The sequence below is a fragment of the Rhopalosiphum padi genome, chromosome 4, assembly GCF_020882245.1.
Source record: "Rhopalosiphum padi isolate XX-2018 chromosome 4, ASM2088224v1, whole genome shotgun sequence".
Taxonomy (NCBI): domain Eukaryota; kingdom Metazoa; phylum Arthropoda; class Insecta; order Hemiptera; family Aphididae; genus Rhopalosiphum; species Rhopalosiphum padi.
In genome coordinates this window covers 18941399-19005592 of record NC_083600.1, presented here as the reverse complement: position 1 = coordinate 19005592, position 64194 = coordinate 18941399, and the positions used below count along the sequence as shown (strand labels likewise).

The following is a 64194-nucleotide window of genomic DNA, read 5'->3' as shown; positions in this document are numbered from 1 at the left end:
CGTGGTTTTGAAAATGAAAACATTTTGGAATTGTGCAATAATCAAATCGCACTGGCACGGGGTCACCTGTCAATGTGTTGGATCGAGCATGACGATGAAATATTCTTTTAAAGTGGGGAAGAGCATAAAATATAAAAATGTTATACCTAAGCAAATTTAAATATAATATGTTATTAGGAAAATTCCACACTGTATATTATATCTGTCTATTATCCGTAGTATGTCGAGAAAGTTTAATTTATATAGATTATTATATAATATGAATATTATATTAATAATAACCGTTTTAATATGTAATTTATAATAATCGAAGTAGTTCAACATTCAACTGATTTGAGCAGAGAGAAGTTCGTCGACCGCAAATAAATTACCAATCGGAACCACCTATAAGAGGATATAATATATATATAGCGTATACGCGTATGGCGTATAGTATTTTACGTGTAGTGCAAAAAGTTGTTTGATATACGCATTGCGTATTCAAAGTGGGAACTAGGAACATGCCCCTCTACTTTTTTCCGTTCGCATAATATTTACTCCTACTTATAATTTCGCGAGAATTCTTTGTTTTAATCATTAATCAATAATATCACTAATCATATTATGCATAATATGTTATGTGTATATAGTATTTTTTAAAAACGCATTACGCCTAAGTGAAATTGTTGTCGTTCTATAACATAAAATTGTACTATACCAACTGTGTGTTGAATTCCTAATACCAATTTTTAATAAGCCGATTATTCGAACACTGATAGATATACTTTGAAAGTATCGCGTGAACGGACAGAGTTCACCGAAAAAAAGAAGACACGTATAGGCAATAGGCATGGACGTCTAAAATCACAAGGGACGATGTCGATGCAGCGTAACACATTATTGTGGGATTATTTACTCGTGTTTTTTTAATAAAATTATGATAATCATATAATGGCTTATGAATTAAATCCATTCGGGAAGGCGTTCTATTGAGAGTGAAATTACGCCTCGAGCTGATATAGTCGGAGGATAGTAGATTGATCGGAGAAGTGCGCATGTTGTATTGTATAATGAAGAAACACAAACCCACACACTCACACACACTCACAAGTCGTACCGCTTAGTTTTGAAGTCTGTAGACAGGAAACACACACGTTTTCGTCATTACCGTTTTCACATATAATAATATCATACGCGCTGACTGCCGGAAATATACTACATGCAGTGATGGGCGAACGACGTCGAAACTAATTTTTAGCGACAAACGAAAAAATAATAAATTATTGTGTCGTTCGACTTGACACACTATCGGCTTTTTACTATTCTTCAGTGTTGTCCTAATATCATCTATATTATAGTCTCCGTAATTCCTATAATACGCGTATACTATACATGTAGGTACCAGCTATTATGTAACGACACTGGCCACTGCATATAGTAAAGCGTATATTATCTAGCAACTATTGTACGAACAAAAAAATGTCTTATTAGCTACAACAATATACGGTTTCCGTTTTCGTTTTTTCTTTTTTTGTGAAATCGCCGACTGCAATAATTAAAATATATATCTTGTTTTGTGCTTAGATCGTGTCACCGAGTATAGGTATAAGGTTAGGTGTACTGTATATAATTAAGCCCGGAATAAAAGGAGGAAGGGGACACGGGAGCACAATACTTTAAATATTTTCAGGATCATCTTAAGTCTTAATTGTGTATTAAATAAATACCTAATACTTTTAATCCTTTTTATGAATGCAAATAATTATTAAAAAAAAATTTAATTTTTAAAATAAAACAATTGATACTACTTTTTCTTCTTGGGATTTAATATTATTATCATCGGTGTAATGAAGAAATTTACTTTAGCAAAAGCTAGAACATTTTTTAACATTGAATATATTTTATGTGAGTTGTATTTAATGTTTTATAAGAAAATAAAAATATGTACAACTAGAGACATTTTTTTAAATTTCATATTAGGGCCTCGAAAATCTTTATCCGAGTTTTGTATGTAATTTATAATTTATTCATTAGACGTATACTTAACATGACGTTATTTTGTGGTACGAGATTAATTGCATTTATATATATACTTTTTGTATACATTAAGGGTATAATATTATAATTCAGATATAATTATGTAATTATTATTCACTGACAATATTTTATGAGTTTTTTTTTATCCGCGAGCTAGCGATTCCAATAGTTTGACCCTACGAACCTGAATTGAACCGTAAACTAAGGTTTAAAAGAGTAAACAAAAATCTAACAAGTTTCAAATACTTTTTAAAACCGATTGCATAAGGTGAACATATCTACGTGCGATACGCAAGTACTTAATAACACTCTAAACTGTTAAAAATAACTTTTCTAACTGATTGCCGAGACTTGAGAGTTACCAGTGCGTTATGTGTTTCTGTATATATAAAAATAAATTATAAACAAATATTTCGTCATATTTAAATTAAATTAAACGTCGTACATATACTGTAAAGTAATATAAACATATTATACACTATATGAATATTATATTATTATATATTGATGCTGATTACGAGATGCTATTCATGATAAATTGAAATAAAAAGAAAGAAATGCCACAATTATTATTATACGAATTTATTACGAAATATAATCGTTATAACTTTCTTCAAGTATGTATTCGCATTTTTATTTGCATACGAAAATTTAAGTACTTACGTAGTTAAAAGATTTTTGTTTATAAGAGAAAATTAACTTAATCAATTGTTTTCTCGTTTATTGGATGGACTGTCGATCCACTCATATCCTCGAAATTCTTAATCTCATATGGTACATATATCAATATAATATGCAGAATGCCATCTGATAAATATGATTAGCAAAACTGGATAAATTAAACAATTTTTTTTAACGGCTAAATTAAGATTATGCATTAATAAAAAAAGTCTAAAGTTTAAAATTAATTTAAGTTTTGATTAACTTAATTTAGTTAAAAGTGAATGTATAACATTTTACTAGGATAAAAAATATATTTTTTTTTTGTAAACACTAGCTTATTTATTTTTACCAACATTTTTTAAAATTGTAGAAAGTGATAAAAACAAAATCAATTAAAATCTAAAAAAACGTAAATAAATTGAAAACAAAATAAATCAACTATATAAATTTAATTCATTGATTTTACGTTGATTAAAAAATAATTAAATTAAGTTAGTACTTAAATTAACAGAAACCCAAAAGTAACTACAGATAAGCTAAAATGTTAAAATTAAAATAACTTTGTTACTATTAACTTAACTTTAACTTTAACTTTTTTAGTTAACCTAACTCGTGAATTATCAGACTGCGGCTTATTAATTATAGATTATAATAAAATGTATTATTTTATTGAATAATTAAATTTGAGATATTTAGAAAATGCATGGTATGAAATAACTGTAGTTAAGACTAACAAGCATAAAGACATACACTACAACTGCGCAAATTATCTTAGTCCTCTTTATCTTAATCAAAAAAATTACAGGTAATCCATAATAATCCATTACAATGTTTTATTTTAATTTCAATATACTTATTATAATGATACTACACGATACTGTATTTTTTTTTCAAACGAATAATGTATAGAATTATATATTTCAATGATTGTAATAATTATACGGGTAAGTAGAATAATAGTGGTACATTAACCTATTTGTAGCTTATTAGTTATTATACTATAAGTACGCTAAGTACAGTTGTAGGTACACATTTGTAAAAAAAAAAACGAGTACTCTTTAGTAATTAGAAACCCGATTATATATATTAAACTGTCGTTTAAATAACCTATAATATAACATGTAACTTGGCTAACATAATAATAATGTTGTATTTTATTGTATTTTATTATTTATTATATAGTGTGTAGCTTAAATACACACGATTTTATATTTAGTTGATTGCTAAAACCCTAAAGGTATCTATTAGTGTATAGTATTAATTAACGTTGAATGTTATGTGTGTAATTTGTTTATTTAAAATAATATATTAGATTCGTTTTATTTAGGTTTTACACTTTTTTTTTTATTCGTACATGCACATTCAAAACTTCAAAAGTGTAAAGTGTTTGGCACGATCATAATTTAACGCCTATTTTATTTTATTTAACGAAATACTTAAACATTTTCCAAATTAAATTTGTATTTTTAATTAAGAGAATAATTTTTTCAAGTCTTAGACTACGGATTACTGTCGTATAATAAAATATAGTGTTGTGGGTACTCTTTTTAATAATTCAATGATCATTTAAAACCTTTACATTTGAAATACTTTACACGTAATCCGTATTTTTCAAAGTGTTGAGAAGCATTTTACTTGATGACATGTACATTTATACTTAAAATAAATTATCTTAATAACATTATAGATATAGATATAGATGTATAATTATATTTATAATATGTTTGAGCAAAAAATATGAATGGTAGATCGTCAGAACCAAAATAAAATATATAATTTGCATTAATAATATCTGACGAAAAAATAATATACGGGGAAATGTTGGATTTATTAAATTAATTGCTTTAAAAAATAACCTTTTAGTATCTTGTGTCTGATATTAAATATAATAATTCAAATAATTTTATATAGAATATATAAATACCTTTACTCATACTTTAAATAAACAACTTAAGAATTGTTATTTTCATCAATGTTATGCCTATAGTTATTATTGTTGTATTTCGTTTTTTTTAATTGTATTTTTATAAATTATATTTTAGCGTTAATTTAAGAAACAACTGATAAATTCTTTTAAATATCTTGTACTTACTTTTTAAATATATCTTATGCCAGAGAGATGTAGTATGGTGCAACATCAAAATATTTGATTTTTATTTGTGTTCATTGCCAAAATTATACAGTCATCAAACAATAATAATCCTCCACGTTGGTATTTTTTTGCGCATGTTTACTGTTAATGCATGTATTTTGAACGATTTCATAATATTCAACTGGTTTACCATCAATTGATTGTCTGTACGTAGTTTTGACATTATATTTGAGGCCAAATGCTGCACTATAAAAGTATCAACACCCCGACATCCCGACACCCAACAGGTGACACTTTATTGACCCTGCCGATATACGATTATCTTTTAATATTATATTATATTATAGAATCAAGATGACTTGAAGAGAAATAAAAAAGCGTTCAAGATATGTGTTATTTGAAATTACTAATAATATGAATTTATTAAAACTTTGGCTTAGTTTGGTTGTATAATGGAATAATACAATTTTAAATACTGCATGTATATAAGTATATAACTATGTTATAATACATAATAAAATTGTATTTTTAAAAAAAATATGACTAAAAACGTTATGATAAATATGTATAATAGAAATTAAAAAAAAAAGATAGAACAGTTTTAAATAAAACATTTAGTTAATAATTTTTTATGTTTCGGGTGTTTTTAACATCTTCCAATTTGCTTATACTATATGCTCCGAATATAAATAAATATCTACATAAATTCAATTAATTGTCTGTAATTACTGTTTATAATGATGACATTGCTTAGTTCGTCGTTAAAGTGATATTTAAAGTTTTTCTTTGAGACTCATAATTTTCATTATTTTCGGAATCATTACTATTTGATATAGTATTAATGCCTAGGGTTTCGTTATCAGCCAACAGTTCACTGACTACATTATCATCATCATCGATTGTATCATACGATTAAAATTTAGTCCGTTGATCGATATTAACTGTATCTGCTACAAATTAGTCATATATTATTTTTATTATACATTCGAGTTACGATGATTTCCAAAAAAATATAATGTGTTTACAGAAATTCTCAGATATTTAGTCTTCGACTAAACGCTATTTATCACAATTTTATTATATTTGAGTAACGAGACTAATAATATGTTGAGTGTTTCAACAATTTCAAGGGGAATAAAAAAAAATTCCAGTTATCGAGGTTCAAATACATTATATAATACTTTTATATTAGGTAAAACATTTAATAAAAGTCAAGATCATCCGTTAAACGAGTATTTTGTGTGTCATCATTCTTTGTGTTTTTTTTTCATTTTAGGTCGTGATAGTTTCAAGATTATCATATTGTGACGCAGTATATTAAAATAGTTTAAGTCCTTAAAAAACAATAAGATAAACACTTGTGTAAAAATATTATTCTTCTATATTCAGTTTAACAAAAAGTATATATTTACTTGAATGATATTAAATTTCTATTATTTATTTGGTAATTCTGCGGTTGAACTATAATTATTTTAATAAGACGAAATAAAGTGGATGACTCGTAAAGATGAAAAATGTAAACTTTATAACGTCTATAATATTTCACTAGACGTAACACAATAAATACACGATGTTTAAAGTTAATAAAATGTATAAAGTTTAAATTCCGCACGTATTAATGAATAAATTGATTTTAAAACGAGGTTTTTTTACGAAGGCATTTTTTAAAGTAAAAAAAAATAATTTGATCTTCATCTCCGAGGGTTGTTTTTTACTTGCCGATAAAAAAAAAATTGATTTAGTTAGTATTTTGTGGGGGAGGGGTATAAAAGTAAATAATTCGTCGTACTTTTCTTAAAAATCGGAAAGTTTCGATTAGGTATTGAAGTTTAATGTTAAGTATTTTGAGCACATCGTTAGCTGCAGTGTTATTATATGTTTGTAATTTATTATGTTTACGTCGGAAACAGGATATTAACAGTTTAAAAGATGAAAGTACACAATTCAAATCGTTTGGTTATTAATATAATATCGTTTCGAAACTTCCTCAAATTCGCGGACGTAGGCGATGATTTATGATATTTGCAATTTATTTTTATTACCTTTCTAGTAGTGGTAGTTACACGATCGTCAGTAATAACAATATGTATCAATATATTTTGTTTACGTGAATGATCGATACGACGGTGAGACTTAATATATTTTTGTATTATATTAATACAAGTTTTGACTGAAGTCGAAAAAATCGGATTGGCGTTACCTCAGATCCTGTATATTATTTTCAAGTAAAGTAAAAGTATAATATAGTATAAGTATACTCTCCGTCCTAATTTGGTATTTTATAGTTATATACGATCCTGTTATCGGATGCATTATATTATGTTCCACGGAACAAGTAAAAGCGCATAATATGTAAAATGCTCGTGTTTAGTCGTGTGGTCGATTCGAACTGGACTCGCGCCAATAATAGTCATCTGCCGTGAAACATGTCTAATATATTATCATTACGGTATATAACTATTCTCATTTCATTCGACTAATACCGCAGTGTACACGCTCGAATGTAACAATTTATAATTTAAATGTTAAAAATAACACCTATGATAATATTCGCCCAAATCATTCTCAAGTATAACAACAATATTAAATCGCACCCGTGTATTATGCCAATACCTACATGGACGTTACGAAATTATCACGTGCGTATTTATGTATGACTAGTCACACTAAAATAGTAAAAAATCCATCAATTGTCCACTATTCGGCGGGTGTTGTGGGCGAGCCTATATATGCAGGTATGCAAGGGCAAATATTATTATATCGAGTGAAAGGAACAATAATGAGGCGCCACGGCAAAAATAATCTGAATTCTGGGCTTTGTCCAAATTGTATGTTGTATGGAACCGTAACAGATTTGCATGAACCGAAGACGACAATGACTCAATTACGATATCACACGCCTTCTTCATATAATATAATATAATATGCCGCGGTGTTTAAAATTGATATATTATGTCGACGAATACACGCTAAATATAATTATAAGGCGCTCAAAATGTATAAACTTTCTATGATGTACCTACAATAAGTTGCCCGACGATGAGTATAATATCAAAAACGTTTTAATTCGATTATAATTATAATATTGTATCTCGTAAACGAAACTCTTTACTACATCGGCCAGGTACGTGTTTGAAAAACGAATTATTAAACTGTAATATAATTATATAATGACCGTTAAATTATTAGATATCGGAGTTCCCCCGTAGGTAACATATATATATATGTACGCAATAAATTACTTCATAATAATACCTATATGTAATTTGATGTGTTTTTAAGACTCATTTGTATTTATCCGTGAGACAGAATGATTGGTATATACGAGAACCCGTCGCCTATTGAATACAAATAAAAACACTGGTAGCCGGTGACGATAATAGATCGGATGCCGAGATAATTGAAAATTGATATATCTCGTGTGTTTTATTTAGTGGCGTAATCAATACGCGATAGCAATGGCTAATTTATAGCGTACTAAATATTAAAGTATACTAATGCATTATTTTGTGACGAAACACGAATGCATTCTTGACGATTTAAATCGATACGATCGAATCGTCGTGATAAATAAGCACACCAACATATTATAAATACCTATAATAATGTTCTTTATTATTACGGTCACGAAACGATTCCACGGACGACGCGTGCACCGTTGCTGGTTAAAAGTTCATTAACTAAAAGAAAGTGAAAATGGTACACGCGCGTTGTCATTTAAATAAGTATGAAAATATGAGTGTTGTTGTATTAGAATGCAATCGGTCTTCTCCGTTTCGATTCCATTGTGTCGGCCACCAAGACGAGAGCACAATGATTTATAAACACGCCAGTACGCCACCGCCGACAACGGTCACTGCAGCAATACCTATACATATATATCAAATACCATAGTTTAGAAAGTTATAAAAACTTAAATCTACTTTGGTGATAATTTCAATAAAAACGGGCGACGGTTATTAATCAAAATCCTATATAGTCGCACAGATTATTTACTTATTTTTATTTGTATACATATATATGTATATATATATATAGTGTCATCTGTATAGCGCCGGCGTATTCAATTTACAATCATCGTCTTAGAGACTAACCCGTATTCGTTGTTTGTCAGGTTAGATTATAAAAATATGTATTCTAATATTCCGTTATAACAATAATAATATGTAACTATAAGATGTCCCGCGTAGATCCGTATTGTTGTAGAAAGCGATTAGAAGTTTCGATCAGATAACCATCACCGATGAATATACCTGTATAGTATTTTCTTTGATTGATTAATAATTCGAAACGTTATACCTATTATATTATGCTTTTTATTTCTATATTATAATTTATTCTCAAATGCGGTTGTTTATAAGCCGGATTTTTATTGACTTTATATTGATGTACACTAGAGCATTTGTTTTTTGCAACACTATTACGACATCATCAGTCATCGTAATTTAGTAGTATAATATTATACGAGTATATTATATACATAGGTAACATTACTGTTTTAAATATTTAAGTAAGCTACACTATTTATTAGAAATACGTTTATTTTGTTCGTATTGCTAATAAATATAAAAGCTGCTTTTAAGTCACCTATTCACAACTCTATTATACACACATATGTTCTATGAAAGCCGTGTAGGTACTCGTGTAGTTTACATATCTCATTTTTTATAAAAAAGTCATATTACAACAAAATATAATATTAAATTACTGTAAGAAATACAGTTTTCGGATAAACATGTGTCAAGTAGTTAATTAGCATTGTAATATGGTTTAACACTCAATTAAGTTATTAAAAATGTTTTAGGACATATTATGTTTGATTTTGACAAAATCTAAAATTTAAATATTATTATAATAGTACCTCTAATGAAATTTTCTTAACTAATAATAATAATCAGATTAATTTTAATTACCGTGGTTAATTATGTTTTATCGGCAATAGACACTATATAAATAATAAAATGATATTTTAAAAATACAATAATGTCCGAGGTACTTGCTATATTACCTTAAATATTATGTATTATTCATTATTATTCATGACCAAAAGAAAAACTACTTAAAATAAATGTTGCGCTGTTGTTCCATACTTAAATATTTTTTCATTATTCTAAACTACATGTAGCAAATAATATATACGTTTATTATTAGTATGCTATTATTTATTCTGTATCATATTGATAATTACAATTGCCACTGGCTCAAAAATCAGGACGACAATCGAAAAGTGTATACAAATTTGTATCGATCACTTTTTGTATATCAAGAAATATGTTATTAAATTATTCGAAGAAATTATTACATACCCAACAAGTAGTTAGTATTAACTTAAACTAAAAATAATTTTAAAATACCATTTCCAATTCTTAATTAAAGGCATTATCTGTGCGGGTACTCATATCAAATGTATTTGAATATGATGATAATTAATAATAAAAAATAATTTCTGTGGTTACTACTTACTACAGATTATGGGTGTGACTACATGATATGGAGAACACTTGGATAAGAGTTCTGGCAATTCTGCTATACATCAAAATGTATTAAATAAAATATACATTGAATATGTATAGTGCAGACGTATATTATATACATTGTAATAGACTTAAAACAGTTAAAACAGTTTTCAAAAGTCCTAGTATTATTTTTTTTAATAGGGCTCCCTCCCTTTTGGGAGTGTTAATAGCCTCTTATTCCTCTTAGTTCACCGATGTCATATATATTATACATCATAACACATAACCATTTACTATACGTCTTATGTAAATCTATAGCTTTTAACAGTTAAGGTATAGTTATTATGGACAATAGATAGACCTGTTTATAATGTAGTTTATACCTCATTGACCATTGTTTAAAGCGATTTGACTTAGGTATTATGTACTTATATTTATGATCAATATCTGTAGATGGCCACTAATTTTTTACATGCCTATACGTATAATAAATTCATTTCATGAATATAGGTTCAACCATTACGTGAACTTACGCTACCTATATATGTATTTTATTATATAAAGTGTACGCTTAGGTACGCAAAGGACAACAATATTACCGCAGAGAAAGTTGTAAAGTATACATTACTATGGTTTTTCGTGATATCAAATTCTTTTAATCATTATTACACAAGGGTTTTGATTTCCCGATGTGCGTAATATTTATTTATAGTCTTATAACCGTAAGGTCGATTATATAAATTTATAGTGATGCTGGAAACTCATCATATAAGTAGTCGCTTTATAATTTTATATATTTTAAAAACAATTAATTTTATTCTGTATACTTAATCACTTAGGCGGTCTAGATTAATATTCAAAATTAAAAGTATATTGTATCATTTGTATCATTAAGTGCTGAACTATTGGGCAGACAGTATTGTTTAATATAATATTTGTCTGTTTACGAGTAATTTGATTGGTACAATTGAATTCAATAAACATAAAAAAATGAGTGGAAAAATGAGCTCAAATCGATGAATCTTTTTTCCGAGAAAAAGGGAAACACAAAAGAGGACGTTCTCAAATAAACATTTGTTTAAACATATTAAATTATGATATAGTTATAGACCTTATACCTTCTACCTTTCTACTATATCCATAACCAGATATTTCCTGATTAAAAAAAGAAATACTTAATAAGGGTACCCTTATTCCAAATTTCCAACCATTCGAAATGAAGTAAAAATCTATTACTGATAGTAAAATCGTATCTATTGAACACAGTAATCAGCGGTAGCATATTCATGCTTACGCAATTAAGGGTATCATCATAATAGGTACCGTCTACCGCAGTGAATTTTTTATTTTAATCAACATTCAAAGAATCGAAGCCTAGTAAAATCATTTTAAAAATAGATACAAAATTAAAATAAATACAGCCTTAAAACTTATTGTAAACCAATCTAATGAGGAATGGTGGTGTTCCATAAATACAATTTAATGAATAAAAGTGGTAGTCGGTAGATACATATATAGTAGTAAATAAGTAGATATCATATTAAACCAAAAATATAATGCTAGATAATATATTGAACCATTTTACCGATGACAATCATAATAAATGAGTGATGCGCGTCTATTAATAATAGTAAATGCTTCGATAATGTTTCTATAAATTAGAAAATAAATGTTTTAACAATAGATATAAGTACATAACACATAAAGCCCACAGCCTCCTATACAACTCGTAATCACTGTATATTAAAAATAAATAAATATACTACAAAGGCACACGCTATGGTTTAACATTACTACAACATAAGTTATAAGTTCATAACAATACAACTAATGATAATTGCGTGGATAGAATCAGATACTTGTTTTTTAAATTCACCCAGGTACTTTATTTCGAGTTTATGACTTGCAGTCTTTTAGACGTACCTATACATTAAAAGCAACTAATACAAGAATATTGGTTGCTATACTGATGTATTTTGAATGTATCTCTTTTATGTAATTTTTATTATATAACAAAGCAGCGTATTTGTTTTATTGTGTTAAAAAAATAATTACTAAAAATCGGAAAATTAATTTTCTGTTTGAAATCTAGTAACGCTGCGAATAAATTTTAAAGAGTAAATACCTATAACTATTATTCTGTATCACATATTTACATAAATACAAACGGAATACCTTAAATATTAAAATCAATTATAATGAATCAGAACTTCTTTTGTTTTAAGTTACCTTTTACGTGTTTTATACATCAACTAATCTAAAATATTTAAATATACCTACACGGTTATACGTGGAATATTACACATTTCGCTGAAGTCATCACAGAGTCTTGTATTCAAATTATTTATGGTTTTGTATACGCAATTTAGGTACTTATGTGACTGCCAACGTTTGTTTGACTCACGGAATTTTTATACGACAATACGCATGTATTGTTATGACATAATATTATTATCATTGGGCATTGGCATAATCAATATTCAACTATTCAAGGGTGTGGTGGTTTTGATATTGTTGGTGTTACGCTTACGCTCACACTCCGTTACACTGAGCTTAATAATATATACACACATGTACGCGAAGAGACTGTGTGAACGGATTCTGCATTAAGCCACCGTGTCAATAATTGATATATAGACTTTGGTACTATTAATGAATGATGATCGCGATTAATGTGCAATGTATCTATTGTTTGCAAAATTTGAATGAATTAAATAATTCTATAAAATAATCGGATTATTATATGATTCAATTTAATCTATATAACTATACGTTATATACCTATATAAATGTAATAATATAATATATGTAACCATACGTATATACAAACGAGCCTTGAACGAGCAAGTGTTGGGCATATTTTAAGAATTATAAGTGTGTTATTAGAGATTAATACTTTCGAGAAATTAATTCATTCAAGGTTTGTGTTCGTATGGTTTATGGGTTTGTGGACAAAAAACGTGCACTGTAATGGTACTTATAAAAATGTATGGAACAATTGAAGAAAGCTTGAAAAAAAGATACAACCCTAAAATAATTTTTTCGGTTTTTAAACACAAACACAACAATTGGTTTAAAAAAGATACACGAGAAGAAAGTGTATGGTTGTTTAAGCAATTTAAATCTGCTAAACTGTATCCATATGTTTGTTATTGTTGAATCATTGGGTTTTTATAGTAGAGGTAGTATATACCATTTTGTAATAGCGGTTATTTATGTCGTTCTCCTTTCAATGCAAGCTTAACTTCCCACATTGATTTCTAAGATCATTATCATTATAATAATCATATGTGCCTATTAAATGTTATATAGCAATAACAGTAGGTACAACCTACACATCACGATTTCCAAAATGTTGTCAAATTTGAAGTTATATACTTACAGTCTATGTAATATTATAATTGCCACATTTAATTAATAATCATACACTAAGACTAAATCAAATATTGTTTAAGTTCAAAATATTTTATAAATGTCGTCAACATAATAAATTAGTTTATACGATAATAAATAATAATAAACGAATATCGATACTGCATTACTGCTTCGATCATTTGTTCAGACTGACAGATAAAATAACAACTAAATTTTTTTAATTATAATGTTAAACGTTCTTCCTCTTACATTGGTATATTTTACACTACAGGTAATATTTATAATTATTAATGTTTTTTGAATTGTACTAATAATTTCAACATTTATTATTGAAACTTTATAATTTATATTCTTTTTCTTTAAAAAATAATAAAACATTTTACTTTGCATTTTTTTCTCGATGATGGATGCAGGTAGCTATGTGAAATTTTTGATTTTATTACTCAACCTAAAACTAGTATAACTAGTAAGGAGTAACTGCTTAGCGTGTACATTAAATAACAATAAAATTACAATATACGATAACACGATAAAAACTTACATCCGTGGTTTAATAATTTCATTAGAAATTCTTAATGTTTATAAATACTACCTACCCAAAGATGTATTTATTTCTATGAAAAATAAATGTAAAATGTATGGCTATCATTTTGGCTAATATTTGCAAAGTAACTTAACTGTTATTGAGGTCTGAGGATACTTTTATTTACTGTTATATATTTACTACTCAGTACTCGTAATATTTAAATCAAAACAATTTTAAGATTAAGATATATTTATATAAATATACAGCAATATTATTATATTATTATATTATATAGATATAGATAAACATTAGGTAGGTAATATACGTTAGTCATTACTTCACTTCACCTCCTCATAGCTATTTTATAACACACAAACATACATGGTAAATTATATATTATACAAGTATATACGTTATATCACTTATATCATACTCGTTCTTGTTTTCCATTTCAAATACAATCTCTAGACCGGTAGTGTCGATCCGCGTAGTCGAAACTACATTAATAAATAAGCAAATATATTTTTTACTTACCTACCTATATAATATAATATTTATATATGCCTATATGTTTACATTTCTGTACGAATAATTGAGAGTAGGAGAACACTTAGGAAACCGGTTTTCCATTGGAAACTTTTAGTTCAACTCGGTACTGTGACGTACGCGAAAAGAAATGCAACGAAAGTGAAAACTATTACAACTTGATCCGCAGACCGATGCTGCATTATGTGTTATTGTGATAATTAGCTAAAATTGAAAAAAGTTACCTATCTATAGGTACTTGCTGACTATTACCCGTCTGAAATCTATATATTTTATGAAGAATGACAATTCATCATATTAATAATAATTATAATATCAGAAATCGATAATTTTTTAAGTGATAAAAAGTATAAACATTTTAAAATGTCAGAACTTTGCGTTCAAACATATTTTTATTTTACAGTTATATTTATATTACTTTTTCTTTAATTAAATTTATTTCAGTTTGATTTTTTAATTCTCCGTCGAGGTGGAGATTTTTTAACTTAACTTTTTGTGAATAACACGCGTAACAATTTTACCTATGTACGTTATGTAATAATATTTAAACATCTAGTTTTACTACAAGAATAATACAGTCACAAGAGAAACGTGATGAGAATAATAAATTATAAAAAGTTGTAGTATGCGTTTAAGTCATGTGTGAATGATGGTAAATACTAAATAGAATAGTTATTTTTCGGTAAATCTATAATACATTACATTGTATGGCACTGTCCTTCATGAATAATGAAAAAATATTATTTCAAATTGTGTAATGACTAACGAGTAATGAGTAATTAATAATTGGTAATAAAAATGACAATAAAAAATAAACATTTATAATGGATATAATATTATATATTACGTTAAACTTTTATTTAAGTTAGTTGATTTTTTTTAATTACTTATATTGTAATTATTTTATTCCGATAAAGCATTTATATTATGTTTGCCCATTTAAGGTTGTGCCTATAAGTGCATTTCTACATTTATTGATTAATATTTAATTTTACTTTACCTTGACAGATTATGTTGACGCATTTCGTATACATTACAGAACAAATCATCAGAACAGTCTGCAATCAAATCAGAAAGGATTTTATTAGATGTGTAATACGAAAGATATTCCCAAAATAAATTATAAAAACACGTCAACACATTACACATTTACATGTAATCTGCAATACACTAATACATCTATATAAATAATTATGTCAGACCAAAAAGTGTAAGCACTTATCAATATCATAGGAAAATTAAAAATATTTATTACTGAACTACAATTAGGATTTTTAGAATTTTATTGATTTCAAAACATTTTTAGTGTATGACACAATTGATACTACCCATTAAAAATTCTCTTTTTAACTTTTTAATATAATTAAAAAAAGTAGAGTAGCTCCGTTATCCAGCGTCTTACCCCCTCATCTACTCTCTACTCTGTATAATTTGAGCACTGTCGTACTCTTGAACCAATCCTATGGGTTTTATAAATAATTTTTAATTCATAGTTAACTACCTATATATGAATACAAGTTTTGTTATTTAAGTTTTAAGTACATTTTTTAATGATACCCCGATACTGTTTAAAATTATATTTAAGTATTTCTATTCTTAAAAGTATAGTCTTTTGACATTTAGCTTCCGAGTGCTGTTGATCAACGCATGTTACGATTTTGTCGTTTACTGGACTATATACAGATTTAAGATACGTAATATGTAAATATATGTTATATGTATCTACTTGAAATTGATGTTCTCCGACTAATATGATTGTCTTCGTTATCTTTATTCCATTGCATTATTAATCTAAAACCATGCATTATAGACTTTCAAGTCATTGATACCAATGATAAGGAATACGCTTGTCTTATATGTGCTGAGTTACATAAAAAAATTGCATTATTGCATATATTTCGTCTAATAGTTCATTAAAAATAATTGGACCAAACATACACGTGCTACAAAATTGTGTCTAAGGGATAATTAGCTCACTATTGGCTCAATGTTTATTGATATATTTATGTGACCTGGCATTTTACTTGTTTAATACAAATAACACCTAGGCACGTGTAATAATTCAATAAGTTTCATTAAATACAAATTAAAATAATAAGTTATGCATTTTAATGTAAAATCCCTGAAATTTGTAATTTCGAGAAAAATAAAACTTTGTTTAAATTAATCACTTTGCTTGATTCGGATTTATAATTTGATACTGCAAAATTTGGAACACGTAATAAAAAGTTGCAACTAAAATTTTACTGAGTAGACATTATTAAAATTATACGCGGCTGTTGTGTTGCCTACACGTAAAATATTGAGGAACGGGTTTCGCCTTACATATTATAATACATTAAAATAGAAATGTCAAAGTATTATTTTACTTACAGCGATTGAAGTATTTCAAAGTTTGAACAAATAAACAAAATAAATTTAATGATTTAAGCTATACAATGCTACATAATAATATAAATATATTATTTTATTAAGTATATTTTACGAAAGATTAAAAGTAAATCATAAAATTATAAGTATACAACCAACTGTACATATACCTAATACATTATTTCCATTAGTAAATAATAATTATCAACTAAAATGTACGGAGACTGTAAATGATTTACAAATGATTACAATAAGAGTTATCTACAAAAACCGATAAAATATATACATTACGTTAATTTAATTTACCAATATTTAATCTTTAAATTATTTTACTATGAAATTTTGGTGAGTGTCAATATATCTGACATATCAAATTGTAATTAATATTAAAGGATAAACATAATAAATAAAAATGAAATATTTTGTAAAAGAGGGTTTCCTGTTTCAAACATAATTTAATTGAATTAACTACCAGCTACCAAGTATGAAATATTGATATAGGTATATGTGCTTTACACTACATATTACTATACTGTCCACCAAGACAGTATAGTTCCCTACGGCCTACATAGTACTTACTCACGATTGTAAATCTTATCTTAACACCTCGGGAATGATAACCATGGATGATAATGATACCTATACTCTATATAAGCTGTGTAAATATTTTTTGGTTACCTATGTTACTAGAATAATGTAACCCGGTGGTCTTCAACCGGTGGGTCACGATACATTTTTGGGTAAGCTTTTTAATTAGATCGTGATAAGTCTTCTTTTTAAAATAAAAATAAAATTTATAAAATTATATAAAGTAAAAAAATCATTTTTTAATTATTAAACTTAGAAAATTAATAAATGAAAATACATACTAAAATGTAATTTTTATTTATTCAGTTTTGGTAATGTACTACTGAAAAGTATTAAACAATTTTAGCTTTATTACAAAGCTTACGTGGGTCGCGAAAAATGTAGGCCTAAAAAAGTGGGTTGCGAGTCCAAAAAGGTTGAAGACCATTGAATATCGATGTAACCAAAGTATGTATTTAAAACCTATAGTTATTTAAATACTAAATTCTAAAAGTTAAATTTTAATGATTTAGAGGCTAAATCAATTTTTTTTTAAACTGTTGGGTATCTCATATAAAATAGGTAAATTCAAAGATTGGTGTAAAATTCAAAGATAATATAGATTATTAAAGTTAACTCATTAGTATAACTCTTTAGTGATAAAAATTCTCTCTTGTTATAGTTGTTACTCCTTCATGTTTTTATAATTTTAGAAAAATATGAATAAAGTAAACTTTAAAATAGTTTTATTTTTATATAACAATTAAAAATACATAAATAAAAATAAAGTCGAAAAAAAATTAATAAAGATGTATTATAATTATACAATTTGAAAAAAGAAACCTCCTATATTGCATGATCCATTGGTAACAATTGAACTTGATTAATTTCAAGTATAACCTTCTCATAAAATATTGAGACACCGCATTATCTCTTTTTAAGTTTTCGATGGAGATATTCCGGAAGTTTTAAGATACGTGAGCGTTTATGAGTGGATATGGAATATGGATTATAACTATTTTCAAGTCTTGAATTATAGTCGTACCGAATATTCTGAACACTTAAAGAAATAATTATAGTTCCTTCTTCAATAGAATTCTTGTACGTAAGAAGTTTTGAAAAAAGAATACCTAAATATGTATGATAATCATGGAACATTGTAATTTTGTAAAGAATGATATTGTAAAAAACTTTTTGTATGAATTAAGCATTTTCTCGTATTGGAGTTGTAATTATATAATTTGGCTAAACATTTCAATAGGTTCAAGGCATATTTTCTTGAACTACCTATATAAAATAATGTAATTACCTAATACAAACGTTGAAGGTGTGCCTACAAGTTTATGCCACTTAATTTTTTTTTTATAATATTCATGTATGTATTTTGAGAAGAAAAAATTTAAATATCTTTTGTTCTAGTTATAAAAATACATATTATTGAATGACAATTTATAATATAAAACAAATATTTATTTAATATTAAATTTTTTTATTCAATTATGCTAAAGAAAATGAGATAAAAAATATGCATAGACTATTTAAAAATTAAAATTCCATAAAGTGGTGGCGGTGATCCATCTACTGTGAACTATATTATTATAACACATTTTTTTATTATAAATTATAATTATACTTATACCTTTATGGGATATATTACTTAAATGTCTTCTAGGATTATTAATAATGGTATATTGTGTTATAGTTTATGATAGATGATGATTAATAAATTATAAAAACTATATTATTAATTTTGAAAGAAACTATAAAAATGCTAATTGCTTCTGAGCAGAGCATATTTTAACATATAAAATAGGTGGCATTCATGCCACCTAGTGAAAAATTCTTAAAATATGCTCTGCTTCTGAGCATATTGATGTTTAAATTTTAATATGACATGATTTGCTAATTTTGGTATAATTAATATACATAACTTGTACTGTTTTAAGATAATACAAACTCACCTAGTATTACAATATATTCAATTAGTTTGCCATTTGCTATATGTTTGTACGATTATGTTAATTAAAAAGGTAGTTGCGCTCGAGAATGGACCAATATAACAATTATGTGGATTAACACCACAGAAAAGAGATTAACACTACCTATTACATAATTACATATTAATAAGGAAATTGCTATGTCAGTGAATGATATTATACTTACACATTCGAAAAAATCAAAAAGCAAAAATTTGATTTTGTTTTTTTAATGTGATTCGAATATTTTGTGGTGTATTATACCTACGTAATACGTATAAATATTTAAATATCGTTGATAATATTATATTTACTTAACATTTAAAAGCATTTATTATTTAGCGCCAATATTTTTCATTATACGTGATATCATTTTATTCATCGGGCACCGATGAACAGCGAACGTTGGCATACCTGCGTTTGCGGCTGCTTATTTGATAAGCGACATCGTATACTCGTATACTTTTCTTTACAAATCACATTTCTTCCTATTGGACTGTATTCGTGGTTTTAAACGACAAAATTTACTTGCGAATAGCTTTTGGTCTGCGCACAACCAGAAGGTAAGTTTTTTTTTACAAATTATCGTATTTTTAAAGCATTTCATTGAATGAGTTAAAGTAAACGAAATTAACAATGTCACGATTAAACACTAGTATTCAATAGAATCAAACGCTTACGCGTTGACGGAAGTCTTAACTAGTGTCTATGACCACATTTTAATTGGAACGATTTTTATTTTTTTTGATATTTATTCATTGGGTACCTATTACGGTTTATGTTTATTCATATTTATTAACACTAAGTGTTCGAATGTGTCATATAAAGCTCTTAAGACACGTTTTTAAAAATGTTTTGAGGTTATGTTGATACGTTAATTATTTACATGTTAATTTCATTTTACAGAACACATCAACATGCAAATCTTCGTGAAAACCCTTACAGGGAAGACCATCACCCTTGAGGTCGAGTCTTCTGACACTATCGAAAATGTCAAAGCCAAAATCCAAGATAAAGAAGGTATCCCTCCCGATCAACAACGTTTGATCTTCGCTGGCAAGCAACTTGAAGATGGACGTACATTGTCAGATTATAACATCCAAAAAGGTATGTTTATTTATAATTGTTCTCATCATTATATGTTATTAAATAGATTTAGTTATGTGTTTTATATAATCACTTAAATATAAGTTAAATATCCATCTACCAATTTATGATTAAGTAGTTACATTAATTTAATAACTATTAAGATTATTTTCTGAACTTAACACTATTATGAACACTATAACGTTTCACTTTTGTTAAATATTAATTAATTTATCAATTTAAATAAATCCATTATGTTAAATATTTATTCTAAATATAATTATCAGTGTTTAAATATTTTAATTTTTACTATTTTATGGTTTGTTACATAAACATAATTGGTAGTCGATCTTGATCTATATAATTTATATAAATTATTAATTTTTTTATTATTATTTAGAATCTACATTGCATTTGGTATTACGTCTCCGTGGTGGTGTTATTGAGCCCACTCTTCGTTTGTTGGCCCAGAAATACAACTGTGACAAAATGATATGCCGTAAATGTTATGCTCGTCTCCACCCAAGAGCAACTAACTGCCGCAAGAAGAAGTGTGGACACACTAACAACTTGCGCCCAAAGAAGAAGTTGAAGTAAACATATTTTGGTCATACTCCGAGGAAAACTACCAACTTTTTCCTGGTTTTACATTTTATCATTCAATTGTTAAATAACAAATTTATAAAACATAAATAAACCAAAAATAAAAAAAGAATGTCTTGATAATTTATTTTTGACAATTTATTATTCTTAAATTATAATTCATTTATATTTTACTATTTTTTTTTGTGTGGTGTCTCTTAGTAATTGGGAATCTTGATATCTACTAAAGAAAAATTAATTAAATTATTATTTATCTAATCCATAAATAATAAAAGAATTAAAAATAAATATTGGAGGTGAATAGGCTATTGGGAATTCGGGATTTTTCTGGTAGGACCCTGTTCATACCAAATTATGGGGCCCCCAGTCCCAATGGTATTTTATATTTAAAATGTTTTTAATAATATAATAATATCAAACTTTAATATACAATTTGGAAACAGTTTATTTTATTGGTATCTGGTTTATAATTAAATATGAATTAAATACTTTTGCATTAACGTTAATAATACATGACATTGCAAAACATTTTCTATAGTTTATATTTTGAATAATGAATATATTATTATTACGATGATATTGTAATATTGTCTATTTTTAGAGTATGATTATGATAAAGAAATGGGTATACTGTCAATTACAAATCTACGATGGTTGTATGTTAAAAGAATTTTTAGAAATTGAATGTTAATTAGTTTTGAAAAGGAAATGTTAACTAAAATCAAATGAAATATACGTTTATAGTATTTGCTAAAATTTACCATAATAATATTGATAAGATAGTTGCACAAAATGATCTATTAAAAAAAATGTATTTATTAGTAAATATGACTAGAGGTCGGATTTATAGGATTTATATTCTCTCTTAAATCCTTAAAATATGTTTTTATGTCATTTAAAATAAGCAGTATACTTTTTTAATAGTTTTACAAAATATTCTTTCAATATTAAAAAAAAAATAAAAATATATTAAGTAAATTTATTATTTATTAACTTAAAAAAAAATGTTTTGGCCATCGAATTCAATTCCCAATAACGTAAAATAGCCCCTGGTATTATCTAATTTAAAAATTAAAATTATCTTTAAAAAAAAATACTTTTCATTGATACTGATTTATTATAACTTATTTTTAATAATTTTTAAGACTAATCACAAATTCACAACATTTTAAGAGAATAGCTTAAGATATAATATAATTGAATTGAATTTGTTTTTTAAGGTTAGGGATTTACCCATACATATTATTTAATAAGTTCTCAGTTATATAGTGTAGTTTAAATGAAAATAGAAAAACAATTTATATATTTTATAACCATAGTGATTCAAAGTAAAACTATCTAGTTGCTGTTCCTTATTGTTAAATTATAATTTTTATAAAAGGTTATAACAAGGGGACATATTGTATATCTGAACATGTTATTTTGTTCTTACAAATATTTAAAATGCAATATTTTAGTTACCAAAACCCAAATTTGTATTGATAGTGAATTTAAATAACTATCAAACTGTGTTAAGGGTAGGTAAGAACAGTGTTTTTTATAATTTTATAATAAAAATTTGCTATGTTATAAGGTGAAGTAAACCCATGTGTGAGTGTATTGAGTTAAACATCCTCTTTAGTAGTTAAAATTGAATTAAATGTTTTAAATTTCTCATGTGTCAAACTTAAAAAATCTATTTGCTAGGATTATAAAAAATATAAATGTTAATGTAGACAATAAAATAAGACAAAAATATCATGTTTTGAAAGAGTTTAGTAAAAATATGAGTATAGAAATTTAACATACTTGATATCCTTCTGTATTTAATGTTTGTTTTACTATAAGCAACAGTAAACTTTTGTTAAATTTCGATCACAGTCATAATGTCTAGATATATGTTTTTACATGTACAAAATTTCGACTATTGATCATAATATGCACTTAATTAGAGTAATTAGACATTTATATACATAATCTGTTAATAACTTGCAAGTCAAGACTATAAAAATCTAAAATAGATGAGATTGTATAAAAAAAACTTCTTAGTTATTCGTCGCTTTATTCTCACTTATTTAAATTTTACAATAAAACTACATAATAAAAAGTTTACATATTAAAAAATACATATAGGTATAATATAATTAATACTTAAATAAAATAGTAGACTTAATTAATAGCTACCTACTGGCTAATATTAAATAAATACCAATACCAGTGTCTAGTGGTAGGTATTAGAAAATGTTCCTATCATCAGAACTTTAATATTGTAAATACCTATCAAACGTTTTATTTGTATTTTTTTTAATAATGAGATAACAAAATGACTGACAACCTCTTAATGTAATGTAACTTATGCCTAGACTACTTATTCCATGCTTTAAAATTATAACATATAATATTAGATAAATAGAGCTAGGCATGGCTATTTGCTATTACATATATTTGTTAGTACAATGCCACAATGTACACACCTACTTTAAATTAGGCACCTATATCGTGTATGATGTATTGTATTTATTTTAAAGTAAGTTTACCTTATTTGATAATTTTGAACCATGTATAGTATTTTTATTGTTGTATACATATTGCGGTGTATTGAACTATTTCATAAAACACTTAAAAATTATAAGTACAATTTCTAGAAAATATAAAAGGTCTTAATAAAGATTCTGACAATTACCTACTCAATTATATTGGGAAAAGCAAAAATAGATAATTCAAACTTCAGTCAATAAGAAGTAAATCTAACTATATCATTTTTTTTTTCATTTTTATAAATCATAATTACCTATGTTTGCGTAACAGTAATTGAATACTGGTAATTTATTTTATATTAAAACCAGATTCATAAGTATTATTTTAATAGAAAAAATGTTTTTTAATCTAACTCAAATAATCAAATAGCCAATAGGTAACAAAAATCTGTAATTCACATTAAATTGAGAATAGTGTAGGTAGTACCTAGTGTACATAACCTATGAACACTTTTTATGCATACAATAGTAGGTAAATATTTTTTACAGCAATAATCAGTTGAAAAGATCTTAAATTTAAAGTGTACATATCTAACAAAAAGTTTTGTTTTAATAATCGTGTTAGGACTGTTAATATCTAACAAAATTGCATGTGGAGAAATTAACATCTTCATGTAAGGTATTGGTATCTATTCTACCTACCTATCTATTTTGTATTTGCAATATTTGCATGCAATCAAATAACTCATATAATGATTATAATTTATTTAATTTGTAGTGGTTTGTATATTTTAGGGCATTATAATAATCTAAAATAGATGAGATTGTATATAAAAAATTTTAGGTCTTTAATATCAAGTAGGTAAGAGTTCGAAAATTATTGCAGTAAAAAAGTATCAGATATTATACAATATTAGAATTTAGAATAATTAGGATTAAAACTGTTATGTAATTTTTATTGTTAAGTACCATGTTTATATTATATAATGATAATAACGATTGTAACATGTTGCTCACCTCTAAAACTTCTTAGCTAGCCCCTGTGGCCTAATGGATAAGGCATCGGTCTCCTAAACCGGGGATTGTGGGTTCGAGTCCCACCAGGGGTACGCGTCAATTTTTGCAATTTGTTCGTGTTTTTCTTGTGCCACCAATGTTATATCTTTCTTATTCCTATACAATTTTTGTATTTACGTATTTTTATCGTTCACACACATTTGTGGTATAAGTATAATATGATATATCTGGTATACTTGAATTTATTGAGTTGAGGCTTAAGGAGTTTAAGAACATAATATCATTATCTAAGTAAAGAAAATATAATATCATAAAATTTTATTATTTTAGTTTTGAGAACATAAATGCATTATCTTATTAGTATGATAAATAATAATCGAAATAATTTATTACGAACTGGAATATTGGGATCGGGAATAAAATTTAGTACTTGGAAAGTCAACTTGAAATAACGAATTAATTATTTTGTATCATATTCGTTCTGCACGTTAGTGATCAATTTTTTTTTAACACGTCAAAGATAATATTCGTATAAATAAATGGATTCGCTCATCTCGTTTCAATTTTTTTTTAATTTAAATAAAACTTACGAAAAAGTAGGTTCTGCAGTAGAGTTTGTGTCAAGTGTACATAGATATTGAAAAGTCACTGTAAAATAAAAACTGAGACTGAAATAATCAAAAAAAGAAACATATTATAATATACATGGTTCAATAATATTATATTATAAAATCATAGAGCTGGACAGACCACAGACATACATATTATACGAGAGGGGTGTGCGATGGCATTGGTATAGTCTTGGAGTTAGTACTAATAACGACTATCGACCAGGTGTGAGGTGACAACCGGTGATGACTAAAGAGTTCCCAAAAGAATTCTGCTGACTTGCCTTCAGAAATACAGGCGACGGTCAAGTCAGTAGGTATTTTACGTTCGCGGCAGCGACATCGGCGCCGCCGTCCGTACCATCATTAATATTGTAATATTTTTCATGTACATATAGTGTATTAATATTTATTTTGAACTCTATATCAAGGTCTACAACAATGATTGAATTGTTATCAAGGTGATTTTATATGATGCGCGTGTTAAAGACTAAAGTACTGTACATATCAGACCCAACGGAGACCGCGTGATGACGAGACTATTTTGAAATAGCCGTATTCAGTATAATAATATACGAGTGTACGAACGACGACGCCTAAACAAAATCATGTTTTACCTTTACCCTTTTAGTTTTTTCACGACCACGAGTAATATGTATTAATTCTATTCGATCTATAAGTCTACGGACCCGCAATATCGTTTTATAACAATTTATGAAATTTACCTATTTTTTTATTTTTAATACACGATTATGTTCTCATCTAAAATGTGGCCGAGTTCGTTTTTTTATTCTGCAGTCTTATGCATCGCAGCCTGCACCACAGTCGCGAGGGCGGCAAATATATTAGTGTTTATGCCGTTGCCGATCAAAAGCCATTTTCGCGGATATCAGCCGCTGTTCGAAGAGTTAGCACACCGAGGACACAATGTAACGGTAGCTAGTTCGTTCCCTCTAGATCGTCCGATAGCCAACTATACGGATATAGGACCGTTTGTTAACAAAAATAGAGGTTCGTATACTTTAAAAATGCGTACAATGTTATAAATAATCGAAAACGCATAAAGCGAATTCTATCATCAATGCGGTTCAATTACAAAATTATAATTTTATAGATTTTTTAAAAATATTAATTAATATTGAATTTAATTCAGACTCACCATTCTGTTTCACTCGCGTTTATGGATATGTATAATGAATATTATTTAGTATATTTGTTCTCGTTTTTTTTTTCATAGTACCTAGTATAGAATATTTTTTGTTTATCGCTCTAATTAGTAGCTAAATTAATACATTGTACAATGTACAAAAACCATATACTATTTACTCGAATACTCGACTATATCAGTTCGTTATATCAATCATATTATAAATTATATATTAGCATGTTGTTGTATTTGATAAAAATATAACGATGGTATAGACATAAAATATTTTGTACCTAACTGAAATTTTAGCCGAATATTTTTTTTTTACATTTTATTAACTTAACAGTTAATTCTTGTTTCAGAGAGAAATGTAATGGATTTAATACACATGAACTTTGTAACGTCGGTCCAGGTGAAATGGAGCCTTGGCGTAAAATTATCCGAAACAGTCATGTCGAACGAAAACATGAAAAGGTTCATGCAACAATCGAGTTCGAATTCGTTCGATTTGGTCATGATCGAAACGTTTTGTCAAGAGTACACTGTCGCCATGGGCCACAAATTTAACGCCCCTGTCATAAATCTGGCACCGGCAATGCTCTGGGTCAGTGTCAGCAAATGGCTACACGTTCCTTCCACATTTTCATATATACCGGACGTGTGTTTACAAACGGCGGGCAACATGGGCTTCGTAGAACGATTAAAAAACACTATAACTGGGCTCATGCAGTCTTATGTTGAAAATTACCTATATTTACCTAAAATGAAAGAAGTGATGAACACATACTTCAAGTACGAAGGCTGGGAGTCCAGGCCTCCGCTCGAGCATATGTTGAACAATGTGTCACTAACATTGGTCAACTCAAATTTTGCGATTGGTGTAGCTAGACCGTATTCTCCCGGGATCGTTGAAGTAGGTGGAATGCACATAAAAAATCCAAAGTCTTTACCCGAAGTGAGTTATAAAAGTTAGTTATACCTAACTGATATAAAAAGGTACTAATTGGCAATTGCTGTATACTACTTCTGCAGTATGCTTTTCTATTCTGGAGTTATCTGTCAATTCGAATAATTTGTATTAGTTGTGAAAAGTATTTTTTTTAAAAATATTTTTGTTTTCCCATTTTAGAATCTTCAAAGTTTTTTAGATGATGCAGATGAAGGAGTAATATTTTTCAGTTTTGGTACGGTGGTCAATTTAAATGACTTACCTAAAGAAAAATTGAACATTTTTCTTAGTGTTATTAAAAAATTAAAACAAAAAGTAATAATCAAGTGGATACCTAATGATAGTGTACAGCTGTCTAAAAACATTATGACTGGTTCATGGTTTCCACAAAACGACATTTTAGGTAAATATGTTAGTAATATAAAATAATAAGAATTGAATTATCACTATTTTTAATTTTGATTTTTGTTGTTACATACATGATTTCAGGAGCGTATCCAGAAATTTTTCAAGGGGGTGGGTCCAAATTTTTTTAACATAAAATTTCCAACAATTAGTGGTTTGCACCTTAAGAATTTTAAATTCTGTCAATCATTGGGATGAGTCTAGACCCGAACCCCCCTTGGATACGCCCCTGTATGATTTATATTGGTACCTACTTTACAGGGAAAGTTAAATAGGTACGCCTAATATAGTACTATAAGGAATTTACTACTTAAGTAGTTAAGTGCTTAGTGCTTACGACTTATTTGATATTACCTATATAATAATTTATGTAGGTATAGGTATAACTAACTATATAAAACATTAATTTCATTTTTAAATGAAATTTTTTGCCACACAGAAAACTTAGACATGGACATGGCCCTGGAAAAGTAAACATTGCACCATAATCTACGCTACTTATTGTAATATAATTAATTTACATAGATTTGTATATGTATATATTATATGCAGTGAAACCTGTGTATATAACGAATAGCCACAAAACCATCAAAATTGTTTTTTATAAAAAGGAATTCATTGTAAATATAGGTTTAAGTATTTTTTAGTCAAACTCACACCTTTAATTGTATACCTATAGGCTATATAGGTATATAATTAAACATAGGTTATATATTATAAATTTATAACTATGAATTTATGAATTTATACACAATTGACGTTATTAATAACGGAAGTACAAGACTTACCTAGAAGACTTTATTACACCCACATATAACTATGAGATTACTTATGTATTTGGTTTTAATCCCGTTTCTCATAACAACCGACGACGCTGTGTATATAATATATGACATTACATTGTATGAAATTATATTTGAGTTTGAATTAAGACTATTGTTTATTATTTGTTGTCGGGAAGAAATATTATTGACCGTCTCTGTAATAGTAAGCGTCATTATTATGGGTTAAAATTATTACAGGTTAAAATACACTGGAAAACCTATCTTATCGGCCTTTATTATTTTGTCATATGTTTACATGTATATATAATATATGTGTATATTATGTTACTGGAAATTATGACAACTTCTAATAAAGTAGAATGATTACCTACCATCATTTTTGTAGTTTATTATAGGCAATGTTTATCACTTATCAGTAGTTATCACGCATCACTTTCCTACTTTTAAAGTCTTAAGAATTAATTTCGTATCGAATATATTGAGTGTATTATTTACATTTAGCTATAGGACAAATAAATCAAAATATCTAAAAAAAAAAAATTAAACTGACTATTGTTTATTATATTGTTTTGGGTATTATATTATATTTTAAATAATTTACATTTAATTTTACTGTGTACTTATCATTTCCTGCTATCGTCTGGAAATGTTAACATGTACTACCTTTATAGGTAACAATATAATTTATTTCCCTTAAGTATTAGGAATTGTCATAATCTCTAAACTGTAACATTTTTGGTAATATATACATAGGTATTTAGTATGTATTATATTATATAGCACATCCAAACGTTAGACTTTTCATAACTCACGGAGGATTGCATAGCATAGAAGAAACCGTTAGTAACGCAATACCTATAGTTGGAGTACCATTTTTTGCTGACCAGTATTTAAATATGAAAATAGTTGAGCAAAAAGGGTATGGTAAATTAGTAAATTTTTTTGAAATGACTGAAGAATCGTTTGAAAATGCCATCAAAGAAGTATTGTCGAATGTGATGTATGTCTAAAGTATTTAATAAATTAATAAATAATAATATAAACTCTAAAAATAAATTATTTTAAATTAGGTTTAAAGAAATGGCAAAAATCCAGAGTCAGGTATTCAAAGATCAACCAATGAAACCCTTAGATCGAGCTGTTTATTGGGTCGAATATATTATTCGGAATGGCGGAGCTGAACATCTTAAAAGTGACTCATTAGAGTTAAATGATGTACAGTATTTTTTGTTGGACATATCATTGATTTCTCTTATATTAACTGGACTGATTATTTGGTTATGTAGTTTTGTAGTTGCACAAATTATATCTAAAAAATAAAATACAGCATAATTTCTTATTTTAAAACTTATTTATACAATTTTGACTTTGTAAATTATTATTATTAATCAATAAAAATATTTTTAACAAGTATAATTTTATGTTATTTTTTGAATTGTCTATTTTTTTTATTTCCTTGTAAGTAAATAAGTACTTATATACAAAGTGAAAAATCTAATGGTAGGTATATATATATATATACTGCCCCCCTAAGCCAAAAGGCAGTGAGCAACAATGTAGTAGTTTTTCTGAATCATATTGGTTTTTTTTATCACATTATCAAAATGAAATAATAAATTAATAATTCTCTAATAACTTGTCCTGTAGAATCCAATAACACTCATAAATAATATAAACTCTAAAATACATTTTAACATTCTTAATACCTCTACACGCTACACGTATAAACATACTTTTAGCTTAGATAAATAAGACATTAATACTACACAAAAATATCGTATTTTAAATACCTTTGTAAAACAGGAACCAATTCAGTCAAATGGGAACTTCAACTATTCCTATGATATATTATACTACATATAAAGTAGTATTCAACACAATTCTAACGTAGACCGTTGGTTTTAATTTTACATTTTGAGCGGAGCAATAAACAGCTTGTCATCTGCGGATATTAAAGTATTATAAATTAAACAAAATTTGCCAATTATAATACACAAAATATGAAAAATTTGGAATTACGCTGCACGTGGAAATACCATACATATATTATTATTTTTTATAAATAACTCAAAATTTGAAGATTAAACAAATTCAATTAACTAATTAAATTTTGATATGTTATACAATATTTTTTCTCAAAAAATAAAAAAAAGTCATTAACATCATTAAATATAATTCAAATTTAAATATCCAGAAAATGTAGAGCTTTAGCGCTCTCAGTTTTTTTAATCGAAATTGAGTCCATGGTTAAAATTTTTAATTTAACTAGAAAAAAAAGTTAATGTGAAATAAACAAAAAATACAGATAACTATACGGTCTCTTTCGTGTTAAATTTGATAATAGGTCAATTAAGTATTATACTAACCTAATCATATGAATAATCTAAAGTTCACTGCCGGTTTAATTCTACGGATGTTAATAAACATGCTTTATTGTTATTTATACGTCATAATAAGACCATATAATCATAATACTTATTTTTAACCGTTTAATAATTTAAATTCCAACAGAATTAGCGTATAGGTGCTTAAAGCCTACACTTTTATCGCATTCATTAAACAACTATAATACATCTTTTTGATTTTTAAATAGGTTATAGCAATAGTTTTATATTTTGTGGCCAAGCTATAAGATATTTGGAATCAAACGATGATATATAACAATAAAACTTAAGCACGTTTTAAAAAAAATACATTTTAATTAATAAAATATTGATATACACAATCAGATCGATATAATTATAGTAATTGATTAATATCAATTACAAACTTTGTTGTTATATATTGTATATATTTATGAGTCCACGACTTATGCGGCATTGATATCTATCAGTTATCCTGCATGTAGGTATAAATGTATTATGTATATAATCTTATGACTTTGTGACTTTATTCTCAAAATTTGCACATAGTTGTATTGCTGTACCGTCATCAATCACGATAATACTAAAAAGACTTACAATAGGGATTTTTAACTATAAGTACTTGTATTAATATAAATATAAATATCTTAGTCCAGAACAAAGTTTCCTCAAACTATTAAGATATAACGATATGTAACCTCTGCGCATCTCTTTTATTCTGTTGGATTTTAAACGACGGTGATGCGTAGTACTCAAATTGAAATTTTCTAACTGTACAATTTTGTAAACAAATACTAACTGTATAATGTTACGCGATATATCAGTTCAAAACTGCACATCGGGATAAAATATATTACACATAATATAATATTATACACGGGGTGCCGCCACCCTGCTAATCAATCATCATCATATTTACTTATTGTATAACTTGTAAATACAGATTGTAAATATTATGTTTTGTTCAATAAATAAAAAAAAAAATTTAAAAAAAATATAATATTACAAAAATAATAGTAATATAATATTAGCAATAGCAATTCAACGTATCTTACAGCGGCGATTGAAGGTCAAGTTGCAGTACAGTTTCTGTAAACAAGGCGGTCTGTCCACTTTCATTAATCGTTCAGTTGTGAGTTGTATAATATAATATTTAGATATACCTACAATCTAATGCGGACGTGCGGTACACCTATTAATTATCTTCATCATCGACTACATCATAGGCATGATAAACCGGCCGAATGGCAGTGAATTCGAAACGATTACACGTCATATTATAGGAATAGTAACTCGTTCGGAGTTTGCACAGTAATTCCAATCCGACCGATACGCATAATAATATATATTATTACCATCATCGCCATCACGATCGTAGGCGACGCGCACGCACTATTTTTTTAAAATATAAATCACTCTATCTCGCAGTCTCGCGCCTCAGTCGGACGTCGATGTCGAGCGGACGAAGATGTCGCGAAAAAAACAAATTTAATAAAAACGCGAATTAAATAATATTATATAATAACGATAAGAGTAAAAATGTATTTTGTCGTGCTCGCGGCTGTCTGCCGGCTGGCACTGCCGTTGTTGCTGCTGCCGGCGGTCTTATCGCCACCGACCGCGCTCGCCGCGAACATTTTGGCGTTCATGCCCATGCCGCTGAAAAGCCATTTCGGTGGGTTTCAGCCGATGTTCGAGGAGTTAGCCCGACGAGGTCACAACGTCACTGTGGTCAGCGCATTCCCGTTGACGGGCCGACGCGTACCGAACTACACCGACGTGGATGTGATGCCCCCGCAAGGTGTTCCCGGAAAGTATACGATACCAATATATTATTAGAATAATATGGGGGTCTGCAGCCCTCATATTTTCTCTTTATTAATCTGTGAAGACATTTCTACTAAACCTTTCTGCTAAGTTAGTAAATTTGAAATGACTTGTAATGAATATAAATTTACATAAATATTTATATAGGTACATATATAATATTTACCCTTACCATGCCACCCTCTCTATATCTAACACAAGTAAGTTTCCTGGTTAAGGAACTAAGTTTTGAAAATTTTGAATATATTTTGACCACTTTTGCGCGACGATCGTATAATAATGATTATAATTTGTACATTTTTTCTGCGCTATTACAGCCTTTGACGTGATGCATTTGGTCAACTCGAATTTCATGATTTCGGTGACGAACAGATGGTTTTTTGCCAATCTCTTGTCAAACCAAATGGAGCATCCAAATTTGAAAGAATTTGTGCGGTCGGAGGACAACTCGTTCGATCTGGTCATAATCGAATCGTTTCTGCAGGAATACACCGTGGCCATTGGCCATAAATTCAACGCTCCTATCGTCAACTTATCGCCGTCAATGATGTGGGTCAGTGCCAGTAAATGGTTGCATTTACCTGCGACATTTTCGTATGTGCCGGATTGCTGCATAGGCGTAACGGACGATATGAGTTTCGTGGAGCGTATAAAAAACACCATCGTCGGACTTATGGAAATGTTCGTGGAAGACTACCTGTATATTCCTATGATAAAGACGCTTATGAGTAAGCACTTTTCATACGCTGGTTGGCAGTCGAGACCGACGCTCGAGCAAATGCTGAATAACGTGTCACTAACGCTGATGAACGCTCACCATGCGACCGGGGTGTGTCGACCGTATCCCCCAGGTGTTGTCGAAGTAGGAGGAATGCATATCAAAGAGCCGAAACCGTTACCAAAAGTGAGCTCTAAATTTAGGATTTAAATAGTAAATGGCATAATAATATTAAATTAAATTGAGCTTATCATAGGTGTGCCATATAATTAAAATAAATAATTATTTTTTATCGGTATATTTTTTTGAACGACAATAATTACCTATTAATTTTAAATATCGTAAAAATTATTGATTTGAATATTTTTAAAATTTAGATATTTAGATGTCCCAACATTTTTTTTTTTTTTTTTGGGGGGGGGGGGGGGGCTATTACATCAAATTTTCGTAGGATCAATTTTATGTGTTTAGCTTAAATATTAGACTGAAATGACCTTTTAAAAAATTTAAAAATGTGAAAACATTATTTGTGTTCTTTCGTTGGCTTTTTATTGTATTTTAATTTTTAAAAAAGTTGTAAATATGTAAAATATTTAAGTATATTTAAAAATACTCATAATTTATTTAAAAAACTCAAATGTCTTAAAAAACCAACGAGAGAACACAGATAATGTTCTCACCTTTAAGTTTGATAATAGGTCATTTTACTCTAATATTTAAACTAAAAACACACAATTTATCTTACTGAACGAAAATATGTCATGTTATAAGTTTGTAAGATGAATACAACACATTTGCGTTCTCTAAAGATTAAATAGCAATAACTAATAATTATTATTAATGTTTAAAAATTAAATAATATATAATGCAATATTATTATTATTATTCATTGCACTACAAATTGAAAAATTATATTTTTTAGGATTTACAAGATTATATCGATTCCGCTTCTTATGGTGTTATATTTTTCTCTTTTGGTTCAATCATAAATCTATCAAACTTATCAAAAGAAAAATTGAATAGTTTTCTCAATGTCATCAGTCGTTTAAAACAAAAAGTAATTATAAAATGGGTACCAGACAAAAGTATAAAATTGCCACATAATGTTATGGTCGGTTCGTGGTTGCCTCAGAATGATATTTTAGGTAATTTGTTATTTTCGAATTTAATTGAAAATATAATTAAAAATATATTATAACATATTTTTTCACTTAATGTCTGTATGTATATTGTATATAGCTCATTCAAACGTAAAACTTTTTATTACTCATGGGGGTTTACACAGTATCGAGGAAGCTGTGTATAATGGAAAACCGGTGATTGGCATACCATTTTTTGCTGACCAATTATCGAATATGAGGCTAGTCGAAAAAAACGGCTATGGAAGGATGATAACTTATGATAAACTAACCGAAGAATCATTTGGAAAAGCAGTTGAAGAAGTATTAACAAATCCGACGTATGTATATTATTATAATATAGGTGCATAATAATAGTTATATTATAATACATTAATTTAAAATACATTAATCGTGTTCAATTTGCCTATTTGATTCATCAGGTTTAAAGAAAAGTCAATGATCCAGAATCAGGTGTACAGGGATCAACCGACGAAACCTTTAGATCGTGCTGTATACTGGATAGAGTACGTGATTCGGAACGATGGAGCTAAATATCTAAAGAGTGACTCTTTAGGACTAAACACTGCGCAGTACTTTTTGTTTGATGTAACATTATTTTTAATTTTACTAACAGCAATTATTACTTGGTTGGGTTACCGTGGAATCATTAAGGTTTTATCGAAATGTATAGCAAACTGAATCTAAAAAATTATTTTTTTTAGTGTAGAGTACCTAATTCTTATATACATTGACTTTATTGTTATTTCCATGTTCGCATACGATAGAAATAATATTTATACATTTTTACATTTTCGCATATAGTTATAAATTATAATTTGGAAGGATGAATGTTGTGTTGATGAATGATGACTTTCTAAGTGATCGTTTATATTCATGTATATAATAATGTGTATGTACACAACAGTTTAAACTTTATTCAGATTTAAATTCTATATAAAATACATTTTTTTTTCTCTTTAAGTTGTTATGGGATAATTATTAAAAATATTATTGTAAAATAGACATAAGAAATTGTATCAAAATAAAGTTTAAGTACATATAAAATAGTATAATAAGTATGTTAAATGCATATATATGTAAATATATTTATAACATATTATATTATTTATATTTGCATCTTGGTTTTTAAACTATAAAACCTAAAATTATTTAATTATAGATACAGGTTATTATTATGTATTATAGTACTCTACACCAGTGTTTCCCAATATTTTTGTTATGGCGAAAAAATGCAATAAAATTATTATTATATTATATAGGTAATAAATAAAACGTTTTATCCGTTACACGAAAATACATTGAATAAAATAATTATACTAATCATTGGTCATCAGTGGTAAATTGATGAAAATTCCGATTAAAAAAATTAATGATAATACTAAGAGTGGGCTGTTACAAACTTACGTGAAATTGATGACAAAATATAAGTCCAGCCCAAAAACATATAGGTACACGGTACCAGTACACGTAAAAATTCAAGTATACCATAATAATATAGTAATATTGATAATCATTTTTATTTCAATGAATAAAAATTATAATATATTAATTATATCATTTAATTTTAATATAATACAATAATGAATAATGAATATTTTTTATTAATTTTGTTGAATATAACATAAATTATTTTAAAATAATTTTTAATTTTTCTTTTTATTATAGTTACGAACAGCAACTCTTCAAAAATATTTTGTTACCCAGTCGTAATCCATAGGACGGGAAACATTACTCTATAGTATAATTATTAGTCTATCTAATAGTTGTAATCGATCCAATGTATTCATTATAAATAGTAATATTCTTACTTAGATAGCATTTTAGAAATCAATATAAAACAGAAAATTAAATTAAAAAATATATGTGGCAGTGAGATCTAGTGATGGAAGTGTTGATGATTCATGAAGTTCAGAGCTATGATGTAGATAAAAACAAAACCGATAGATAGCGCAGTTATTATTATTATGATTGTCCATACCATAGACCTTATACTTGGTATAAGGTCTATGGTCCATACAAATAACAAAATAAAATATTAAAATAAATATTAAATAATTAATTAAATTTTGTATTTTAAATAATTTAAATCATGGCTGGCCGGTTGCAATCAGTTTCTCCGCAGAATCGCTGTACACAGATATGATAAGTAATCTCTCGAGTTTAAAGTAGAAATGAATCCTTCGACTAAGTAAGAACTAATTCATTAGATTATTATCATAGTTAAATATTATATTTAATTGAATTTAAGTAATTAATTAATTCTACATTAATTAGAATACCTACCAAATTAAGTAATATTCTTTTTTATATTGCCTACATTTATAATTATGCGTGTTCACTGTTTCTTGACTATAAAACCTTCCATCATAATATATGATATAAATAAGTTAGGTAAAGTCTTTACAACTATGCGTTATATACAGTGATAAATATTTATATACTATAATATATAGTTACCTAATTACTATATATTATTTACATTGCATAAACTTCCTATGGAAGTGAAAATTGCATATTATTTGTCACAATTTAGATTTCCTTCACTATACAGTCGAAGGGGCTAACCCTATGTGAGGCATTTCTATATTTTTGGTTGAACATGAATACTGCAATTGTTAAACGTTTATCTCTATTTTACTGTAAAATAATATTAATTTAAATTAATAGTAATATATAGTTGTGGATCAGTGATTATAAGTACTTATAATAATTATTAACTATATTATTTTTCCAATCAAAAAAAACATATATTTACTATTCGATTCATTATTAACTAAAATTAAAGTTTTTTACACGACTTCTTATTGGTTCCCAGACCTATACATTGTGATAATTATATTAAGTTATTTTTCTTATGTTTCTTCTTAAAAAAAAAAACTTAGAAAGTTACCTAACATTTGCACTTGTTTATTATTTATATTGTTTGTTAGCCATTATTCTGATTTAATTACATAATCGAATAGCCTAAGTGTATAGTTATTACTTATTTTTTTATTTTTTTTATTCATTTCTTTGTTAATTGTAGTATTATTATGATATGGAACTTAAAAGAATCCAAAGAAATGTAACGAGAATTTCAGTAATATTTTTATTAGAAAAAAACCTTACTCACACCAAATATATGAAGATAAGTCAAACATAAAATTCATAATTTTATAGACTTGAATATTTAACTATAATTTACATTCAATCCCTTTTAAATTATTGTGCTTATAATATATAGGATTTCATGTATTACTTAAATTTTTGAGCGCATGAGCATTAGGTTTACACTGTCGTACATATATCCTGATTCCGATTATAAGTACAAATTCAATGTAAACATTCTAAGCCAATGATTAATACAGATGTACGAATACAAAAATACAAACAATCAAGTGTAATATGCCCAATGTCTCGTGTCTATGATTATTTAGAATTAGAATAGATTTTTCCCACTCCAATCTAGCGCGTAGGGGCAACACTATTCAAACTTTTTACCTGCGAAAAATACAAAACGATTGTGTACTTTTTATCTATTTATATACATATAAGAAAATACACAATAGTATAAAATGATAACGCAAAGTAAATATTTAATATTGTTGCTTTTAAAGAAATTCTCAACATTGACCTATAATAATTTACACTACTATTTATAATACTTAGAATATTTCATACCTACCTCTTATTGTACGTGTATATAAAGTGTTTATGCTTTTATTGTAATTGAATTACTGTAATTGACGTGCAAATATAAAGTGTAGTTATGTATAATAATTTTTGTATTATACAATTACAATGTGTTAGGAATATAATAATCCAGATTTATAGGTACTTTACTATACATAGAATATAGATTAATTTCTCAAATTTTAATAATTTAAGCTAAAAATATAATATGAAATATTTTTATGCGAAATTGTATTATAATTTTAGCTGCTAAAAAGTTAAAAAAGGTGCGTTCGTTTTACACCGCTCGTGTGTACAGTTGTTTATATTATAGTAGGCGCTTTAATTTTCATGCAATTGTAAATTGTTTTCTTTTATATTTTTTTATTGTAGTCAGTAGTATATACGAATTGTGTTAGTTTCAAGCTAATGACAACAATTTGTTTTTTTATTTGATACGATTTGATATTATGTATTGCGCATTGAAGTTCAATTTAATTATACCTATACACTGTGTATTCATAACCTAATTTTGGTATATTATTATAATTCTTAAAATGCATTTATTCGACTATGAAATTGTTTTTTTTTTTGTGGTAAGCATATCGATTACCTAAATAGTTTTAACAAGAGGTGAACTTTATCTTTTTATAATCTTGTTAAGCAGTTACACTAAAAAAATATTTGATTGACATTAAGCTCTTAATTAATAAACCGTTTAATTTTGTACTTTTTACATATTTTTATGATTCTTATCGCATGTTATAATATTATGACAAATTATGATACTTTTTACTGCATATAAATCCGTGCTATAGACATATTAACAACATATTATTGACTTCAGATAATTTGACAAAAGTCAATATTAAATTCATTATTTAGATAAAAATTTGTCAACATTGTGATTGAATTAAACAAATGCTGAATGTTGAACTAAATGTCTAGTTGCACGATATAATGAATATTGGACGAAATTACGAATGGACTTCAATTATTGGACTTAAGAACGTTCGTCCACCAAAATAATTAATGACATATATATTATATTCTCATCCGTCTTATCTGAGTGTTCGTGTTTTTGAACCTTTATAATAACATATTTTCTGGACAAATGATACTGAAATATTAGCCCCTATTTTTCATAAAAATTCGTATTACACATTTTTTAATGTACAATAATATGATACAGAGCCCTCTATACCCCCAATTCATTCATTATATTATTTAATACTTTTTTAGTAATAATTTTTTTTTATTTATCAAATTATACATTATTATTTGATAACTACCAATCTGTTATTATTTTGTAAACTGAAAATATACTTATGTTTTATATACATCTGAAAACAATTAATAAATCATTTATTTTACTGTGGGATATATAATTTGAAATTGAATAGATATATCTAAAAAGTAAGTTAATAGATTCTCGATAGTCGATTGTCGTTAATGATAAGTCATGACTAGAAAAAAAACTAAAAAAATATTCTTTTTAAAAAATTTGAATAATGTAAATATATAGTACCACCTATCTAGTTGGTAGTCAGTAGTCTTATTTATTAGTATTTACTACATATTTATTAGGTACACAATTCGCGAATTCGTAGTACACACTTCCAATTTCGGACTACACACTTTGTGTAAAAGAATTTTTATGTTTTTCGAAATTGCTTTTGAACGCAATAAACTTGTCAATCTAAGCAAACATAATCTATTTTCACTTTGAATTCTTGATTTAATTTATGTTTGCTGGTACCTACTTGATATTTCATACTTCATATATCAATTATTATTTCTGCAACTATAGGCATAATATTAAATTATTATTAACATTAAATTATAAGTATATATGTATGTTTAAATCCTAATGTGACTTAATTAGGAATTTGGATACACGTGTACCTAAGTACTATACTTATAATTGTATAAGCTACCAATTACAATAATATCAATAAATTGACATTTTATTTTTATTCGTAATGATTAGGTTATAGGTACTTTAAATACAAATCTAATTAAATCGAATGGACTTTGAAATATAAACATGGTGAGGATAATACAAATTTATAATTTATTATAATCAATATTAATTACTAAAAAATAATTCAATTTATGTATATTGTATATATATAAAAAATTATTTATCTATCAATACATTATTCACAAAGTATAACAAAACATTGTTTATTTTCTAAAACTAAAATAAATCACTTTTTGTCAGTCTTAAAAACAACTATAAAGGTATAAATATCGTAAAATCTAATACTACATCAATAATGATATTATGGTAAGTAAAGTAAAAATGCCATGAATATCGTCGTAGCTTTCAAAGTTTGAAAGCACCGAAAACAATACTTAATCGAGTTAATCGTTTAACAATTAAGTTAACAATAATAATATTATATAAAACAGGCGTTTGTGACAACGTGCTATGTATTAAAACAAAACACGATATCAAATCATTAAAAATAAAAAAAACAAATATATACCTATATATATATTCAATAAGGAACTAATCGATGGCGATATTCCTCATCATCATAGTGTTCGGTTTAACACAACCGTCGTCAAATTTTCACACAGATACACCGCTGTCGCGTTTTGGCAGATTGAAAACGACATCGGGAAACTCAAATTTTTTATTGTTGTTATTGCATTGAACGGAAGCTGTCGCATTGGCAGCGATGATGACCGGTCTTTTCGGTTTTTTTTTATGGCAGAACGAATCCTCGATCTCTTGCAGCGTCTTGTTTTTGGTCTCCGGGCAGAAGTAGTAGAAGAATACTGTGCTAAGTATAGACACGGCACCGTACATAGCGAACGTGCCGGACTTGGTGACCAGTTCCTGAAGGATTGGGTACGTCTGAAGTACGATGAATATGGAGAAATGTCCTACGCACGTTGCCACACCGCCGAGCATGCCTCGGATCTGTCTGGGAAACACCTCGCCGATCATCACCCACGGCACGATTAGATAGCCGATCGTCGAACAGGCGTAGAACACGAACAGGCATGCGATCGGGAACCACGTGTTCGACGCGGGTTGCCCAGCTGCCACCCAAGTGACGTTCTGGTACATGTAGCCGGCAAAGCACAGCATCGATATGCCGCACCCCATACCTATAAATAAAAACATTTTATATACACCATACCGAACAGTTACCGTGGTTGGAGTATAGCCGGATTTGTAGCAAAGTCCCGCCGGTCACGTGTTGTACGATTTTCGGATTCGAGTTTTATTTTATAAGTGCAACTATTTATTTGTCATTCGACACAACAATTTGAAAAAATGTAAAATTGAAAAAAAAACACCCAGAACGTGACACGTGACGACGGACAACCGGCTCGAGTGGGCAAATCGTATACGTACTGGATATATAGGAGAGCGGTTTCCGACCCAGTCGCCACATCAATATGCAACCGATCACGGTGAATAACAACCGAATGATTCCCAGTACGATGGTGGCTACGTACTTGTCGATAGTAGAACCCGAATCCTGTAAAAACGTTGAGGAAGAGCAGTGAAGTTTAGACATATAGTGAATCACCGGGGTAATACGTATAATATAATGAGTGTAATAATACTAACCCGTATAACGTCGACCGCGTAAAACGTGACCACGTTCAATCCAGAGAACTGACTCAGCAAGAAATAGATGGAAACGATTAAGAACGGTTTGTACGCAGACGGCCGGCAAATGAGTCGGAGCTTTTCCTTGAACGATAGCGATTCGTCCATTCTGGAGGACATGCGCAGGTCGTTGAATTCGGTGTCCACGTCGCACTTGCTATCTCGCACTCGCCTCAGGCTGGCCCTGCACCGGATCTCGTCGTTCTTGGACGATATCAGCCACGTTGGCGATTCCGGTATAAAGAAAGCCAGAAGCAACGCCATAGCGGGCATCGTGGCGTTCAAGAACGCCAACGTGTCCCAGTCCAAAAACGAACCGAACAAATACTCCAGCATGACACCTGCACAGGTGATTACGTCGGCGTTATTAACGCGATCATCGTTAAGAGTAAAAAAATAAATCGTTGCGCACCCAAAGACGTTCCGACGGACGCAAAAGCGGACAACATGCCACGCAGGTGCGGCTGTGACACTTCAGACGTGTACACTCGGGACGGGGAGCCGATCATGCCGGAACTCAGGCCCGCCAGGAATCTTCCTATGTAAATCCAGTGAACTGACGTTGCGGAGCCCACCATCAGCCATCCGACGATAGCGGGCAACTGCAAGGCAATTAAGGTCTTCTTGCGGCCCAATAAGTCGGTGAAATAGCTGGCCAGTATGCATCCGCACGGCGTTCCGATGGTCGACACGCTAGCTGCGATGACGACGAGAGTTAGACGTTATTATTGTCAATCAATATTAATATATCATATTTTGTAATCATCGTTATCGCCGTGTCATAATTGACGCAGCCGTCAACTATCGATTTATATATTTGGAACTCACCTATCCAAGAGGCTTCGTATTTGTTGACCGAAATCCTGGATCCGACCATCATAAGTTGGGGTAAACTGACGGCGGTATAGCCGAACACCAGTCCAGTGTTTATGGTGCCCCAGTTGGCCGATAAGGCGACGAGAATCTGTAACAACGAATTTTATCATCAATAAGTGTGCGCCACAGCCGGTAATTAAAGTTTATTTCGTGTATGGATACGACAATCAATTAATTACGTCATCGTGAACGATATGTTGAAATGTGCAATTATGTGTTATGTTTTTAGTTTAATTTTTTTTTGATTAAAAAAAATGAAATTTCTAGTTAAAATTTAATTGGCTTTCTTTTACTTTTATTGCAATGGTCAAATTTCCAAATTATTATAGTAAAACGAGCGCACGATACTTGAAAAATTACAATTATAGATCAAAATATTTTATTAATATTGTATGAGCTTAAAATATATTATACTGTGTATTAAAAATTAAATTAAATTTAGTGTTTGCTTTATATAAACATTATAAGCTATTTTATTCTTTTACTTTGAACAGTTTAAGCAGTGTAATTATTTTTATGATACACGAGATTCAAATAATTACCACCGCGACGATTGCACTTATCAAATTTTTATTACCGATATATAATTATATCTTTATTGTTTTGGCAATCGTTATTAACGCTATTGTCATTTAAGGTTTTGTGTTTTGAAGGCGATTTGCTTAGTAACTCAGATTTGTATAGCATATAAATTGTATTAAACAAAGCAACTATATAAGTACTCTAGGAAATGTTTTTTTATTAACCATTATTATTTATTTCTATGTATATATATATATATTATAATATATATATGTAAACATTCAATACGCGTACAGTGTTCGTTATGAAAAGTCTACCAATCGTTCATCGTTTATTATTAAATTTTGTAAAATAACGTCCGCACTTTTTTTGTACAAAATACAATTTTACAAGCGTTTAATTAAACTGCCAGATGCCATAAAAAAACAATATTATTCTTATCTTTCTCGCGTGTCATTAGTGTAAAAATATTCTTCTTCGTTATTTATTCATTCTGATAAAATATAATAAATAATGGCTTGTAAGCCGACTAGTCAACATATCAAATTGGTTTCACATTAGATGTGAAAAAATATAATAATTATATGTATATATATATATACAACTCAATAGTACATATATTATATATATATATACAATTTTTAGGTAAACGATTAAACGCTACACTATTAAATTAAATTAAATTTAATAATAATATAAATTATAATATATATTGTATGGATTTTATATGACTTTCGTATAATCCTCACAATACTTTTGTTATATTATAGTACGTGATTAGTATAAGATAAAGGCTAAAAGATAGGTCTCGAACGTTGTGCAACGATCATACGTAATTTAAATTTTTAAATTTGTACTCAGATTATAAATAGTAATCATAATAATAAAAACAACAAAAACAACAAAAACACCTGTTTAAGCGAACTGCCTTTGGTCGGTTTTGTTAGTTCAGGCGTGTCTTCTTTCAATAACGGCTCGTCCTTGCTCGGCATTTTTACGGCAATCATCAACTTGGAGCCCATGATATTCTCGGCGCTACACATTTCCGAACTGTAACAACGACACGTGACAACAGGGAATGGTTGTAAAATTGAAACGAAGTAAAATACATAAAAGTTATTTGCAATGTGCTTGTGTTTTGGTATACTTACATCGCCATTTTTTAGTCTCTATAAATCAAACGCAAATATAATTATATCTGGACGGTCGCTAATACAAATATAACTTTTTTAAAAAACGACCATTTATCCATCAGAAAAAAAAAAATAATAATATTAATCAACAAGCGATGATACTCGACTTCGTTGCACCTGTTGCAAACGCGAAAACCAATGTTTCGAAATCAACGTAATTTCGAAAAAATCTGTTTTCTACCGGAGCTGCAACGTTGCGCATCGGAGGCGTTCGACACACTGTCATAAGCAATCGCTGCTGCGCACACTTAAACTCGACTGCCGTCCAACGTACGACGTTGAGGCTGGTCTTGACGCTGCTACCGGTGGGCAACACACATTATTATTATTATTATTATTATTGCTACGAACGTCGGCGGGGTGACGATAGTGGTGGTGGTGGCTGCCGGAGGGACGGACGAGCGGTGTGTATGTGTGTGTGTATATATATATATATATATATATATATATATTTATAATATAATATATTATAAGAGTGTGTGTGTGTATTTTCTTATGTGCGTCACACGTGCAGCGCTACGCCGCTATAATACCCAGTCGTTGGCCAAACGTTTGTTTTTCCGCCGCAATAGTCGGTGTCAACGTTGTAGGTTTATTTTCTAGGGGATGGGTCGAATAATATCACAAATTCAACCCAAACTTGAACTGGATGTTTTTCACAAAGCGTTTGAACACGATCTTCAATTTTTCTTTTAGTTTCTTCAAAACAATTTTCGTACTTGAACTAAGAATAGTTTCAATTTCAAAATCTATAAATATTGTTGGATTGAAACTGTTTTTATCTCTTGGAAATAAATAAATAATAATTGTAAAAAAATATACTGCTGTCGAATATCAAATTTTTCAAATTTCTCAAAATTTGAGTTTTTTTACAGTACATTTTTAGATTTCTTCATACCGGCCTAGCGGTTATGAATTCGATGAAGGTAAAATAATATAATTTTAATCTTACAGTTATGAAAACGATTCGAAAATCGTTAAAATTGAGCAGAGTTCATCTCAACGCAATGGTGGTAAGTTTTTTCTAAAAATAAATGGAAAAATCGATGTATTACATTATTGAACAAAATATGTCTTATTTCAAAAATAGTCGTAAACAAATAATTTTATTTTGTTTATGTTTACAATATTTTATGAATTAATATAAATAATATTTATAATTATTTTATTAGTTTTATAGTTCACCGGTTCGTTAAAAAATTATGATATATTACGTATAGCGTAAGGCCGTAAGAATAGGGATTTGAGTTTAAGAATGGTTTTAATTTCTCCACTGACTTTCAATTATCTTATAAAATTAAAAATTTTAAATATAGTTCATATTATATTTTAAATAATCATGAAGTTAGGGGTAAAAATGTAAAATATAATGACTACCTACTCGAGCCTCACGCCGAGGATAGGTCCCATTAACTGCAATAATACGGCCTTGTATACTGTTTTACATGAGTGGTGTTGATCGCAGATTGTGTTTTTATACCTCGAAAGTTTAGCCCTTTGTAAAATATATCGATTATTGTCCTTGAAAAGATTAACCCCGTTTTCGTCAATCCTCGTTCGTAGCTACGTTCTATAGATCAAATATCGATAAAGAAAATTAAGCTTAAAATACCTACTTGCACATTGTAATTTAGGTAATAAATAGGTATGCGTCAACACACAAAATTATTTTAATACACGTTTGTGCACGATTAAATCTTATCATTTTTATTTATACCTATACAGTCTACACACAATATATTTAAATGTTTATAGAAAAAAATAATATGAACTGATATCTATGTACCTACATTATATATTATACATATATATTTATATATATATTAGCCATTAGGTTTATTATAAAATAATATATTTGATCTGAAAAACAAATTATTGTAGTAGAACTTTTTTGGTATAAAATAAATGGCGAAATTATTTAATTTTAATTTTATCACAACATTGCCATAATAATGTATAAATTAAACTAATTCACTTTATTATTTCGCCGTAAACTAATTCACTTTATTATTTCGTCGTAAATAAGTATATAATTTAAAAAAAAATTATCTACATCGTTTACACGTTGTATTGTTGTTAAACAATTATTTAAAATTTAATGATGTTAAATTACATCATATAGGTATATTATGGCCGATTTGTTTAAAATACCGAAGGTCTAAATTTTAATTTACATAATATATTGTAGGAATATTAGACAAAATGGGTTGGTTGTTACTTGTTAATCGATTTATATGCAAATATTAGTTTATTACCTATATGAATATATTCGAGTATAATATACCGATATATATACATATACTACGCATTACAATAATATAATAACATTGGTCACATATACTTAAAAATAACAATAACGTAAATACATGATGGCAGCATAGATAGGTTAGGTATATGGTCAATTATTTTACACACTACTACACTAGTTTTTCAAAATGAATGATTGATTTTTATTATTTATACTTTAAAGTATTTTAGTATTTTTCACTGTAATTATTATCAAAAAGTACTAATATCGTGCATAGATCGGGGCTAAAAATCCTTGAAGTCACATATAAACAGTTCATAACGAACCTATAGCCCCCTTATCTTAACAAATTTCATTTCTTTACACATATAATATAATAATAATAAGTATTAGCTGTTTTAAAATGTCAATTGTTTTGATGAGAGACACTGCATAGATGCATATAGGTAGGCACTTCTTACATAATATTATATTGGTTCTCATTTTATAATGTAAATTTATTATGAGAGTATAATATGTTATTCTAATTCTTGAAAAAATATTCTTGTCTTATTTTCTCTAAGACTTAAAGCAAACATTTTCAATCAATGTTGGTTATTAATGTGTTTAACAATTATTCTAAGTGATATTTGTTTCAAAATTGTTAACTTAACTAACATTTCAGCACGTGTAAGTTTACAAACTTGAGAATATAACGTAAACATAACAAATTAATATTCGACAATTTACATAATAATTATACAATATATACATTGTAAATACTTACCTGCGTGCTATTATATAACGTGAAACATATAACACGTTAAAAATGTTTTTAACTCACCTTTAAGTTAAAATACCAAAAAACTTCAGAGAGAACACAGATAATTTTGTTATCATTCAATTTAATTATAGGTCAATTCACTCTAATATATAATATAAACGAAACTGTCTAAACGAGAACTGTTGTAAGTAAATTTGCTATGTAATACGCTTGTAAATCAACAGGTAACAAATTAAATCTTCTAGACTAGGTAATTCTCTATAATTTTATCAATATTTAACGTCGTGTTACTTATACTATCATAAATCAAATAATTATTGTATTATGTTGATTACCTATAGTAGACAACCGTAAAATATGTATTTATTTGATGTTGTCTAAGGTATGAATAATTGCTTTAAATAGCTACCTAATAAATATTTTATACATGTGAATCAATGGACCGAGGTAAGTTGAGACTTAGTCTCAACAGAAGAAAAAACATTAATCATATCCTCAGAAATATTGCTAATAATAATTACACTTACACACTGAAGAATCGCTTATCATGTTTGCAGTTCAAGAATTTAGAGTGATTATATAGTTATAATTTATAATAATTATTATTTACAGAACAAACATTTATTTATAATTAATAATTCTAATGCATTTACGATATATTGTATACTATTTATAGTGAAATAATTGCACCTAATCTTTAAATTATAGTATGTATTTAAATAAAACTAGCGATTATCAAATTATATACATTGGATATTCATTAAACTTTAAAATTTAAGCACATAAAAAAGTAAGTAGTTTTTAGTTATTAGTTATTAGCTATATAATAAAAAAATAAAAAAAAATAAAATAAAATACAATATATAATATCCAATATAATCTAAAAATCACAATATAATATATTAATATAGGCTATAATAGTATACTTAGTTAACCTACTATACTACAATTATATTATTGGTTATAAATGCCAACGTTTAAAAAATAATTAAAAATATTTTATTATATAATGGATTTTTCAAAAATATATCACTTTCTAAGTTTTCTATCACATTAAATGCCTATATAAAATCTACACCCACCGAAAGTTTTCAAAAAAATAATTTAAAAACTTAGTATATGTGAAATTGGCAATATCAGTTATTACTTTTTTGAGAGCTCTGCTCAGAATCATTTTTTGAATGCATTTATTTATATTATGATTCATATTTTTTGATATAGATTGCATATATTTATAGTTTATACAGTTGATACATTAATTAAGCCTCTATAAATTTAATATTATATCTATAGCTAGTATCCTCGTAATATATTGTTATACAGTAGAAAACCTTTTTTATCGCAGAAACTTGAAATATATCTATTTTTAGTTTTCATTGTGCATTGTATTTTATAATTACAACATATAATTTTTCAATGAATAAAAATGATTTTATCTCTAATATATTATAATTTTAAATATACAATAAACCTTAAATGTAGAAAAATGTCATTCTAGGTATCTAATATGTTTATATAGGTAATTTGTATTTTGTGCACTTAAATGCATTCTCTAATTTATTTATTCTTATTATTACGATTATTAAAATTGCATCACCAAAATATAAAATGAAATCCTAAAGTATTAGCATGACAACTAGAGGCGATATTGTCTATCACGCGATACTTGGAAATAGTTAAAATTACATCATGCAAATTAGATTGTACTACTATATGTTTTCAGTTTAAATATTTTATAAGCTATAATAATTTCTACAAAACCTCTGAATAAAAATAAAAGATTATGTATATATAAAACACGTATTTATTCAATATTTATAATAATTATACTAATACGAAGAATTATGTAAACGTGTACCTATCATATTTTTTGTATTCAACATTACTGATACATTTTGAATACTAAGATTTTTGTCCGATTTATTTAACTCGAATGTTCCATACAATAGGACCCCACTGAATCGACACTTTCGAATGAGTAACTAAAAAAAAAGTATACAAAAAACTTTCGAATTTACCTTTTAAATTTCATTATAATTAAAACAACGTGATAAAAAAAACGATATTCTTATTGAAACAATGAACGTATTGACATAGAAGAGATCAAAAACGCCAAAAATATTTAGCAGATTACAGAATAATAGTTTTTAAGTGCATGATTTCTATGTTTGTATATTTAAAATACCCCATTTCGGTTATAAGCAAATAAATTGGAAATTCTGATCAATACTTCAGTGAATGATTATTCGTTATTTTAACACGAGAATTTATATGATTATTTTTATATATATATAATTAAATGGGTTATCTACCTAAAATTATTTAGCAAGGTAACAAAATATGTGTGTACAAGTTTTAGTTTAACTTAATAATAGCAGGTAAAAATGTAAATTAATTTATATATATGTATAGGGAACAAAATATTAAAATAAATAAGTATAATATTAGTAGGTATAAAAGTATATTAAATATTACACTGCAATGTGTCACACATTTCGTTAGTCGTTACTGACCAATCAGAAACCCGGTAATATAATACACAAAAAATAATATGTCATATAATATTATGAATAGGAAACGTGTACAAGTGTATTGTGTACACTATACATACAGCCGATTCGGATAAATGCAAATTTTACAACATTCGATGCAGTAAATTGGTGTTATAATTACTGAACATCATGCGTGTACACGTTTATATCGATAAAGCAATTATAAAGAACTTTTAAAACAGTTTGTAACACGTGATTTACTAACGAGCCCTTTCTGTACGTATAGTGGCTACAGTTTAGTGTACAATAATAATTATCGACACAATATCATGATAACGACGATAAAATATTAACAAAATCAAGGCCAACTCATATTATAAACCAATCCCATAATGATACATGTGAGTACAGATAATACATAAAAAGAAATATATTTCGTTGCACCAATTGCAGTTGTTTAACAATATTACAATAACAATAAATTGTTTTTAATGTTTCATTCCTATGCAGTTGTATATAGTCATAATATTGCATATTTAAAAATATTACAATAACTCAAATTAAACATTTTTTGACAACTAAATACACAGTTTTCCGCAGACGTTATGAACGCCAAATTTTGGCAAATATATAGTAAAATGTTCACTATTGATTATAATATTATTATGGTGTAGATACCACAAAAAAGTTAACGATACGTCAATAATTGAGACGTGACGAATGTAGAAACCAATTATTTTTCTATATGATGATTATGCCCGACATCGTTATTATTTATAGGTAACGAATGATTAAATTAAATAAAAAATAAAAGAGTGATAATATAAAAACGTCATAAAAATAAAAAAACACACTGCGCACGTACTTTATCGGTTTGTAATATTATCCGAAATATATTATTGCGCGTATTTGCGGTTCATCTCGTTCGAACAACAATATAATACATATACACGGGTGTGTGGGACACGTTGAAAAACGTGTGCGAGTTGACGCCAGTATTTTATATGAGATAACATCGTTTTAGCCAGAGCCTGTATGCAATAAAACGTCAGATGAACGTGCTGACAAAATCGCAATAATATGTATAATATATATATATATATATATATATATATAAATAATAAAAGTTCTGACGTTATAAATTAATTATATTTCATGTGGACTAAAATATAAGTATAATCATTTAGCATTTCCTTGACCCGTGGCGGTCGCCTTAGCCGACGCGGACTAATCGAGTTCAATGACGGTTTTATAATACAGTATTATTGATATTATATTTATATGTGCCTATACGCGCAGTGCTATATTGTATTCCAATCTTACTATAGTTTTATTTTTTTTAGTTATACACATGTATTATACATACTATGACGCTGACGTTTAGCATTATTTCACTTAAGAACTATATGAAAACTTACATTTAGCGATTTACGATAAAAAAAAAAAAAAAACTAAAATATAATAACAATATAATATTTAATAACGAATATTTTGTTATCTAATATTAAAATAAAATTACGTTTGCAATTTACACTTTAATTATAAATTATACGGTGTTCTGATTACGTTCTAAATAATAATTATTTAATTCAAATCGACGCATGCGGCATGCTTCGAAAAATGTTTAATTAGTACGAATCATTGATCATTATAATTATTTGTCACAAAACTTATCATTTACTCATACATCGTAGAGTATAATATCAAATGTCAATGACCCGATGATGAATTAAGAATTTTCGTCGCAAGGGAAGATATTAAAAAAACTACAATTATTTAAAGTTTTGATTAAAATTTTAATTTTAAATTGTTACTACCTGCTAATTCATATAAATTATAGAATACAATAAATAATTTTTATTTTAGCAAATAAGTTATATTTATTTTTTTTAATTTACATAAATCAGTAATAATAAATATTTTGTTCGAGGAATCTAAATAGTTTTAATCACCTTAAAGCATATTATTATGTACGTGGAAATAGTGTAACCGAGGTAACCGAGGTAGATAGGATACATCACCCTCATCTTCGCTTGTAAAGTTGTAAATGTGCCACAATACGATGTTCACAATACAAATTTAACAAATTTATAAGAACTAATGTTTTATTAAATTTTTTCTAAATGTTGATATCACTTTGAATACATTAAATTTTAAACGATTTCACGAATATAAAACCATTCAAAGTAATTAATCTCTTTTATAAATGATGGCCTCAATTAACGATGTTTATAATTTAATTATATAATTCAAATAATCATAATATAATAGTTTGATGACACACCACACATACATCTAAATAAGAAAACCATTGAATAATACAGTGTAATTATTCAGCGTAAATGCCGAGTTTGATTAAACAAATTTATGTATAGATACCTTATCGCATCATATTATAATATGGTTGGAACTAAGTACTGAATCAAAATTTCTGTTGGAAAAAGAACGAAAATATAAAAACAATAATTATTATTGAATATTAAATAAATTGATTTTAATAAGTATTATCGTTGAGTATACTCAACGGTATTAATAATTTATCGAATAAACAATAAGAAACAATTCATAAATAGATATTATACTAAATGCATCAATATTACGTATTATAATTTATCACCGTGCATCTAGGTATATTATATATGTACATCATTTATCAGTAAATCACGATGTTTTTAAGTGATTGTAATGAAAACATTGTGTCTTATTGACAAAGAAGCTAATGAAATATCTAACTTAACCTATCATGGATTGATATACACAAGGGTCGAATCTTACACATTTGGAGGTCATTGTGGAAAATATTTTTTTTACTTAAAAAAATGGTATACTACGTGTATAATTATTATTTAATTAATGAAAAAATAATCGATCAAATTGTTTAAGCTGTATATATTATAATATATTGATAATTGTATTAATTGCCTTATTTGTGTATAAACAAAATTGTATTATCGGTTATCACTATAGGTTTATAACCTTATAAGTTATAAACTTATAAATAAACCTTAAATAACCCATATATTATGTTGTTTTAATACATATAAATAAGGTTTTAAAATTTTATGAAATTTTCATGAAATATTTCATTGCAATTAAAAATAAAATATAAATTATTATATTTTAAAGTTTATAATCACGTCAACTTGCAAGTGAACATTTTTAAAAGTTGGTTTATTGTGTGAAATAAAGAAAATATGTATAATAAATAATAATAATAACTAATAAGGATCCAATTAATAATATAAGTGATAAATTCTAGGGCTAGGAAGTTGTTGTATTTACTTTTTTTTGGACTATTTGATTTATTGCTTAGTGAGCTAAAAATCTTTTCCCAGACACCATTATATAGTGCATATTTTTGCATATTTAGGTACTATTAATATTGTCTGTGTATAATCAATATATTATTTCTAATCAACTATAACCGAATACGTTTAAAAGAAGAAAAAATATTTTTCAATATTTCAAAAAGAATGAAATTTTAAATTTTGAAATATTTCAATTGAAAAATTTTTAGTTAAATATATTTCAAATTTAGAACCCTACATATAATCCAATATAGGTACTTTAGTACTTACTTTTAATAGGTGTTTAGTTAAAAATGAAAATATATTGAAATTAAATTACCTTTAAAAAACTACTTCTGATTTAATTATAGCTAGTGTATTAAAAAAATTCTTCGTTAATGTTTTAACCTAAAAAAAAAAAATTGACCGGATAGAATATCAATTAATGTTATTCATATGCCCAAAGGAAAATGCATAACCAGACAGTGGGTCGCCATTCGCCGATATAATTTACATTCACTTATAAGTTATGTTTATAATATTAGTAGACGCGAATACATTGTAGTTTTTAAATTATGATTAGCTATGTACACGCAGTGTCGTAGAAATAACTAATTATTAGTTTCAATTTTATAATTGATCAAGCGCGAATATTTAGCCCAACCTACCTAACCTTAGCATTAACAACTCCCTCTCAAACTTTCTATGGAATTAAGGATTTTTTTTCTTTTTTGTCTGCGGTTTGTTAAATAAAATATCTAATCGTATAAATATATACTATTATATGATGAATTAATTTTTTATGTTATCGTATATCTTTTAATAGTTATAATGCAGACCTAAATATTACTTGACGTTTTTATTATTATAAGTGTATTACACCGTTACCATCTTAATGCGACTTCAAAGATAGTTAGATAGCTAGTTTTTTTTTAAATTTATTGATTATTCATGGATAATGGACATATAATATATCTATTACCTATCACACATCTATGCATATTTAAAATGTTTATTAATCGATGTTACATAAATATTTTTTCAAAAACAACCAAGGCTTTTGACTTCTTTTCTCTCCACAAGACGTTAGGCATAATGCATTTTTGAATCCAATAATATGAAGGTATTATTCCAATAGAAAAATGTAACAAATAGCTTCTAAAAAGATCTATAGGCAAGTTAAATTATTAAGTTTAATTATAAAAAACACTACACTTAAAAAATTTAAATATTTAATCTTATAAACACACAAAAAAAAAGATTTGTCATTTTACATCGAGCCGATTACAGATACTAACTGTTTAAATAACTAATTCAGCTCAACTTCCGTCGAGGAACATATTGCTTTTTTTGCATTCTAGATAATTATGTACCGAGCAATAGAATTATTTACTATAGTTATAGCTTCCGCTAATAGATATATATTTTATTAGAAATTATAGCAATAGACTTTAATCATAATTATTAATATAATCATTAAAATTTTGTATGTACAATAGACTAAGGAGGTTATAATATTATATTGTAACTCTGCAATATAATATTATAATATTTAATAATACTTAAAAACGTGACCAAATAAATGAAAAGCCCACACAGAATAAATAGGTAATAAAACATAAGAGTTATTTATTGATAGAATCATAATATTAGATAGTCACTTCGGTAACGAACTTTTAGATAAGTTTATTTATAGCTTTACTACACTGTATATATTATATTATGTTGAGCACAAATAAATTAAAATATTCTAAACTTCTAAATGATGGCACAACAACAAAAATAATAATAATAATAATAATAATGATGATGTAGTTAACACTCTTTGCCAATTCATATCTCAAAAATTATTGGACTGAATCCGGAAGAAAATATATAGGTAATAGACATTTTTTGGCTCATCTGTAATGCACATCATACAGGCTGATCTAAATTTCACATTGATTATGTCACACATATTTTTACTTTTAGCAAATTTATTTAATTTAAATCCTCATGTAATATATATTTTTATGTTGTTTTTTCAAGTGTATTTTATACATGTTTTACGCAGGTAACTATGTTTCAAACGTATCATTAAATTAGGGACATAACCATATCGAAAAGGTCAATAGCATCAGAAGCTTATTGCATATAGAAATGTTGGAACCCAAATCTCACTAGAACCAATATTATGACTTACCGTAAAGACATCCTTCTATGTTAACGGTTTTTGCAATTTTCTTAAAAAAACAACCTGTATCAAAATTATTTGAATATGTTTTTGATCGTGACGAATTTTTTCAATAGTTATAATAAATAACAATTCTTACTATTTTAATAGATCTTACTGTCGTAAAATGTGAAAATAATTTCAAAATAATTAAAATATAGATTTTTATTCAGAAGTATTACTAACTGGTTACCTTCTCTCTCATGTCTTAAAAAATATTAATTTTTGTTCATTACTCTTCTAATTTACGTTTTACGCTATTATTAGTATATATGTACTCCAATTTGGAAAATATTCTTTAAAATAAAAAATATATATATATGTGTGTTTCACACATTATTATACTATGTTAAAAAATGTTATTACAATTTTTTTATTTTTTTTTTTAAACAAAGATGCACATTTTATTTAAATTTACTGTTTACAACAGTCAAAACTAATCTAATACAAAAGATACTATTTACTATTCAATCACCTAAGACTTAAGTGACCATATTATTATGGAACTCATCCAAAACTATTTCGATTTCAAAACACAAAATCTATTTTAGTCCACCATTGGTCTAATCATTTCACTTAACAAACAGTAAAAACAATTGCTATTTGAAATCGAAAACAATTTAGTTTCTCAATATTTTAAATTATGTTCCGATAAGACTTTAATTGCGTACACATTCCACAATATCTTAAATAAGTTGCAATTCTGATTAACCTAACCTGATTATTTTTAACAACAGTGTATCTATTTCATATAATAATATGACAGTGTGAAATAGTGTTGTTTTTTTATAGTATTGTTTTTGAAATTGAATTGAAAAAAATCATAATTTTATATTTATAGCTATTAAATAAATATGATATTATATGAAAAACAAGTCACGAATTTTAAATAATTAATTAAAAAAGTATTTATTAAAATCGTATACTCGTGCGGGTTTATTGTAGTGTATTACGTTGTACCTACTTTAGACCGTATTATATCTAACGTGAATGCGAAACATCTACAATGCACACAATTTGAATTGTCAAGAATTCAATTTTATTAATATGTGTTATGGAGTATCTAGGTACTACTTTTTTTTTAAACATATATACATATCTAATTAGTACTTACCTAATTATGTATACGAATTTGCTCAAATGAATTATAATTGCGAAATGATATTTCAAGTCATGTATATGATGAATAAATTTAAAGTGAAAACAAAAGTTTTGTGTTGATAAAATATTATTAAAAATTTTCATAATATAATAAATTTAAATTTTAAATGTGGCTCATTAATAATTATTGTCTTGCACTATTACCATAGTAACTTTTGATTTTATATAAGATATATTTTACTGTAAAATATATTAGCGTGCTTGTGTGTATGTTGTGTGTATGTGCGATAAGCGAGAGAGAGTATAGTAATAACATGTATAGGTAATAAAAATATTGTGTCGCGTAACATATGTAGTAATTATTCAAAAGTGTATTATGTAGTAACAGTATATTAAAATCCTCAATAATAAAGACTGGTGACCGCGTTGAATGCAATTCTAAAATCAATCGACTGCAACGTTAGTCGAATCAATCATTATTTTTTTTTCTTTATCAAGGTCCTTTTACCTGCATTGAATGTTACATAATGAAAATGTGACGTTTACGTCATATTAATAAATTCACGAACAATGTTGGAAATGTAAGCTATAATTATTACAGTGTGTCGTATATTAGACAAGGTCAATAATATTATTATGAACAACAATAACAAGTATAATACCATCTGGCTATCCGCGTTTTTACACGAGCACGCGTGATAATGTCGCTATGCCAGACCAATTTCCATCAATTAAAACAAACAATATTAATATATATAAATTATTCACTACTTTAGGGAGATCACTGAAATTAAAAAAAAAACAAACATCACCGGCACTTATTATATGTATATTGCCTACTATAGTAGAAAGAGCCGTCTAATCATTTAAGTCAACAATCATATTGCATAGATTTCGGGGATTCACCATTAAATAGTGGTAAAAATAATAATCATATTTTTGTAGGAGGAAAGACACTTTTTATTACGATAAATCACCTATTTTTTGAAATAATTAAGATGTTGGTCATTATTGTAATAATAGGCAATCAAATACGAAATAATATGTTAAATCTAACTATCAAATCAATATTTATTAATATTTATTGATAAATACCGTTTATACAATATTCAATATGATGAAAAGTACTTAATCACAGCTAAGTTTATTTTGATAGAAAGTTTTAACATTTTATAATATTCTGATATATTTTGAAAAAAAATTGGCTTAGGTCTATTATAAGCTCGTTGAATTATACGTGTTGTTTTACAGTAAACTACCAAAGAATTTCAAATATATTACGTGCTAAAATATTTTTATAATAAACAATATATGTTTAACTAATTTAAAAGTGTTAAATTCGCCCTTATCACCATCAATTGTAAATTGATACGATGAGGTTGGGCGAATTTGCATTTTGGGTGTGGTCGGTGATTTGATGTATGAGGGCTGGTTTTAAAATCTTTAGTAAGTACCTTACTCAGAAACGCGTATACTACAGGTTTACTATAATGTAGTTCAGTTAGTAATAAATTATCAATATTATCATATTGGCACAGATCGCATGACATCTAATGATGCTTGGGCTACATCAAAATTTAAAATGTTTTATTATATTATTTCTCATTGCATATTTAAAATGCGATTATACGAACTCAATATAAACACTATTATATATATATAAAATATAATATCACGCAACCTATATATAGGTAAGATAATATTATGCATGGTTGAATGGTTTTCACTCGATACCATGATGATTAAATTTGCATTTGAAAATTATGTGTAAATATGCAACCCCTCGTAAATAATCTTCTCTACTTCAGTTATTTATCACCTCATTTTTTTTTAAACTTATTCTTGCTCGATCGTTTTGAACTTTTTTCGGTGGTGGTAACTGGTAAATGCCATCGAATAATTGTTCAATTTAAATTAATTGACACTTTGATTTTAACTTTTATAACAAGGTCCGTGTCAAGTAGAATGTGGCTTTTAAGAATAATTTGGTTAATTTTTACGCTATTTAAATGTATACCTAAGCTACTTTTTTAAGAACTGAGTAGATTCACATGTACTTTTTGCGTATTTTTTTCATTTCATAAATCTTTATTTTAGCTTCAATTTCGGAAACATCGGGACCGTAATTTTTACGAGTATGTCGTTAATTCTTATTTTCTGACTTCAGATTCACGGTCGTACATGATACGTAATCGTTATCGAATATAATATATTAATATCGCTATCTCTTTATACCGAACTATTTATAAATTATAATGGAACTATATGGAATTAACATTATAAGTAATAAATAAATTTAAAATAACTTTAAATTTAAATTGAATGAAATTAAAATAAAACCAATTTGAAAATATTTCATCTTAGGTCATTACGTTTAGCCCGTTTAGGTATCCGTATCGTATCAAATATCAGAAATTATCATCAATAGTCACGCAGTGCATTAAACACCATCAATTGACCACTATATTTTCGACGATATATAATTTTTAGGGGCACCGATAAAATCCCTATAGCAATGGAGTCCCGGAATTCGAAAAAGTGTAGTAATATTTCATAAAAAAATTGTTCTCTTTGTGTTTCGCGTTAACTAATTACATGGTTTATACGTTTTCCGGTATTTATTATGTTATTGATAGGTATTTAAATACAATCGACGATCGACGCGTGTAAAGAAAATAATAACTCAAATGCAAGTGATCTGTAGTTGGTAAGATACGTTATAGTTATATATAATAATATGTATAATACTTACGTATATAGAATTCCGAATGATTAATATGGTACAGTTTAATTCAGACACACACACGAAGAAGTAATAATATTATGTAAAATCCTAACACGGAAAGCACAACACCTATTATATTAGCTTAACCCAATTACATTGCATATTTTAAATATACTATGAAAAGTAAAATAAATATTCATACAATATTCGGATATATTGCAACTCGTTTTGTGAGATTTTTATTCATTTTGTAGGAACTTATACGTATTTATTAATTAGTATATACTACAATATTATATTGACACGATTTATTCGAGACGACTAATATAAACGATTACATATTATTATCAACAATAATTACAATAACGAATATACATATATATATATATATATATATATATAATCAGTAATAATATACCGATTTATAAAATATAAATAAATGTAAAAATATGTTGCACGCGAGTCTGAAAGGAAAACCTTGTTGTGTTGATTAACGACAGTGTTCTGAGAATCAATACAATTTATTACTATAAAATACATATAGGAAATCAGAGTTGTTTGATATACTATATTAAAATGTATAGACAGAAGAATCATTTCTAAATAGGTAGAAATACGATAGATATTTAACAAACAACAGTATAATAAGATTGAAAGTCCAATTTATTTTGAAAATCATATAGATGATTATTATATAGTTTTTTCTTAAATTTATATTATGTCATTATAAATATTAATGATTTGATAATTTTTACTTAGTGGTATATGTATACAAACACAAAAACTGTTAATATTATAATATACATTTAAATTGTGTTGACTAAATAAACGACAAAAATAGTGCCTTTATGGTATAAATATATTATATATATATACATTTTGTATTATTGTATAGTATTAATATAAAATGAATAAAACAAATTTTTATATAAAATTAATAAATAGTCTTATAATTATTTACGGTAATAGTCACGTATTACGATATTTAAAAAAAATTATGCATAATAAAGTTAATCATCACACTATCACAGTCAATAAGTTGTTCTGAAAATAAATGTTTGTTAATAGATTTTTTCAAAAAGTATTAAAATTGAACATTCAAAAATATAATATAATTAATTTTTATTAAGTTGATTAGCTATTAACAAATTTTAAATTCTAAAAATAAAAATTTAAGTTATTGAAAATTCGAAACATACTTAAAGTAAAAAATATGTTATAATAATTAAACGATAATCACCCAATAAATTTACATATTGATATAATATTGTATTATTGCATTATCATCTTGTTTTTTAAATTAAAAATGTGTAATATTTTTTTTACTTAACAATTTTATTTTTGTTCGTTTAAAGCTTGATAAAATGTGAAATAATATAGATAAAATATCAACTTTATTTTAAGATATATCTGTTTGAAATGTTTGAATTAAATAAACACCCTATCAAAATATGTAAAAATAGATTTATATATTATAATTTGTGTACACCAAAGTGATTTTCATTTAGAAAATGTTTTAAATGTACAAAAGGGGGGCAGTTAAGTTACATTTCGTAAAAAAGATAAAAACGAATTGCAACTATATTGTTGTTAGGGGCTTTTCGAGGTATATTTATTTAGGGGTCCTAGGCTTTGATATTATTTATTTTTTTTAACCTATATAATATTTGAAACAGTTTTTTTCTCAATTCCCGGTTGATCAGCAATAATAAGTGAATTGTCGTTTTTCGTCATCAAGATGAATGCAAACTCACCTTTATACTATACTACCAGTTAAGCTTAATATTATATTAATGAATTAATGTATATCATAAGTAATATTTAGTTTTCCAATGTTCTAGATTTGTCTAGCTAATATATAAAATAATATTTGATTAGGTACAATGTTATATGTAATAAGTATACATTCAACAAACAATTTATTATTTATTTATTAATAATGAGTTGTTTAGGAATCCCGATCAAAATACACAAAGTTTATTCCTGATGGTTTAGGACACAATTAATGTATGCAGAATAATAAATTTATTTTAAATTTGCGGGTTAGTAAACATAAAAAAAAATTGTATATTTTTTTTTAGTTTAAAATTAAACATTATGACTCAGCAATTATTTAATTTTAATTTTACAATTTAAAAAAGTTAGCAAACGATTTAATGAATGTAATTAATAGTTGTTAAAATAGGAACGATTATAATTCAGAAATTATAGATAATTTAAGTCATTTAATAAAATTATGAATAAGTCATAGATTATGAAGAATTAATTAATTAAATTACTTTTAAACACTTTTTTTTTTTAATAGTACCTAATTGACATCATTTAACTAAGAAATAAATTAAATAATATTGATAACACGAGTATCCTCAGTGGGGCCCAGTATTTAATTATATGAAATTAAAATTAAATAAATAAATAAATGATGATGCAGTAGTTGAGATTATTGTATTAATATTATGATTTTTAATTTAAAAACAATGAAAAAAAGTCCTAACTAGATACAATTTTCCATTTAAAACCACTTTCAAAGTTGAAATTTTAGAGTGGTGATAGATACCTTAAAATAAAACACATCAATGAACATAATAATTGTAAAACCAATACATTAATCTATCCGTTTGAAACCACAGAAGAAAAAACGTGTCGTAAATAAGTAAATTTTACACTGAGTATTTTCAAAATTTTCAAGATGTTCAAAAAATGGCCAAACGTACAATAATCATATTAATATAAATTATAATGATATTACTAATATAAATATAATAGTAGGTAAATTATAAGTTACTAATAGCAATATAAATACCTATTTACTATATAACTACAAATAAATTGAAGATTGAACATTATTAATTGTACTGTTACAAAACGCGATACCATTCACAAAAAAAAAACATATTGAAATAGGATACCTATCATTGTAAATCAATATTCACATCAACATTCATTGGCCCCTCATAGAATTTCAACCAATTCGCGTTTGGACTTTAAATTTAAGATAATGTATAAAGTATTGAAATCATAATGATTTTATTGATTTTAACGGTCCTTTTCATTATTCATTTCATTTTTTTTTCCATAACTAGTTTTACTTATAAACTTTATTGTTTTCGCGTTTATTTAATAACGTTTATAAAATAATATAATAATAAAACTTAACTAAATAGTAATTAAATTAAAATTACAAAGTCATTGCATTAACAGTGTTGCATAATTCAATGTTATTTCAAAAGTTCATCAATTTAGAACTAATATGATTAGTCGAAATATTTACTCTTGTATGATAACGTTATATTTATATCGATTCAGATAAACTGTTGAAATTTACGAGTAACTAAGTAACTATTAATTAGGTGTACATGATTAATGCGACCAATTAGATACATACTTTACTATAATAATAATTATAATAATTAATAATAAGTCATAACACTCGTAACAATAATAATAATAATAACAATATTTTGATTGTACCTAATTAATGAAACGTATCTGATAGATACTATCTATATAGGTACATACATATATAATCTGTTGCATGTGAGCAGTGAATTAATAAAGAGTTAATAAAGTAACGAAATGGTTCTAGATTCTGAACGAAAAAATGTTTGATTATACTATATTTATTTTTGTTGATTTTCATGTTTTGAAGAAGACAATTTACTTTAATTTTCACATGATAATTTCTGGTAAACTTTTAGAGCAAGTTGCTATTTTGAACCGATTAAATTCAAGTATTTTCATAATTTTTTGGGTAAATATTCAATAAACAGTGGAAAAATAAATATTTACATAACATTGGTTTACCACAGAGACTTGGACTTATTTGTACCAATTATTCGCACTATTTTCTAAATGTTATATAGTTTTTAATATATCAAAGCTCTTTTTGAGCTATTTATAAAAAAAATTTTTTTTTTTTTGATTTTTGATTCTTCTTCTAAAAAAGCTTGTAAACGAAGCTCATGATTTCTCATTACTTTTTGTCCTTTTCTTACAGAAATTTAAAAATATTGAAAATACGATAGTTACATTATATTATGTATCGTATATTCATACAATTTTTTTATAATTCATAAATTATGAATACATAATAATAATACTATATATATTAAGAAGTTCATTTGTTGACAAACTTGTTTATTTAAATGAAAAATAATGGCTTTGTAAATACAAGTTTACTTAAATTGTATATGAGCGTTTAGAGTTTAAATGTTGAAGATAATCAAATGACTAAAATAAATAATAACGATTTATCCTCAAACGATTTTAGTTATTTTGTTTTAATTCAAAAAAATATTAATCGTAGAAACTTGAAACGTTTCGCCAGTACGCATATTATTATTTTCTATAAACACAAATTTCCAAAATATTTAGACTAATTTTAATCTATTTATATTTTATATCATGAACCTATTTATACCATTTTATGGTACATAAATATTGACTTGTAACTTATATGTAGTTTTTTTTTAGCAAAAACAAGTTCAACCTACCAAATTAATAAAATACTAATAATAATTTAAAATATACTACCTATATATTATATTAATATAAATAAAACTGTGTTGAGTAGATGCTGATCTATTTGCTTCCTTTGCTCAGAATCGTTTCGTATACAATGATTTATCGTTTAATTCAAATTGAATTTACATAGACTTACACTAAGGAATTCCACTGAAAACTTAATATACAACAGAGGCGAGTCTCACATTTTTTAAAATTATTAATTAGGAGCTCAGCGGAAATTACAAAAAGCGTGTATTTAGTCTAGAAGACAAAAGAATACAAACCGGAAAA

General features: G+C 26.9%; 4 protein-coding genes and 1 non-coding gene across 5 annotated transcripts; 4 read left to right on the top strand and 1 right to left on the bottom strand.

The window, feature by feature from the left end:
* The first annotated feature begins 19989 nt into the window (after nt 1-19989).
* Nucleotides 19990-21388, top strand: LOC132930313 (ubiquitin-ribosomal protein eL40 fusion protein). The gene is made up of 3 exons (XM_060996109.1): nt 19990-20150; nt 20494-20694; nt 21074-21388. Exons 2-3 carry the CDS (start codon nt 20505-20507, stop codon nt 21268-21270), a joined length of 387 nt encoding a protein of 128 aa, XP_060852092.1. The 5' UTR covers nt 19990-20150; nt 20494-20504; the 3' UTR covers nt 21271-21388.
* Nucleotides 21389-24768: 3380 nt separating this feature from the next.
* On the top strand, nt 24769-24841 carry Trnar-ccu (transfer RNA arginine (anticodon CCU)). The gene has a single exon. It is a non-coding gene; the product is annotated as a tRNA-Arg (tRNA).
* Nucleotides 24842-25677: 836 nt separating this feature from the next.
* On the top strand, nt 25678-30059 carry LOC132930470 (UDP-glycosyltransferase UGT4-like). Its single transcript, XM_060996360.1, has 5 exons — nt 25678-26368; nt 26867-27459; nt 27634-27856; nt 29424-29643; nt 29714-30059. Exons 1-5 carry the CDS (start codon nt 26110-26112, stop codon nt 29961-29963), a joined length of 1545 nt encoding a protein of 514 aa, XP_060852343.1. The 5' UTR covers nt 25678-26109; the 3' UTR covers nt 29964-30059.
* Nucleotides 30060-32179: 2120 nt separating this feature from the next.
* LOC132928768 (UDP-glycosyltransferase UGT4-like) lies at nt 32180-35809 on the top strand. Its single transcript, XM_060993632.1, has 6 exons — nt 32180-32192; nt 32529-32817; nt 33152-33737; nt 34474-34696; nt 34791-35010; nt 35113-35809. Exons 1-6 carry the CDS (start codon nt 32180-32182, stop codon nt 35369-35371), a joined length of 1590 nt encoding a protein of 529 aa, XP_060849615.1. The 3' UTR covers nt 35372-35809.
* A 4475-nt stretch (nt 35810-40284) lies between these two features.
* On the bottom strand, nt 40285-44847 carry LOC132929763 (facilitated trehalose transporter Tret1-like). The gene is made up of 7 exons (XM_060995322.1): nt 44528-44847; nt 44288-44426; nt 42807-42942; nt 42391-42675; nt 41937-42319; nt 41718-41844; nt 40285-41467 (listed from the first exon to the last, which is right to left on the bottom strand). Exons 1-7 carry the CDS (start codon nt 44533-44535, stop codon nt 40923-40925), a joined length of 1623 nt encoding a protein of 540 aa, XP_060851305.1. The 5' UTR covers nt 44536-44847; the 3' UTR covers nt 40285-40922.
* Nucleotides 44848-64194: the final 19347 nt, after the last annotated feature.

Coding starts and splice junctions, on each gene's coding strand:
- LOC132930313 (XM_060996109.1), top strand. CDS start 20,505: ATGCAAATCTTCGTGAAAACCCTTACAGGGAAGACCATCACCCTTGAG. Junction 20,695..21,073: donor AGATTATAACATCCAAAAAG/GTATGTTTATTT, acceptor ATTATTATTTAG/AATCTACATTGCATTTGGTA.
- LOC132930470 (XM_060996360.1), top strand. CDS start 26,110: ATGTTCTCATCTAAAATGTGGCCGAGTTCGTTTTTTTATTCTGCAGTC. Junction 26,369..26,866: donor GTTTGTTAACAAAAATAGAG/GTTCGTATACTT, acceptor TTCTTGTTTCAG/AGAGAAATGTAATGGATTTA. Junction 27,460..27,633: donor ATCCAAAGTCTTTACCCGAA/GTGAGTTATAAA, acceptor TTCCCATTTTAG/AATCTTCAAAGTTTTTTAGA.
- LOC132928768 (XM_060993632.1), top strand. Junction 34,697..34,790: donor GCCTCAGAATGATATTTTAG/GTAATTTGTTAT, acceptor TATTGTATATAG/CTCATTCAAACGTAAAACTT. Junction 35,011..35,112: donor GAAGTATTAACAAATCCGAC/GTATGTATATTA, acceptor TTGATTCATCAG/GTTTAAAGAAAAGTCAATGA.
- LOC132929763 (XM_060995322.1), bottom strand. Junction 42,676..42,806: donor ATACGAAGCCTCTTGGATAG/GTGAGTTCCAAA, acceptor TCGTCATCGCAG/CTAGCGTGTCGACCATCGGA. Junction 42,320..42,390: donor GTCCGTCGGAACGTCTTTGG/GTGCGCAACGAT, acceptor TCACCTGTGCAG/GTGTCATGCTGGAGTATTTG.